This window comes from Polypterus senegalus, chromosome 2 (genome assembly GCF_016835505.1).
Source record: "Polypterus senegalus isolate Bchr_013 chromosome 2, ASM1683550v1, whole genome shotgun sequence".
Lineage (NCBI taxonomy): Eukaryota > Metazoa > Chordata > Cladistia > Polypteriformes > Polypteridae > Polypterus > Polypterus senegalus.
In genome coordinates, this window is record NC_053155.1 from 9,057,333 (window position 1) to 9,129,421 (window position 72,089).

The 72,089-nt window shown below is 42.2% G+C and overlaps 1 protein-coding gene across 1 annotated transcript; it reads right to left on the bottom strand.

The window, feature by feature from the left end:
* Positions 1–9,865: 9,865 nt before the first annotated feature.
* Positions 9,866–42,516, bottom strand: LOC120522285 (tripartite motif-containing protein 16-like). The gene is made up of 7 exons (XM_039743332.1): positions 41,888–42,516; positions 40,777–40,872; positions 30,914–31,147; positions 27,145–27,304; positions 21,001–21,066; positions 13,545–13,610; positions 9,866–11,267 (listed from the first exon to the last, which is right to left on the bottom strand). The coding sequence occupies exons 1-7, from the start codon at positions 42,473–42,475 to the stop codon at positions 10,732–10,734; spliced, it is 1,746 nt and encodes a 581-aa protein (XP_039599266.1). The 5' UTR covers positions 42,476–42,516; the 3' UTR covers positions 9,866–10,731.
* Between the last annotated feature and the right edge of the window lie 29,573 nt (positions 42,517–72,089).

Genomic DNA, 72,089 nt, shown 5'->3' on the forward strand with positions numbered 1-72,089 from the left:
GTAATAGACAATAAAAGATTGAAATATTACTCATGTATTCAGATAAAAGCAAAAACAATAGTGTTGTGATAAAATAAGAACACAGAAACACAGGTTAAGGGTTGGGGATCCTCTCCGTATTCTGGCTGTAGCATCCAGTACAAAATCCAGGTCAAACTTAAACCAACACATTCGACAACATAAAGTTCGTTCATGACTCTTTTATACAAAAACAGAAAAGGAAATGTAATTAGCACGGAGGAAATGTGGAGTATAATGGAGCTGACGTTGATCATAGAACTTTAGTCATCGGGGAAGTCCAAAACTGTGGTGACTCCACGGAGCCAGCCGCGAAATCTTTTGTATGGACGAGATGTGTTGACCGGTAGGACTGCTTTAGTCATTGGTTTTTCTGTGAAATGAAGGAGAGAAAAGCATTAGTGCCTCTTTCCAGTCCCCTGTCCTTTGTTCTTTCATGCGAGATCGAGCCTTTTCACTGTCCCCTAAGCGCGTGTGTGTGACAGTATCTAGTGAAAGAAAAAGAGAGAGGTGGAATAGCAACAAACAGGTTATACTGAAACTGGCACAAGTTACAAACACAATTACTACACCAAACCCTTACACACAGCTGGTGTTCTTCTTTTCATTCCATATATACAATGTGGCTCCTGTGTTTGGAATGCTCATTTCCTGTTTTAAAAGTTGTTGGAATCTTTTAAGTCTTGTTCCTCTTCCTCTGGAGATGCTTCGACTTAGAATTGACCATTTATCATTACTTTAAGTCTAATTGGGAGCAGAAGATCCTATTTGATTTCAGCTCGTTGTTGAATCTGTTTCATGCTGTAGAATGTACCCTGTTTTTACAGCCATGGAAGAAGAGAAATCTGGGAATATACGGATTCTGCTGTTTTTAAGAACTGATCTCCTCCATCACACTGAGATGGAATGTCAAGTTTTCTTAACCGATGCAATTTGTCAGAACTAACTATTCCACTTCTAGGGTTTGAAGGATTTGTATGTGATAATGCGTTAAGATGACAATGTTGGTCTTCAAGTTCTCTCCTAAAATTTGTGAGAAGAATATTGCTTGGCTAGATTGGGCCTTTCTAGTTTTTCAGGTAGCCCCTTAATCTACATCCAGCCCCGTAGGTAGGCCCTCCAACCTGCAGGGAAAAACCTGAGGGTTGGTGGCAGAATTGGCACTCCAGTCACCATTAAAAACCTCACACTGGTTCCATTCCATCACAACTAGTGTGGTGCTGAAGGTGTCACCCATTGCAAGGCTGCACTCAGGTCCTAACCTGTGGTCCTGAGTTTGTTTGTCGTGTGGTGGGTGCGGCAATGCACTGTATCAGCGCCTGATCGTAACCCCTCTCTCCATCTCGCTTTGTCTTTGATTCTGATACTTTTCCTGCTGTTGTCTATCTTCAGACACCATGAGTTTATTATGAAGCCCGTTACATTCACATTCAAGGCAGATACTCTTTTACCGGTACCAAATGTCATTTGCCCTGCATCCTATGAGAGCTTTTACTTTTACTATTTGAGCAATTACTTTAATTTTATTGTCAAATTTTCTGTTTTTTCTCTATGCTTTTTGGCTTGTAGTTTAACTTTAAGATTATTTCTTGAACATACCTTTAGAACCTTCATATTCTGGCTCATATCCTTCCTTCATATCCCAGCTTATTTCCTTTATTTTGCTGCCTATTCTACTTTCTGACTTCAGCCTGGTAACCCTGTCTGTACCATTTTCCCCTCTGTGCTCACTGTGTTTTGACGGTGTTATATAACCATAGCGGCTGTTGAGATACAGGGAGTGTCTGTAACAGCTGCTGGTGGAAATGAGGCCTCCTCTGGTTTTGGAGTGGCTCATTTTCATTGCCAGCCTCACTCCCAGAATCACTGGAGGCCTGACTGGATGCTTCAACAGGAAGATCCTTGCTGATCGGGGCCTTTGTTGTCTTCTCAGGCTTAATCTGCAGTGGGCTGTAACATGACCTTGACTGTGAACTTGCGGCTGGCTAACATTTTGATGGATCTTTCGGTATTTTTTCACTTGCTTTGAGGTTATGCTCTCCTTTTGATATCCTATTTGTGTTTTTCATGTTTGAAGTATCATTATGGGGCAGTTCCACCCTAACTTACTATAATACAGGATATGTCAAATATAATAAACAGAAAGAAAATAAACACTGCTGCCAGTGAAGCACTGCCGGGCATCCATCTCACACAAACAGACGAGACCACCACCATTCTGTTTCATTATTGTTTAGTATCCACATGTACCTTACTGTTCTCCTGTGTTGCATGTATTCTGTGTGGCCACCTCTCCATCTCCATTGAGCAACTGCCTACAGCCCTATGAAAGCTCATGGGAAATGCAGTCCCTTGTGGTTCATTTGTAGTGGCTGTTAACTTTAAGTATTGTGCTCATGTTTTTGATCTGTTGCTTTTTTTTTTTTATACTACTCTCTACTGGTTTTTAGATTTTTCTAACTGAATTTGTGTATTTGAGCCTTTATTGCTTTGGGTTTCCTTTTAGGCAAATTCTTTGTCTATTTTTCCTACTTTGAGCACTTTCTATATTCCTTTCATGTTTGGAAATAAAGAATATTCATTTGCCATTTCTCTACAAGCCAGTGGTTGATGGTGATCCCTTCAACAGTTGGGCTTTTGAGTGCCTTTTAGGACATTTTAGAGTATGTTTTTCAATTTTAACAGTGGTGCTCTAAAGTTGAAGGTTGACTGCCTTTTGGTGTGCCTCTTCTGGCCTGGTTGGTGGGAGTCAGGTCTGCTTCCCTGATTATTTTTGAAGGACACACACCATTGGCTATTTCATGTGAGTAATCACAACAGAATGAACCGCTAGGTATAATTAAATGATTTAAATGTAAGCGGAGAAAGTTCAAAAGAACTGTGATGGTGAGAGAGGAGAGAGTCAGGTGAATAAAGGGCAACATGAATGACTTTGAGAGATGGAGTGAGTCAGGCGAGTGTGCCATTTGTGTGTTTTGCCGTCATGACACAACTAAAGTAAATGGGAAACTGGGATTTTTTTCATCCTATCTGATTTTCTCCTTAATTGTCTTGGCGAGCAGTGTGAACAAGTGAGCTGGTGGACCTATTTAGGCCAGAATATCATTCATGATGAGCACACTGGACACATTCTCAGCCACTCATATTTGACTCCACATCATCTCCTGTGGTCATCAACACCCTGACCAACTGTCCTGTTTTTCTTGTACAGATCTTAATGACACCCCTTTCCCATTCTAAAGTCTCCTCATGGCCTTACCTGAAACACACCTATTGATGTCCAGTGCCGTGTGTATCTTGAGTGGTTACGTTCATCATTCCTAGGAGTCTTTATGATGCTAAGACTGCATTCACGTCCTCTGATGAGCACACACAGGATTGTTTTAGTGGCTCACAAGGTAAACGCTGTCAATCCAGCACTCTCCAATTCCGACTCTTTCTGTGACACGTCACATTTTGATGTTTCAGCTTGCTCTCCATCATGTTTCTCTCATTGTAAACATTGTCTCCTCCATCTTCTTTTGTGTCTCATTTTTCAACAGAGGTTCCAATATGATTTAATGGATGTTTGGACTCTGAAGTCCTTATTGACTAATATTTCTCTATAATAAAAAAAATCTTTCAGGGATACCAGGTAGACGAGACGTGATCTTCTCAGAAGATACTTAAAAGACCCGTGAAACAAAACAGATTGGCCACAGATCATCTCAAAGGGACCTTGAACATTAGACTTGGTGCCAAGAGATTGTCCCAGGACCATGTGGAACATGAGAGTCTTGCAAGTCACACACTACTTATAATCATTTTCAAAAAAGACCACGGTCATCAAAAATCTCAGTTGTGTAAAGGATTTTAGCAGACACAGATCCTCAGCTCATATAAAGTGGATAAGGACAATATGCTATAGATGAAATGTCAACGACTAAGCGAAAAAGAAAGAGCAACGCGGAAAAAAGAAACCAAAAAGTGTTGGAGAGAAAAAAGTGCAGATAAGAGATTATGTAAGCAGTGGAATCTGAAAAAACGATGGCACAATACACATGCAGAGAAAGCTAAAGATTATGAAAGTAGTAAAATTTCGAAAATATCAAAAAAAATACTCGCATTAGTGCATAAAAATGGAAATTCTTACTAGAAAATAATAATCACAGAACAGGTGTAACTGGAAATATAGTAGGACAAAGTGAGATCAGAAATAAAACACAAACTGTAGAAAACAAAGTAAAACGTCATAAAGAGGTTCAAAAATGAGGGGGCGAAACACAAGCAGAGCAGGTTAGAGATAATGAAAACACAGGAATCCAAAAGACACAAAAAAAATGTAGGCGCGATATACATGCAGAGCAAGTTACAGAATATACAGTAAAACCAGAAAAATTTTAAAGTATCAAAAAAAGATAGTAAAGATTGCATTAGCAATAACAAAGAAAAATTATTACTTGGTGAAATAACGGAAAGGCGAATCGAGATTGAATATATGGACATAGGCGATTAGACAGAAGTATGGAAATATTTTAAGGCTTTGAAGTTTAAGTCAGAGACTTATAGATTGTCTAATTCGTGTGGCCATCAGGGAAAAGTAATGTTTCTACACAACGCGGAGGTGTATACACAAGAATTAAAAGATCTGATGTTTGAGGAAAGTGAAATCCACAAACAGTCAGCCAGTCAGTCATTTCCAAACCCACTATATCCAAAAACAGGGTCAAGGGGGCCTACTGGAGCCAATCCCAGCCAGCGCAGGGTGCAAGTCAGGAACAAACCCCATGCAGGACGCCAGCTCACCGAAGAATCCACAAACACTTCTAGCAAAATATACAAGTCTACAATAATCTTTTCGCCTTCACATTATTCAATGCTCAAAACGTAGATTTACACAATAATGGACCATACACTATGAGACTCTGTGGTCCCGCAACAATTAAAGTACCGTTAAGTGTAATTTCGAAGAAAACACAATTCAGTCAGGTGTATATTTATGATCACAGAGAAGCGATGGAAATTTTAACATGCAACAAGAAAGGTAATGTAGTATATATTCCGCGAATAACATTAGACATCAAAGGAGACCTTGATATGCCATTCGTATTAAAATGTTTACAGTTTCTCGTGAGAATAGCTATTGCTATGGCAATTAACAAATCACAGGGACAAACTTTAGAAAAAGTCAGATTATTTATTAGAGAAAAAGAAACAATATTCAAAATGTATCTCCAAAAACAGAATTAAAATTCAATGCGATCTTGAAGAAAAAGTAATTCCAAATGTTGTTTTTACTGAAGCTTTAAAGTAAAAGTCCAAATAATGAAATTGAAACAATTCCAAAGAAAAAACAAAAAGCTTTTAAAATCGTATATCCGATTAAACAAACATGGGGGTTGGCAAGTGAAGCGAGCAGGATACGGAGCCCCCTTGTATTATAATAAAAATAAAATGGTGAATCATTATGATCTGCAGATAATGGTGGTGTAAATGCTAAGAAAATGTTGATTTTACTCCATGCATAATGGCTTACACACCAAAGAGTACTTCATTCACATCTAAATGACCTTCTTGCTTTCCTTGTTTGAATTTTATACTTTTACTAGCAAAATACCCACGCTTTGCAGCGGTGAAGTACTGCCTTAAAATTTTTATTAAGAAGAAAATTAAACCTTTTTAAACTGAGGGAAAATATACCAATAATTATTTGTTAAGGATCTCTTTGTATACCACATTGTGAGTTCGGCCCTCCGGTTGTAACATGACCAAGCTGTGCGCTGAGCTTACTCTTGAGCATGTAACGTACAGTTGGCTATGTGAACAGTAATCTTGTCTCAGATCTCACAGCTTGGATTGCTGCTGTCATAATCGGTTTGAGTTTCATGGTTTGTTTCAATTACGACAGCATTTGTAGGACTTGTGTTGAAGAGACATTCGGCACCTGTCAAGCGTTGTAAGTATACAACCAGTTTTATCGATAACTTCACATCCAGCTTTTGAGAGTTTAAACATTCATAAACATTAAAGTGTCCACTACTGAAATCGTCACCTGAGAATCTAAGATGTTTAAGAGGCATTGGCGGTTGTCAAAAGGTGTAAAATATTTGTCCATTTTGGTACACTTGAAAGCGACAACCGAACAATTCAGCGGCACCCATCAACTCACATGCAGAACCATAGGTGAAGGGCTTAAGCATTTCACTCTTCTAGTGCTCCTGTGTAGTATAATTATCTCCTGTACCGTCATCAGTCCACACCTTGAACCTGTCCCAGTCATTCAATACATAAGACACAATGTTTCTCCAGATATCAAGAGTGAGCCTGATATGGCCGTGCAATATGTAACAAAGAGAATGGAAAAGGCAGGCGGCATCTCCGGCCATGGAAACCACTCAGTAAGTGACAGTTCTTTGATCGATGGTGATCACCTCGATAGACATGTTAATGGGGGTATGGTTGGAACGATAAAGGAAATGGGAACCTGAACAATGTAAAGTGAGTCTAAAATACCTATACAATAACTATAATTGTAATAAATAAACAATAAAACAGCGGAGAAGCTGTGGATTTAATAAAAAGGCTGTAGTTATCAGCAGGGAGACATGAATCCCGTGGCGAAGCAAGGAAGGGAATGTAGAGACCGGAGCGACAGACGGCCTTATATAGTTAGGCAACCAACAACGTGGGAGGTGTTGGGATGGGGGACCCAATGCCACCTCACATGGTGACCGAGCTGCAAGCTATGGACGTATATATGTACGTAAGTAGGATTCAGTTAGTGTTGGGAACCCACATACCAAATTTCTTGAAGATGGGTCCATAAGTAACAAAGACTGTTGGAAAGTTCAACATGGCGGCAGACAGTGGTGTCATACGACTGAAATAAGTACGTACATTAGTTTCGGTTAACGCAGGGAAGCCGTCTACCAAATTTCGTGAAGATGGGGCCATAAATAAGAGCATTCAACATGGCGGATGTTGTTGACAGTTATGACCGTTATACGTAGAATTTCAAAATGAAACCTGCTTAACTTTTGTAAGTAATCTGTAAGGAATGCGCCTGCCAAATTTCAGCCTTCTACCTACAAGTTGGAAGTTGGAGAATTAGTGATGTTGGAAAGTTCAATATGGCGGCCGACAGTGGCATCATACCACCAAAATAAGTACGTACATCTTTTTCGGTTAGCGCAGGGAAGCCGCCTACCAAATTTCATGAAGATGGGGTCAGCCTTCTACCTACATGGGAAGTTGGAGAATTAGTGACGTTGGGAAGTTCAATATGGCAGACGACAGTGGTGTCATACCATTGAAATAAGTACGTACATCAGTTTCGGTTAGCGCAGGGAAGCCACCTACCAAATTTTGCAAAGATGGAGCCATAAATAAGAAAGTTCAACATGGGAATTATAAGGAATAAGCCTGCCAAATTTCAGCCTTCTACCTACACGGGAAGTAGGAGAATTAGTGATGAGTGAGTGAGTGAGTGAGTGACAGCTTTGCCTTTAATTGGTATAGATGATTACGAAGATCATTTTACTTACCTGTTATGACTTAAAGGATTAGGAGGAATGGGGTACTGATGTGCTGATTCTGTTCTGTTTGCACTTAAGCAGAATGGAAGACTTCATAAAAGAGAGACAATTTTCTGAAGCAGAGATTTATGCGCTTGACCAGCTGGACTTGTTGACCCATGTGCATGCAAGCAGACAGTGAAAGTGACTTTCGACCCTGCGCATGCAGTATGTCATTAACTTGGTGGGGGATCTGTTTGTCAACAGTAGTGGCTATAAGAAATGAATAAGACGAAAATACACAAAATATATAAATGGTATAACTGCTGACAAGGTAAAATTGAAACAGTAAACTAATTTGTAGTTGCAGATGCAGAGAATGTTTCTGTGTTTTAAGATATACAAGTTTGCAAATTTCGACAATGCTTTTTTTCAATTGGAGATTTTGAAATTTTCAAACTGTGTACGGTGCGATCTGTTTATGATATCTTAACGAAAATTGAACTGTCTTGACAAATTTCCTTGAAGAATACCTGTGCAACATTTAAACAAAATTGGTCCATTGGGTGTTGAGTCTGATAGATGGACAGACAGATATTGTTTTCACAATGGGTGTTTCTTGCATTAATGCAAATGCACCTAAAAAGAACTTACACATCCAGTGTCTAACTTTACAAATTGTGAAAAATATGTTTAAAGTTAAAACTTTGCATATTGCAGTTTTCAAACCCTGCTGATGTCACAGAATGTACTTTTCAAAGACAAATTGTTGCATGCCATTGTTTATTTTTCTGATTTGTACATATTCGCCATAGGTGCCATACTGGGGACTTGGTTGCATGGGATGGTGTATGCAATTCTGGAGCGAAGCTAGAAAAAACTGGTGATGGTAAAAATGACTCAACAAATCCATACCAGCTGTGCTACACTCTACAGCCTTCTGAAGCTACATTTACACTGCAGCTAAAAGTGTCTCAATTCCCTTTTGCAAAGTCTTTAGTCACGTCAATACACATTATCAGAACAGCTTGGTGATTATTTCACACGTGTGATGTAATTTTGTAACAGTCGCGAGGATGCTAAGATTCACATCTTCTAAAGACTTAACCCAGTACGCACACAGAGATACTGATTAGTGGCACAATGAACTGATAAATAATAATTAATATATTAGTTCTTCTTCTTCTTCTCCTTTCAGCTGCTCCCATTAGGGTTTGCCACAGCAGATCATCTTCTTCCATATCTTACTATCATCATCATTGTGCTCTGTCACACCCACCACCTGCATGTCTTCTCTCACCACATCCATAAACCTTCTCTTAGGCCTTCCTCTTTTCCTCTTGCCTGGCAGTTCCATCATTAACATTCTTCTCCCAGTATACCCAGCATATTCTCCTCTGCACATGTCCAAACTGACAATGAAAAAGAACAAACATAATTACAAATAAACATGCATGAAAAAACCCTCCCCAACTCCCTGATGGTGATAATTAGCTACAACACTACATAGCGAACAATAAACACAAACAGCTATATCCAAAGCAGTCCAGTATAGCATGAGCAGTCAATGATGGATGAGTGGATAAAAAGCACTGTGAACAGCTCCTGAAAGCAAAGTCAAGTTTTGTCCTACCAGGTTCCTGTTGCAGTGTGAGGATTTGACTTGAATGGGAGTACTCCCCAGACAAAGACATATCCAGTTAGTATGAACTCACACATACAATCAGGCACAGGACAACAGATACAGCACATCCAGACAGATGTATTCCATGATGGCCAAGTCATAATCCAATAGTATGTGTGATGAGTCTTTTAGGTTTCTTTTTGAAGAGGCCGACTGCTCAATGTTTTTCCCAGCAACCCCTGCCTCCTCTGAATCTGTCCAATAGTATTGCACCACCGGGTGCCACTGGGGGATGTATGACAGATTAAGTAGTGCAGCCACCATTTAATTGGTTTGGCTGCATTTCCCCACTTGATCAAGGGTGTTGTCGTTTCCTGCTTCTTCCGAAAATGTTGTTTTAAAAATATAACCCCAAGGATTTCAACTGCCTGAGGTTGTCTTCACATCTGATCAGGTGGATCCTCAGACTTCAACAATTAACCTTTAAGGTTCTGTATCATAACGGCTGTAGCAATGTGGTGCCAGACCTATTTGTCCCAGATGGCCCTGCCACCTACTGAGCTATTGTTGGCCTCATTGACACCACAGTGCAGTGGTTCTTAAATTCAATTAAATGATCATATGTCAGTCACTTGTCGGGATACAGAGTTCATCAATGAGGAAAAGAATCTGTAATCACAGGACGGACATCACCAAATGAAAGACAATAAAATCAGACAGGAAACAAAAATTCACTTTTTAGTTTATTTAAGTTGTATTACAGCAGAGAGACAACAACAAAAATGTATTTCTTGTATAGCCCAAAATAACACAAGGAATGCTTTGTTGGGTTTTTAACAAGCCCTGTTTTTTAACAGCTGCCCAACTTTAACTCCCTAAGAAGACAAGAAAAATCAGCAGAAGAAATCTTGGGAAATGCAATTTAAAGAGAGACTTCCTTCCAGGTAGGTTGGGCATGCAACGGGTGTCCAAAAAATGAGATAAAAACAACACAGAGAACACAAGCAATCCTCTTCACTGAGCTTGATGCCCAATCTATCATGGCTACCTCATGAATACAACACAACAGTACAAAAAACAAGGAAAAAAGCAAGAATACATCACACCACTCACATGAGATACATAAGCAGCCCTTCATCCTTCAGACCATCTTCTCTTTGAAGTGCCCCTCACTATAAAACACATAATTCTGATTGCTTATTCAAATGTTAAACTAAACACAGTAATATTTGTCACTATTGTCAGTTACTTTGTATGGAAGCATCTGCTTAGCAATTGCATGTAAAACAAATACTGAAAAATAATAATAGACAGCTGCAATCGTCCTGCCTTTTCATTCCTTAAATTCAGTCACAGAAGTGCTGCCTTCTCATCCATCCTGTAAAACTGATTATGACCCCATCATGCCTGAAGAAGGGGCCTGAATCGCCTGAAAAGCTTGCATATTATAATTTTCTTAGTTAGCCAATAAAAGATGTCATTTCACTTGACTTCTCACTACATTCATAATGAGTAACACGGTACAACACCCTAGTGCTACAGACCCCAAAACTACAAACACAAAGAGGACCTGCACTTGTGGAGATCAGTAGAGGGTCAGTGGTCACCTGGTGTCAGATGGCTGATTGTTACACTGGAGTCAGGACCAAGACAAAACCCTGGATAGAGGGGCTCAGTGAAGGAGGTGTCGAACCTATGCAGGAGGGTCATTGTGTGTGAGACGCTATAAAATGACAGCGTGCCAGCAGGCCAGTCCAGATACACACCTACTCTGGGGCTGTAGGGGGCACTGATTACAGACTGCTTGTCATCGTGACATACAAAACACTTTAAATAAGACCACCACAAACTCCAGGACTTATCATTGTGCCCAAGGCGGCACTCCTCCCCTTTCCTGCTTATTCCTTTATATGCAACTCCTATTGCCATAATGTCTCCACTCCACTCCACCTCCCAGTAACAGCGAGTCCCAGCAAGAGCCTCTCTGCAGAGGACTTGGGCCCAGCTTTGAAATCTGTCAGGATTATCAGGATGTTTGGTCTTTGTTTTCTTACATGTCACCTTCTTGTTCCCTTCAGACAGACGGAGGAATCTGTGTGCCGTGTTGCTGTCCAGTGTGAGTGGACAGAAGTCTGAAAGGAGAGAAAAGAAAATGAGTGAGGAAATCGGGACTGGGGGCGGAGCACAACACAGACAATTAACAAGAACCAATCAGGAGCTGTGCTGATGAGATTCAAATGTGCTGTCGATAGTAAAGTGCTCCACTGACTGGTCATAATCTGTGGGAGTTAAAAATAAGATTCTGGAATTATGATAAACACCATAAGATCACCATCGAGGTCAGAGGTCTAATGGACTGTCCATACTTAATTAAAGGACACTTTTAATTGTCACGGTCCACCTCTTTAATTTAAAACAATCCACTGTCACACTTCATTACCAAACTGATTTCTTCTTTGCTCACCATAAACCACTGAGTGCTGAGTGATGCGCAGTTCAGTCTGTAAAGGGGATGATTCATTCAGCAGAAATGAACTTTAAAATCAAAAGACGCTGGGTTGAAAATAATAATAAAAAAAAAAGATAAACTGAACTGGCAAAACCCTATATAGCATGATGGCCAAGGGGTTGGAGTTGCAGCCTCACAGACTCAGCTTCATGACTTTGAATTCTGCGCCAAGTTGTCGTCTTTGTCAGGTCTGCATGTTCTCCTCATGTCACTGTTGGTTTTCTTCACACATCCCACAGATGTACATGTTGGGTTAATCGGTGACTCTGAATTGGCCTTGTGTGGCTGTGCACCTGACCTAACACAATGCAGCCTGAGCTGGATTAACCCAGTCTGAGAATGTTGCGTTAAAATCACTTCAATGTAAGCCCACCATGGCCGTTATGGTCTGCTGACCTGAGTGAATCAGTCCGTGAAGACGATCAGCCACCGCTCACCGACCACCATGTCATTGATTGAATTTTATTCAATGACACAAATCAATAAACTTTTAAAGAGGCCCGAGGAGGAGTCAGTGAGGAACATATCTGACATTCTGAAAATGTGACACGGACTTGGTGTGTTCTGAAAATGAGCACTCGGCTTATGGCGGTATCTATTGATCTCAATAACAGTTGCAATTTACCATGTTCTTTGCTTCAATATTGATTATCAAATGTGTGTGGATATATAAACAAAACTGGATAGAGCATTTTTTTATGTAAAGCTCATTCCCCTGCATTCATTTGATGATCTGTGTTACATAAACACATTATTATTATAATTGTTATCTATACATATAAAGGAGAGCTGGGATCTGAGAGACTGTGTTTGTGTGTTGTGGAGGGATTGAGAGTTAAGGCGGGTGGAGGAGTCACGTGACCATCTCCCCTCCCATTCACCTCATTTCATTCACTTCATTTTGCTCCGAGCTGAGCTCTACAGCTGACGCGGTCTTGACGTTCTTTTTCCTTAATGTTTAGTCCTCTCTCTTTTACTGATTTATATAAAGGAGAGTTGGGATCAGAGAGACTGTGTTTGTGTGTTGTGGAGGGATTGAGAGTTAAGGCGGATGTGGGAGTCACGTGATCATCTCCCCTCCTATTCACCTCATTTCATTCACTTCATTTCGCTCAGAGCTGAGCTCCGCAGCTGATGCGGTCTTGCCGTTCTTTTTCTTTAGTGTTTAGTCTTCTCTCCTTTACTGATTTACTGTTTACTAGACGCAGTACTTACTGAATAGTATTTTTTCCTTTAGTGTTTCTACTTAGTGTTTCTTAGTGTTTAGTAGACGCGGTGTGCCGGTGTTTCCAGCGGTGTTGCGGTTTTTCCCGTTTCTATTTTTTATGTAGTGTGTTCACGACTTAGTCATAGAGAAAATTTATATATTTTGGCTCCAGGAGGACATACCAAAAATGTTGTATATAAAGAAGCTCTATAAGTTGCATGTAGATACATAATTATTCCAACTACAGTGACTGCAGCGAAGCGCATGTGGTCTGCTAGTTATTATTATAAGAGAATAAGCAAAAAAGAAGAGCACACAGAAAGGAAAACAGAAAGAAGCAGTAATTGCAGAGAAAAATATGCCAAATGAAAAAAGAAGGTAGGACCTGAGTGAGTGGTCAACTTGGCACAGTTGGCAGGATTGTATTTAATGTTTTTGTGTTTTTTACTGTCTTTGAATTTGCTGACTTGACACTTACAAGTCGAGTCCAAAAGACTTCTTCAGTGCTTCTCAGTCCTAAATCTCTCTATCCCATAATGCACCATTCACAGGACCAGCATTACTTGCTGGTCATCAGTCATTCAACACTCACACATCTTTTTATGCTGGTTACACCTCCATATCATATACTTGGCCTGATATATTTATATGACTTCTATTGTGATAATCCATTTAATCAAAGCACAGACTCACATTGTAAAAACTCATCTCTGCTTCGATGTTCAGGAGGCTGTAGGGAGAAAATTGGAGCTTCATGACCTGAAAATAAAAAGAAAAGAGAAGAATGCAAACTGTGAAGACGACATTGCGTGATGCTAGTTCAAATCTGAAATCTATACTAATAAAAGGCAAAGCCCTCACTCACTCACTCACTCACTCACTCATCACTAATTCTCCAACTTCTCGTGTAGGTAGAAGGCTGAAATTTGGCAGGCTCATTCCTTACAGCTTACTTACAAAAGTTGGACAGGTTTCATTTCGAAATTGTACGCCTAATGGTCATAACTGGAAGGTATTTTTCTCCATTAACTGTAATGGAGTAGAGCTGCAAAGACGTAGGGGGCGGAGTTTCATGTGACATCATCACGCCTCCCACGTAATCACGTGAACTGACTGTCACGCAGTGCGTAGAAAACCAGGAAGACCTACAAAAAGCGCTTAAGAAAACATGCATTATATAATTGAGAAGGCAGCGAAACAATAAGAAGCGAGCAAGTGGCATATACTACCATATTCATGAGTGCTGCTACTTCGGAAAGAAAGAAAGGTGTAAACCTAAACTTTAAATTAAGTTCATAGACAGGCTACCGCTGGCGTTTCACATGCCCACAGGTAATGCGGGATACAAGTTTAATGAGAGGACGCAGGACATAAACGAGAGTTTTGATCACTTTGTAACTAAGTTAAAATTGTAGGTGAAGGGGTGTGCTTATGCAAATTCCGAGAGACTGTGTTTGTGGGGGATTGACAGTTAAGGCGGGTGGGGGAGTCACGTCATCATCTCCCCTCCCATTTACCTCAAGTTAATACACACGCTGTCTCTAGAGTTTCAACACACTGAATCCTCCAGGCACTACTTACAAAAGGTCACATTGACAAGCGTGTTACGCTATTTTTAAAATCTTTCCTTTTCTTAGCACAAGCACAGCTGAGAAGCTTTGATGCATGTGCTCCATAACGCGTTAAAAAATAATGCATTTAATCACACTTTGCATTACAAGCAAAGGGAGCTTTGTCAATGCATGATTTCCTGGTACACCGATTACATTGATCAAGCGCATCGATTCATTTTACCCTCGCACCACCTTAGTTTGAGAAGAAGTATGAAAAATATGAGGTTAACACAGAAAAACAAATCACCAATTCAAGCTTTATGAATAATCGATTAAGCCATCAATAATTGTTTTGGTAAAGCCATCCTCCTTCCATTTTATAATTTTTCCACCACTAGCCATGATTAAATGAACGGTAAAAAAGTAAGAGCGAAGCGAGGGTGACTTATTTAGGCAGGCATATATATGACAGCAACACTCATGACAATGTCAATCATGTTACGTTATTATTAAAATGTTTCCTTTTCTTTTTCATTACTTCTTTAACACACTACTTCTCCGCGTAGGCGGGTATTTTGCTATATATATAATATATGAATTACCTCCAAAGAGCGCTGAGACTTTTGATATCATGAGCGTGTGTACAAAGGGGTCTCCTGCCCAGCAAAAGTCGAGCAGCCAGCGGCGTGCATAGCTGTGCCGGCCTTTGAGACGCTGACTGCGCTTCTGCCTTAAGTCAAAGTGAGCACTTTTAATTTTTTTCATCCGCCCCCTGAGTTATAGCCCAGACAAGTGCAAACACGGGACCCCTTTTCTACACCACGGCAAAATAATATTAAGGCGATTCACACTTTCTTTTGCACGTATACGATTATGAGGTCCTAAACTCGGATTATGAACACACGCATACGAGTGGAGGACTCACAGTGCCATCACAGCCGATTAATGGCGGGGGCGTCTCACCAGTCTACACAAGACCCACCGCGACTGTCCCCAAAAGGCGATCATAACGTCAGCGAACACATCTCTCTATACTATATAAAAGAAAAAGGCAACTTTCCTTTCTTTACACCTTTTTTCCTTTTATCCCAAACCAAAGCCTTTCTCTCTTAACACGGCAGAGGACACAAAAATAATTTTCTTTAATTGCCGGTAAGGCACATTACCAGAGGCACAAATTTGAACGTTCACATAGAAAATGTAATTTCTATACCACAGCCGTCGTGTAGCGCCTTTCAAAAGGGATCTACTACCAAGAGATGATCCATATACATTTTAGCTGCTGTTAGTTACTTAACTGTTTTGTTACACAGTCTTTAAAATGTAGTTTACCCGCAACCACTCCAGTAGTGCTCAATGTACCTGTACTTCTTAAAACGTTAATGTTTTACTGTTTAATAACTTATAGACTATATTTCATTATTTTTCCCTTGCACTCAGTGACCAAAGCTATACACACACATATAGACACATACAAACATACACACAAGTATATGTATGTGTATATATATGTACTCCCCATGGGCTCACCACCTATGGGAGGGGCCAAGGAGGTTGGGTGCAATGTGAGTTGGGTGGTGGCCGAAGGCGGGGACCTTGGCGGTCTGATCCTCGGCTACAGAAACTGGCTCTTGGGACGTGGAATGTCACCTCTCTGAAGGGGAAGGAGCCTGAGCTAGTGCGCGAGGTGAGAGGTTCCGGCTAGATATAGTCGGACTCACCTCGACGCACAGCTTGGACTCTGGAACCAATCTCCTTGAGAGGGGCTGGACTCTCTACCACTCTGGAGTTGCCCCCGGTGAGAGGCGCCGAGCAGGTGTGGGCATACTTATTGCCCCCCACTGGAGCCTGTGCATTGGGGTTTACCCCGGTGGACGAGAGGGTGGCCCCCTCCGCCGGGTGGGGAAGGGTCCTGACTGTTGTTTTGTGCGTATGCCAACAGCAGTTTGGAGTATCCACCCTTTTTGGAGTCTCTGAGGGGTTGCTAGAGGGCATACCTTCTGGGGATTCCCTCGTTTTGCTGGGAGACTTCAATGCTCACGTGGGCAATGACAGTGAGACCTGGAAGGCGTGATTGGGAGGAATGGCCCCCCGATCTGAACCCGAGCGGTGTTTTGTTATTGGACTTCTGTGCTCGTCACGGATTGTCCATAACGAACACCATGTTCAAGCATAAGGGTGTTCATATGTGCACTTGGCACCAGGACACCCTAGGCCTCAGGTCGATGATCGACTTTGTGGTCGTGTCGCCGGACTTGCGCCATATGTCTTGGACACTCGGGTGAAGAGAGGGGCGGAGCTGTCAACTGATCACCACCTGGTGGTGAGTTGGCTTGATGGTGGGGAAGATGCCGGTCAGACCTGGTAGGCCCAAACGTGTTGTGAGGGTCTGCTGGGAACGGCTGGCAGAGTCCCCTGTCAGAAGTAGCTTCAACTCCCACCTCCGGCAGAACTTCAACCACGTCCCGAGGGAGGTGGGGGACATTGAGTCCGAATGGGCCATGTTCCGTGCCTCTATTGTTGAGGCGGCTGACCGGAGCTGTGGCCGCAAGGTGGTCGGTGCCTGTCGTGGCGGCAATCCCCGAACCCGTTGGTGGACACCGCGTGAGGGATGCCGTCAAGCTGAAGAAGGAGTCCTATAGGACTTTTTTGTCCTGTGGGTCTCTGGAGGCAGCTGATAGGTACCGCAGGCCAAGCGGAACGCTGCTTCGTTGTTGCTGAGGCAAAACTCGGGCATGGGAGGAGTTTGAGAGGCCATGGAGAACGACTTCGGACGGCTTCGAGGAGATTCTGGTCCACCGTCCGGCGCCTCAGGAGGGGAAGCAGTGCAGTGTCAACACCGTATATAGTGGGGATGGTGCGCTGCTGACCTCACTGACGTTATGGGTCGGTGGGAGGAGTACTTCAAGACCTCCTCAATCCCACTAACATGCCTTCCAATGAGGAAGCAGAGCCTGGGGACTCTGAGGTGGGCTCTCCCATCTCTGGGACTGAAGTCACCGAGGTGGTCAAAAAACTCCTTGGTGGCCGGGCCCCGGAGTTCCTTAAGGCTCTGGATGTTGTAGGACTGTCTTGGTTGACACGTCTCTGCAACATCACATGGACATCGGGGACAGTGCCTCTGGATTGGCAGACCGGGGTGGTGGTCCCCCTCTTTAAAAAGGGGACCGGAGGGTGTGTTCCAACTATAGAGGGATCACACTCCTCAGCCTCCCTGGAAAAGTCTATTCGGGGGTTCTGGAGAGGAGGGTCCGTCGGATAGTCGAACCTCGGATTCAGGAGGAACAGTGTGGTTTTCGGCCCTGGTCGCGGAACAGTGGACCAGCTCTTCACCCTTAGCAGAGTCCTGAGGGTGCATGGGAGTTTGCCCGACCGGTCTACATGTGTTTTGTAGACTGGGAAAAAGGCAGTCGACCGTGACCCTCGGGGAATCCTGTGGGGGGTGCTCCGGGAGTATGGGGTACCGGACCCCCTGATAAGAGCTGTTCGGTCTCTGTACAACCGTGTCAGAGCTTGGTCCGCATTGCCGCAGTAAGTCGAGCCCGCTTCCAGTGAGAGTTGGACTCCGCCAGGGCTGCCCTTTGTCACCGATTCTGTTCATAACTTTTATGGACAGAATTTCTAGGCGCAGCCAGGGTGTTGAAGGGGTCCGGTTTGGTGGACTCAGGATTGGGTCACTGCTTTTTGCAGATGATGTTGTCCTGTTTGCTTCATCAGGCCGTGATCTTCAGCTCTCTGGATCGGTTCGCAGCTGAGTGTGAAGCGGCTGGGATGAGAATCAGCACCTCCAAATCCGAGAGCATGGTCCTCAGCCGGAAAAGGGTGGAGTGCCCTCTCAGGGTTGGGGGAGAGATCCTGCCCCAAGTGGAGGAGTTCAAGTATCTCGGGTCTTGTTCACGAGTGAGGGAAGAATGGAGCGTGAGATCGACAGGCGGATCGGTGCGGCATCCGCAGTGATGCGGGCTCTGCATCGGTCTGTCGTGGTGAAAAAGGAGCTGAGCCGTAAGGCAAAGCTCTCAATTTACCAGTCGATCTACCTTCCTACCCTCACCTATGGTCATGAGCTATGGGTAGTGACCGAAAGAACGAGATCGCGAATACAAGCGGCTGAAATGAGTTTCCTCCGCAGGGTGTCTGGGCTTTCCCTTAAAGATAGGGTGAGAAGCTCAGTCATCCGGGAGGGGCTCAGAGTAGAGCCGCTGCTCCTCCGCATCGAGAGGAGTCAGATGAGGTGGCTCGGGCATCTGATCAGGATGCCTCCTGGACGCCTCCCTGGTGAGGTGTTCGGGCGCGTCCAACCGGGAGGAGGCCCCGGGGAAGACCCAGGACACGCTGGAGGGACTATGTCTCCCGGCTGGCCTGGGAACGCCTTTGGGATTCTCCCGGAAGAGCTGGAAGAAGTGGCCGGGAGAGGGAAGTCTGGGCCTCTGCTTAAGCTGCTGCCCCCGCGACCCGACCTCGGATAAGCAGGAAGAGAATGGATGGATGGATGGATATATATATGTATGTATGTGTATATATATATATATATATACACACACATCCCTATCTAGATTATATATATATATATATATATATATACACACACACACACACACACACATACATACATACATACATACATACATACATACATACATACATACATACACACACACATATATATAATTTGTGTGTGTAGATATGTATATAGATATGTAGATATGAAGATATGTATGTGTATATATATATGTATATTATATGTATGTATGTGTGTGTGTGTGTGTGTATATATATGACAGCAGCAATCCAAGCTGTGAGAAAACAGTAAAAAGGAGGCGTGTCAGGCGTCGTGGTACATTTTCTGATGCAGCTACGAAAACAACTTTGTGGCGCTGCCACCAAATACACAAAACAATTACTTTGACAATCATGTTACATTATTTTAAAATGTTTCCTTTTCTTTTTCATAACTTCTTTAACACATGACATGCATGCAAGAGCTTGGTATTTTGCTATATATATATATATATATATATATCACAGCGACACTCATAACAGTGACAAAACAATTACATTGACAATCATGTTACGTTATTTTCAAAATGTTTCCTTTTCTTTCTCTTTCCTTCTTTAACACACTACTTCTCCGCTGCCAAGCGCGGGTATTTTGCTATATATATATAGATAGATAGATAGATAGATAGATAGATAGATAGATAGATAGATAGATAGATAGAGATATATATAGATAGATAGATAGATAGAGGTATATATATAGATAGATATATAGAGATATATATAGAGATAGATAGATATATATATAGATAGATATGAGAACAAGACTCATATCAATGACAAAACAATTACATTAACAATCATGTTACGTTATTTTTAAAATTTTTCCTTTTCTTTTAGTACCTTCTTTAAAACACTACTTCTCCACTGCGAAGGTATTCTGCTAGTATATATATATATATGCCAGCAACACTCATGACAATGACAAAACAATTACATTGTCAATCATGTTACGTTATTATTAAAATGTTTCCTTTTCTTTTTACTTCTCCGCTGCCAATGAGGTATTTTGCTATATATATATATATATATATATATATATATATATATATATATATATATATATATATACAGTATATATATATATATATATATATATACAGATATATATAAATATATATATAAATAGATAGATATGACAACAACACCCATATCAATGACAAAACAATTACATTAACAATTATCTTACGTTATTTTTAAAATGTTTGCTTTTCTTTTTCATTACTTCTTTAACACACTACTTCTCCGCTGCGAAGCGCGGGTATTCTGCTAGTACTTATATAAATTGAGTGCAGTTAAACCACAATATGGATAATAACCTGCTCTCATTCTGATATTCAAAACTACATTTTTTAATCCATTTTTTACCTCATTAAAACTCTAAATGTATTTATTTATTTTTATTATTTATAAATAGAATTGACAATCAGCAGTCTACAATAGAAAGACTATATAACATTTTAAATTACCGTATATACTTGCGTTTAAGTTCTCCCGCGAATTAGTCAGGGCTTGATTTTACTAAATAATTTCCGGTATTTTATAATATCATACACCTTTATTGCAAGAGCATCCCTGATCTACGATGGAGCGCTTGATCAGAAGAAAATATGAAGTTGGTTTTAAATTAAATGTCGTTATTGTTATTATAAAAGAATAAGCAAAAAAGAAGACCACACAGAAAGGAAAACAGAAAAAGAAAACAGCAGTAATTGCAGTGAAAAATATGCCAAATGAAAAGAAAAAAAACAATAACGTAGGTAGGACCTGAGTGAGAAGTCGACTTGGCACAGTCAGCAGGATTTCATTTGATGTTTTTGTGTTTTTTACTGTCTTTGAATTTGTTCACTTGACACTTACGAGTCAAGTCCAAAAGACTGCTTTGGTGCTTCTCTGTCCTGAATCACTCTATCCCATAATGCACGTGTCACAGGACCAGCATCTCTTTATGCTGGTTAGACCTCCATATTATATACCTGGCCTGATATAATTATATGACTTCTATTGTGATAAACCATTTAATCAAAGCACAGACTCACATTGTAAAAACTCCTCTCTGCTTCGATGTTCAGGAGGCTGTAGGGAAAAAATTGGAGCTTCATGACCTGAAAATAAAAAGAAAAGAGAAGAATGGAAACTTTGAAGATGACATTGTGTGATGCTAGTTCAAATCTGAAATTTTATTAGAAATGCAGTGCAGTTAAACCACAATATGGATAATAACCTGCTCTCGTTCTGATATTCAAAACTACATTTTTTACTCCTTCATTTTTTACCTCATTAAAACTCCAAATCTATTTATTTATTTTTAGCATTTATAAATACAATTGATAATCAGCAATCTACAATGGAAAGACTATATAACATGTTAAATTACTATATATACTTGCATTTAAGTTCTCCCACGGATTAGTTGGGGCTTGATGTTACCGTATAATTTCCGTTTTTTTATAATGTCGGTGGTATAAGTTGAACGTGGGAAACTCAGGCTGTTGGTTCAAGAGATTATGATATGCTAACACCCACCTGAGACATTAGCCACAGAACACACGGCCATTTTTCTCTATGTATTATGCCTAAATGACCACATGGTAATACCCGAACTATTCCAAAGCGATGTTTGCACTGATTTGTGTTTTTTGTATCTCACATCCTTCTCACACCTTTATCATAAGAGCATCCCTTATCTACAATGGAGCGTTCGATCAGAAGAAAATATGAAGCTGGTTTTAAATTAAAAGTCTTTGAAGTGGTGAAAGAAATTGGTAACTGTGCTGCTGCAAAATAATTCGATGTGTCTGAGAAACTGATGCGAGATTAAAGGAGTTTCAAGACCAGACTTATACGCGGGAATATACGGTAGGGTGCCAGTGAAAATGAAAGTTTTTATTTTCTCACGTCTTAGCCACCAGTTTTGTTCCTCTAGTTACCATGATAAATTACACAAAGTTTTATGACAATCAAACAATATTTACTGGTGGCACAAGAAATTTTTCTATATTCACTATACAGAAACGTGCGTGCTTATATGACTGTTCTGTCCAGCTCTTCAGAGTTTTTGTTGGTGCTGCAACTGTTTGCGATAGTCTTCTACAACTTGTAGGAGGTACTGTTTCTTTTCTTCTTGGTTTGTGATGGTCGAATTGAATGACTGAATCAGTGCCACCCCTCTCTCCACTACTTTTTCAGATTCTGCTCTGGTGCTTTCCTCTATATCTGGCTCACCCTTGGAGATTCCAGGTAGACTTTCAGCTTGTGATGATACTCGCTCTTTCTTTCTTCTCTTATCTGTTTATGTTTTCTTTTGTAGTGCCACTCTTCTGCTTTCACAAGTTTCTTGTCTACTGGCCCAAGGCTTCCATGTCTTCCTTTTTCTCTTTGAGCAAACAGAAATTTGAGATACGCGTCTATTTTTATCAAGTCTAAAGCATCAGCATGTGCAACGTCAAACAGGTCATCAAGAGCTGTACAGAAAAATCATTTTCCTTTCGCTGTTGTGCTTCTGATCTTCTGGTTTCGCTTTCTGCCGACCTTTCCATTTCATGTGCTGCTGTTTGACTTTTTTTATTATATTGTACTTTTTTCGTAGGGATTCGTGCCTTCTGCCAGAACTGGATGACCTCTTTTGTTGTTGCAGCAGCACTATCCTGGACTGTTTTCTTCTCAACAGTATGCAAATGAAAAAATCAACTTAGCACTTGTCTGTTCGAAGGTAGCTTACAGCCATTAATGGTCTCAGAGAGTCCTCCTATAAGCCATATATCATGTCATAATTGCATTGATTTTCTATCTACAACTGATGTCATCTTGGTTAAATCCTTCACCTATGCCTGTTATGCAAATATAACAGTGTTGAGTAATTAGGACTCAGTAAGTTTATAATTTTGGTACAGCTTTGTAGCAATTTAAAGATGCAGATAGAAATAAGAAATAATCCCATCCGAGTTGTAGGACCTACGGTGGGCTGGCACCCTGCCGGGGGTTTGTTTCCTGTCATTGCGCCCTGTGTTGGCTGGGATTGGCTCCAGCAGACCCCCGTGACCCTGTAGTTAGGATATAGCAGGTTGGATAATGGATGGATGGATGGATTGATTATAACGTAACAACGCTGTAACATTTTCTTCTTGTTGTCTCACAGTTCCTCTATTATCACTCGCAAGGAGTATGTATGCCTGCTACTGATAAAATATTGGAATCACACAAGTTATTAACCTTTAACTTTGGGAACTGTGAATGAAATCTTGTCTGTATGAGCATAAAAAAATACCCGGTTTTTCATTTATTGCATTGTTTTACGTTTTTTACACAAGTGTCACAGCAACAAAAGTAAGCACTAGACACAGAAAAACAAAACTAGTGTGGCAAGCGGCTGGGAGTGATACCCAGCTGGGACACCCAGGAGGACTAGAGGAGGGCTTACACCTCCTCCAGACCATGAGGGGGCGACCGCCCTGGTGGCTTTGGGGACCACGGGAACAGAGCTTAGAAGCTCAGGAAAGGCCAGCGGAAGCTAATCGGGAGGCACCTGGAGCACATCCGGGTGAGCTTAAAAGGGGCCGCCTCCCTCCATTCGGTGGCTGGAGTCGGGGGGAAGAAGGACAGAGCTCAGGAGGAGAGTGGGGGCGGACCAGAGGAGAAAAGCATTGAGGAAGAAGGCCTGGACTTTGGGGTGTTTTGAGTTGTGTGCTGTGTTTCACTGTGAAATATTGAAAAAACGTATGTTGTGTGTTTAACCATCGGTGTCCGACTGTCTGTGTCCAGGCTGTTCCGCACACTAGTCATAGATAAAAACAATACAAATTTATTTTAAAAGCTCAGCAATACTGAATATTCCAAGTACAACACCTGTCAATAACAAGCATAATAGTTACATGAAGAGGGGATTTTACAATAAATACTGATGACTCCAGAAGCATTGTGCCACCAGTGAATGTTGATATGTTCATCTCAATTTTTTTATATGTATCATTTTTATGAAAAGGAACATATTTACAGGGTAAGACTTCACAAAATAGATACGTCACTTTTTCACATATTGTTAGTTGGCACCCTAATATACGGTACATCTCCAGATTGGTCCAGCATTGTACCATAAGGAACGACAGGCTCTACTTCATGAAATATCACAAATAATTTGATAAATGAGATTGAAACCATATAAAAGATTATGTCCAACAAGCCAACTCATTCTCAAGTGCTCTACTTAATACTAAAACATAATAATGATTGCATTTGCTGCATATGAGGAAATCAGAAAACAATGTAAAAATAGAATTACTGCAGCTTCTGAACTGGGGCCAAGCAGAAAGGCTTGACATCATTTTCTGCAATTGTCCAAGCTGTTTAAAGGCCCAGTTAACAAAGTGTATGCAAACTTGTGATGCACTGGAATTGCGATATGGTCAATAAAAAGTTAAATAACCTTTCTGGGAACATTGTTGTAAAAAATTACTTTTACCCTGAACAAAGTACATGTCTTAAATCATATGTCAAATGTATACTTTGTAAGTTTAAAAGCTATAGGGGGTTATAAAGTGAGTTTTAAAGAATGTATCCTAAGTATGTGGAAAGTTCTGACTACAATTATTAATTATATAATATTTACTTGTAATGTGATGTTCTTTGTATTTTGTGGATGTAACCTCTTGATCCTTGGCCAGCCTGCATCACTGCTAAGGGACGTCTTCAGCCAATAGATGAAACACTGGGATGCAAGTACCTTTGCAGTTCACCATATGTGTTTGATTTTCCCGTTTACATTGTTTGTTTTTTTTTTTTCTTGCTTTTCCTGATTTTTGAATTTATTTTTGTCTTTTGATTGTCTATTTGGATTGTGATTTGAAAGTTTTATTGCCTTGTCATTGTCTTTCATGCAGCTCTTTTTCACTCCTTTCAGCAATGTTTGCTATTCTTTTGTTTTGATAATAAATATATTCATTCTAATGATACCTTGTTCTTGATTGTCTACATAAGCTGGAGGTTTTTAATGGTTTCTCCCTCTTGTGAGGCATTTTGATATTTTTTTAAACATTAAGTAATATTTATTTATTTAAAAAAAAAAATCTCTTTTCTTGGCCTTAGTTTGGTGTAAGCCTGCTAGTTGCATTCAGGACCATCCTGGGGCCTCATGTATAAATGTTGCATACACCCGTTTCCACACTCACATCACAATGTATAAAAACTAAACTAAACAAATAGCATCGCTGGTTTAGTGTTGTTACTCTCAGTGCACCACTCAGAGTATTTTAACTCATTGTATGTGTGTGTGGAATTGGAAAGCTCTACGGCAGGTTGTATTGCGAGCGGGTAGAAATCTACGCGTGGTGTTACATGAGGCCTCTGATCCGGGGTGAGTCTTTACTGAGGTGGCTGGTGGTCATCCTGGCCCACTTTTAGAGCAATCCCTTCTCGTCATGTCAGAGACATTTATAAACTTGCTGCTACATATTTTTTCTCAATTTGCCATACAGTTGTTCTGATTTCTTATTTTTGGATTAAAGAAGAATTCCAAAGATATTTATAGTATATTTTAATCTGTTGTTTTGCAGCAGTAATCAAACTGTTTCTTATACACAGATTTCTTGTACCATTCAATTATGGTAATTCACAACTCTGTAATTTAAGTCAGTTTGTATTACTATTAAACTTTAACTGATCTCTTTTCACAATAAACCTTTTTCATGTGTCACTTATAGTTGTTTGATTGCTGATCTCTTTGATTTTGGTCTCCATTTTCAAGTTTTAGTCACTAACCATTTCAGCAAACCCTTAAATATGGAGGTTTTCACAGTAGCTCTGTTTAAAGGAAAGAGTAGATTAAAAATAATACAAAAGAGAGAATTACTGCGAATTTCATGTTGAATGTTAAAAACATGAAAGACATCAGAATCTAAAGTTTTCCAAACGAAGTATCCTGCTTTGAAGTGCAAATCTTTAACTCTCATACAGTCCATTGACCTCTGATTTAGCCAAATGTTAAGAGATTGTGATAAAATAAAAGCACAGAGACACAGGTTAAGTGTTGGGGAACCTCCCTGTATACCAGCTGTAGGGTCCAGTTCAGAGATCGAGTCAAACAAATCAAAACAGAGTATGTGCTTGGAGCTTTTATGGAGGCACTAAAGGAAGTACAATTGGGAGGGAGGAAGTGAGGACAATAGCGGAGCCGACGTTGATAGTAGTGGCCAGAGACGACATCACAAGCGGAGGTATGGAACTGAATTCATGAGGGGTAAGTGTGGTAACTCCACGAAGCTGGAAGGGGAGTTTTTGTGTGGACAGAATGTTATGACCGGTACGAGCGCTTTATTTGTTTGTTTGTTTTTCTGTAGAATGAAGGAGAGAAAAGCACCAGTGCCTCATTCCAGTCCCCCATCCTTTGTTCTTTTGACTGTCCCATAAGCGCACCTGTGTGACACGATGTAAACTAAAAATATTGAACTGAAGTAAATTTATTTTTGTAGAAGTTTGTTTGGATCTAACAATATCACAAAGCACTGAAGTCAATCTCAATTGAATTTTATTCAGGATTTTTGGCTCAAATAAACCTCATTTTAAAACAATCCTTACGCAAAGCAAATGAAATGAATCACAAAGTTCAATTAAAAAATTGTTCTTGGCCAAGTATACAGAAAAGTTGTTAAAAGTTATACTTTCCCTTAAAATTTCATGAGCACGGATTAAAAAGCAGTTTATTATTACGAGGGTTTGTTATCACTGAGGAAGTCACTGTAAAAGGCACTATATAAAATCCAAAATCCCTGATTGCTACTGTAAATGTTAAAGAGCCAAGGAATCGAAAGTGAGATGAAGTTACATGAGGCGTACCGGGAGATCAGACACACTCCAAAAACAAAGCAAGGTCAAAACCGGGAGTCAACAGGTTGTTTAATGCTAACCAAAAATCTAAAAGGCTTAATATGAACAGAATTCTAATACCAGGCATTGTTAAGAGTGTTGCACACTATCGCTACTTTATTATCCCAAACATGAATGATTCAAGGATGCATGTGGTGACCTTTAAAACCCTCAGGAAAATGGATACTTGATTTTTCTTTCTCATAGAAAATCCTAGAATAATCCATAATAAAAATCTCAACATTCGCCACTCACTTTCCTCTTATAGTCACTCCGGTCCTGATGGTGGACTTCAACAACAGACACAACATGTCCAAACGCTGTACCTGAGGGAGTCCATGTCATGATGTCCTGCTGGCTGATCTTCTCAAGACTCTTCTTCAGACATGACAGCTCTTTTCTCAGGTCCTCAAAAGAGAAATCAGCAGTGGCAGTGAAGCTGAGTGAGTCTCCATCATCAGGAAGGACTCGGCGAGATGAAAAATTCTGCACCAGGAGAGAAGAAATAAAAAGAAAAGTTTGTTAGAAGAAGCTCTTCTGATTTAAAGGATCTGTGTGGTGGACACTCAACTTTAAATGAGGAGATCACCTTTCATTAATTTAGTGTTCATTTCACAGTTTCTGTTTTAGTAGAGTTGAACATAAAATACCGTCAGCCTTAACTTTCAATAAATCTTTAATGCCTGAAAGGTGAGTCATCAGAATGTAGTGTCACACAAGTGCGATTGTGAGGCAGCTAGAGGGCCTGAATAATGGTAGTACCACACCAGACCAGGGGGTGGCAAGCTGCATTAACTTTCTCTCTCAATCAGCAAGCCCTAAAATATGGAGGTTTTCTCAATTTTACAGTTTATTGGCAGTGCATAAAATGAACAGTATTGCAGTAATTGTGATTCTCTTTGCATGAAAAAAATATGTGTTCCGTTAAAATGTAACTTATTCTTGGTGAATTGTGACATTTCCGGGGTTCAATTAACTCCCCAAGTATGTGGCAGTTTAAGGGTTAACTAGGAAAAGTTTTAGTTTTGCTACATTGGTTACAAATGTAATTTAGAATTGACTTTAAAATTCTTCTAATAGCTTACAAAGCCTTAAATAATTTGACCCTGTCCTATATTTGGGAATTTCTGTCTCCCTACACACCAAGTGTTAACCTAAGATTTTCAAATGGTGGTCTGCTTATAATTCCAAGAGCCAAACTTAAAAGAAGTGGTGGGTTGGTCTTTTGCTGTTATGCATCCAAAATCTAGAAGACTTTATCAATAGAAATTCACCAGGCTAATAATTTAGAACATTTTTAAAAAATGCTAAAAACTCATAATTGTAATTTGGCTTTTTCGTAGCTATTTGTCAGTTGTGTGTTCTTAATAGACTATATGGGCATAGAATTATCATATTCCTCAGGGATCTGCATCTGTACTAATCTCTGTTATTCTCTGCTTTCTTGTCTGTTTCTTCTGTGGTGACAATCTGCACCACCACCGCCTGATCAAGGCACCTGTGACACTGGAATGAATGCGGTTGTCTCTTCTTTCCAAGAGACCATCTTCATTGAATCCTATCAAGTGAAGTCTGAAAACAAAGAGGACCGATTTAAGAACATTTATGTTAGATAGAATGGCCAGTTGAGGCTGGGTGGTCTTTTTGGCCTTGGATCCCCTGCAGATTTTTGTTTTTTTTCTCCTGCTTAAGTAGAGTTTTTATTTGTTTGTTTGTTTTTTCTGTCCTCCTGATCATCTGACCTTACCTTTTTAAATGTTACTTTTCTTTAATATTATTGTTTAATCTTATTTGTTTTTTTGTTTCATATCACTTTCTTTTTGTTGTCTTGTAGAGCACTTTGAGCTACATTGTTTGTATGAAAATGCGCTATATAAACAAATGTTATCATTATTGTTGAGCACTCAGGGCTCTCCATGTGCAGCTTGTGTGGCCTGAGGCTGAAATGTAACCAACTGACAAGTTGGAAAGAAGGCTTCCAGTGACAGCGGCATGCTGAAAGTCTCTTCAGGACACCCCATTCTACAGCCAGTGTTAGTCTACAGAGATTCCAGGGATGTGTGGACCTGCTAGCATTGAAGGCCCTTCACCTACTTTTGACCATGTGGTGTATCAAGAATGACTTGTCAATACAAATCCAGAATTCTGTGTGCTGGCTGAAATTCAATATTATAAAAATAATACAGTAGACCCCCGCGAAGTGGTTGTTCAGGGTTCCCAGCCTCAGTCATTTGTGGATTTATCCTTAGAACCTATCTAATAATTGTTAGTGGAAACCACAAATATCCTCCGCAATTTTTTATGGCTTTTATTGTAGCGATACTACACTGTAGAGAGAAGAGGAAGCAGCTGTAGAGGAAAACGCACCTTGAGATGGGGAAAGTAGCCAATAAAATTTGAAACTGCAACTCCCAGCAGTCCCTGTAGTGGCTCTGATTGGTCTTCTGCTGAGGATGCAGGGGCTGTTGGGGTGAAAGGATGTCAGTATGGCTTTCAAAAAGGGGGCCGGTGACCAAAATAATAAAAAGTTTTTTGTAATTTGTGTTCCAAGTTCTGGTCTGTCTGCCTTCTGTTGGGTTACCTGTACTTATTTGTTTTGTCCTCGATCGTTTCATGGTTGGCGTCTGCCACCTGCCTGTGTACATGAGGACTGTAAGTGGATTCATGGCCATCCTGCTAGGAAAGGAGCGCTCCTGAACCCGTCCACCCGTCTTCACCATTTCAGGAACTACCAGTAGGACTATCTTTACCTTCCCATTCAACGTGCGGATCTCTGGACTATCTATCTTCATTATTGCATTTCATCCATTGCCGTTTTTTCCTGGACTTTACTGTGTGTGTTTTATTTGTGCTTTGTTATATTTAAAGTGTAATCACCGTAAGGGGAACATGGGTGGTATCGTTGTTTTCATTTGTTTTCATTACATTCTTTATTTGCTGTTTGGTTACCGGTTTGCTTTGTTTTTGTCTCTGTTTGTGAGTGCTTGCGGGTTGGGCCAAGGCTGGGTGCGTCCCTGGAATCTCCACCATAAAAATAAATAAATGAACGTCTTCTCGAAAGTGTGAATCTTAGCGGCACCGGACCGTTACAGCATTATTCATTTCTCCTTGCTGCAGATTGACTGTAATGCATCTCCAGCTGAGTGTTCTTGTGTTTTCTGTTTTGTTCTTCCTAAAGCCCCAAGATTCCGCCAAAAGGCCCTGCACCTTCTAAGGTTTCTGGCAATGAAAACGAGCTTGCATGAATTACAGTACATAGAGCGGTAACATCAATATTTTACATTCTAGCACTTTGGGAGACATAGCAGTACAGTACAGGGTGGTCCAGATCTAATTATGCAGGTCCATATCGTCTGATATTTGATTAATGCGGGGACGATTCCAGTTCGGCGCAAAGACGATTCTTCATGTTGTCAGTTTGCACACTTCTCAATGGTCTGGAATTTTTGGGTGATTTTCTATTTAATAAACTTAATAAGTTATAGTGTAATGAAAATTGCATAATTAGATGTGGACCACCCTATACTATACAGTATACGGGTTTACCTTTACATTCATTTTTTTAGGTTATGTATTAAGCTGAGTTTTAAATGAAATTAAAGTGTTTTGGGGGCATATTTAGGGTTTAAACTATAAAAATATGCATTTTTTTTAACCACATCCAAAATTTGTGGTTTTTCACAATTTGCGGGTGCTCTAGGAACGTATCCCCCGCAAATTTCTGTGGTGTACTGTATAACAATACGAGAAAAAAATTAGAGAAGATGGACAAGACTCTGGGGTTTGATCTATGAGGAAATATTGAAGGATTTGAATCTCATTAGTTTAAGAATGGAAACATGAGGGGTGACATGACAGAAAAGGTTAAAGATATGAAGAGAGTATATTTCATCTTTTATTAGATGTCATCTTTTAAACCAAACTTATTTGAGAGTCAATTCCATTGAAATTTCCTTCTCCACACAATGAAATGTACATACAAGCCACAAGTTACTTTGTAAAACTAGATATTCTGTTCTTTTTATGTTGTGAATCCTCCTCAGATCTTTTGACTCCAGTTTGATTAGATTCTTACCTGTGAAGTGTCGCTCTCACCTTTAAGAAGTGGATGTTGTCCTTAATCTCAGCAAACTCCTTCAATTCAGTGCCTCTCCTCTTCAGCTCCTCTATCTCCTTCTCTAGTCGCTTCATGACTCCTTCAGCTTTCTCCACTTCTCTCTTCTGTTGTTCTCTGATCCTCTCAATCAGTTTCCTGCGGGTTTCTTTGATGCAGCGAATTAAATCGGCAAAGCTCTTTTCATTTTTTTCTACTTCTCTTTTCGCAGAAATCTGATAGGATGGAGAAAAATATTAAATTGTTAATATTATATTTATATATATATAAATGTTATTAACTCTGAACAGTGTCATCTCCAAGAAGAGGAGTAGCTTCAGTGACAGACTGCTGTCACCGTCCTGCTCCACTGACAGACTGAGGAGACCCCACACTATGCGACTCTTCAGTTCCACCCGGGGGGTAAGTGCTAACATTATTCAAAGTTATTGTCTATTTTTACATGCATTTTTATTTCTCTTTAATTTAATATTTTGTATTGTATTATGTGAATTTCCCCTTGGGATTAATAAAGTTATCTATCTATCTATCTATCTATCTATCTATCTATCTATCTATCTATCTATCTATCTATCTATCTATCTATCTATCTATCTCTCTCTTTGAGGGCTGCATATTATTTCCAAATAACACAGTTTTCTGAAAAGCACACAAAGCAAAGGTTTCACACAGATATCAACATTAAACATCTGTAGCTGCCTGTTGAGACCAACAGTTTGCCAAGAATCCGCGGTAGGCTGGCTGCCAGACTGTCTTTGTGTGATGGGGTACAGGGGCGGCAGAAGCGGTCACAGTCGCAGTGCACTGTAATCTAGTTTGTACCTCAAGGAAAGGTAAGTGACGGTCCTCTCAGGCGAGTGTTGCCATAAGCGTGTCAGCTACACAATCCTGTTCAGTACCACAATCAGTTGGGGACCAGTCAGTTGATCCTGGTATCTCACATTCATTTTCGGTCACTTGCATCAAAGTCACAAGTCACAATCCAATTCAGCGATAATATGCAAAATGTCGTCCATGGAGTATTTTTGCTTTATGCATTCATTTCAATCTCTCGCTAGATGACTATGTCATTTTTCCTGTTCTTTGATCCTCACTACTCACGTGAGCACAGGGAATCACAAGCAAACCAATGAAGCTATCTTTCCTTTCCATTTCCATTTGATTGCCACCATCAACAACTCCTTTTGACAAAAGTTGACATCCGCCCTGAAAGAGTAGATTGCATTGGAATGGCATGCCAGGCTGGAATGGTTGGTTATACCTTCTCTGGATAGGAGGCCAGAGAAATGGATGAGCAGTGGGAGACAATACACCATTACAAACTTGAAATACAAAAAGTCAAGCCAATCCACGATGTGGTGACTTCAATAGGCTTATTGGATCTTTAAGACCAAGACGGTTCAGTCAACAGATTTAAATGAACTAAATGATCTTTTGTGTTCCTCATACAGACTCTCATATTTACTTTCACTTGGGGTGAGCCTGAGCTGCCATATTTTTATATATATATATATATATGTATGTGTATATACAGTATATATATATATATATTACAGATATATATATTGTAAAAGGACCGAGGAGACAGCAATAAGGGTTGGGGTTTCCGGCCCGTATATTGTACAGTATTTTCGTACAAAAAGAAAGAGGTCAAAAGCATAAACTAAACAGTTCATAACGCGACGCCGTCTCCTGGCGTCGCGGCCATTTTATAGGGGTGGAGCCGGAAGTGGAGGACAGCTGGGAAGGACCGCAAGGGAGGATGGGAAGGATGACGTCAGGGCAAGATGGCGGAGGAAGGGCGGAAGTACCGCACTGCGGTCAAACCAGGCCTATGGTGCTGGAAGGTCTCTTTTCTATAAGGAAGCAGAGGGAGAAAGTTAGTACCCCGCCATTCCCTGGCGGCGAATGTTTTCCCAGGTGTTCTCGAATCAGTCCGCGCCTCCTAATCGCGTGCGTGACACGATCCCCCTTAGCCCAGGACCGTCAGGTCGGGCGGACCTAACCGAGAGGTCGTGAATACGAGAGAGAGCATCGGCGTTGGCTTGAAGGGTGCCCCGCCGATAAGTGACAGTGAACTTATACGGCTGCAAGTCCAGAAACCACCTAGTGACTCGCGGATTCGACTCTTTGTGCAGGGACATCCACTGAAGTGCAGCGTGGTCAGTCACCAGAGCGAATTCGCGACCCAGCAGGTAGTAACGGAGGTGGGTCACTGCCCACTTAATGGCCAAGGCCTCCCTCTCCACCGCCGCATACCGGGTCTCCCGTCCATCAGTTTCCGCTAAGGTACATCACAGGGTGCTCGACACCATCGACGCTTTGGCTCAGCACGGCGCCCAGGCCTGTGTCCGAAGCGTCGGTCTGGAGTATAAACGGGAGCCCAAAATCGGGCGTCCGTAACACAGGTGCCGACGTTAGGGCCTTCTTTAGGTCACTGAACGCTGTTCTGCCTTGTCGGTCCACACCACGCGAGGGAGCCTTTTGTCAGGTTAGTCAAGGGTGCTGCTCTTGCGGAGAAGCGGGGAACAAACCGGCGGTAGTAACCCGCAAGCCCCAAGAAAGCCTGCACCTGTTTCTTGGTATTCGGACGGGCCATTCTAAGATGTCTTTAACTTTGGAGCCCTGTGGCGCACCTGTCCTTGTCCCACGAGGTAGCCTAAATATTTGGCCTCCTTTAATCCAAAAAAACACTTTCGGGGTTTATGCGGAGGCCGGCTTTAGCCAGTGTTCGGAGGACAGCGGCGACCTGCAATAGATGTTCCTCCCAGGTGCCGGAATAGATGACGTCATCCAGGTAGGCGGCACTATAGGACTGATGGGGCTTTAGCACTCTGTCTACCAGACGTTGGAAGGTCGCCGGGGCCCCGTGCAGCCCAAATGGGAGGACCTTGTACTGCCAGTGCCCGCTAGGGGTGCTAAAGGCCGTTTTTTCCTTTGCGGATGCCGTTAAGGGAATTTGCCAATACCCTTTCGTCATGTCAAGGGTAGTCAAATATCGAGCCGTACCCAGCCGCCAAGGAGGTCGCCAATGCGGGGCATGGGGTAGGCATCGAACTTGGAGATCTGATTCAGACGTCTAAAGTCGTTACAGAACCTCCAGGAGCCGCCTGGCTTGGAGACGAGGACAATAGGGCTGGACCAGGGACTATGGCTCTCTTCAATTATGTCCATGTCCAACATACGTTTCACCTCCAATTCGACCTCTGCACGTTTTGCCTCCGGGAGTCTGTAGGGCCTCTCCCGGACGATTACACCGGGTCCGTGACTATATCGTGGGCAATCAGCGAGGTCCGCCGGGTGACTCGCCACCACCTCGGGATGGCACGGAGGTCTGGGCTAACTCCTGCCGCTGCTTGGGGGTCAGCTCTTCTCCGAGGTTAAGGGCAGTTGTGCTCGTGAAGAGGGAGAGCGACCTATGGGAGCTGGGAAGCTCCTCTCTATCTCTCCAGGGCTTTAGCAGGTTGACGTGATAGATCCTCTCGCTCGGTCGACGATTGGGCTGTTTCACCAAATAGTCGACGAGCCCCTTCCTCTCCTTAACCTCGTAAGGCCCTTGCCAGTGAGCGAGCAGCTTCGAGTGGGAGGTCGGGACGAGCACCATAACTCGGTCCCCCGGGCGGAACTCCCTGAGGACGGAGTTGCGGTTGTAACACCGGGCCTGCGCTGCTTGCGCACGAGTCACGTGCTCTTTTAGGAGGGGCCTGATCTTTGTGAGTCGGTCGCGCAGTTGCGCTATGTACTCCAAAATGTTAGAGGAAGGAAGGGCCTCGCCTCCCAGCCTTCTTTTAGGATGTCGAGGATTCCCGGGTTGTCGCCATATAACAATTCAAATGGGGAGAAGCCAGTAGAGGCCTGGGGTACCTCCCGGTAAGCAAAAAGCACGAGCGGGAGGAGCTGGTCCCAGTTCCTGCCGTCCGCTGACTACCTTGCGAAGCATCTGCTTAAGCGCCTGGTTAAAGCGTTCCACCAGCCCGTCAGTTTGCGGGTGATAGACAGACGCTTTCAGGTGCTTTATCTGCAGTAATTTGGCTACCTCCCTGAACGTATCCGATGTAAAGGGCACCCTGGTCCGTGAGGACCTCCTTGGGTATGCCCACGCGTGAAAACAAATTAACCAGTTCCCGTGCGATGCTTTTAGTATTAGCGGAGCGCAGGGGAACCGCCTCTGGGTACCGGGTGGCATAGTCCACCATGACTAGAATATATCTGTGGCCACGGGTTGAGGGCTCCAGGGTCCTACCAAATCGACCCTATTCTTTCAAAGGGTACATCGACTAGGGGTATAGGGACTAGAGGAGCACGGTCCCTCCTAGGAATCTGGCGGGTCTGGCACTCCGGACAGGATTGACAGAAACGCCGGACCTCCTCATTAATCCCAGGCCAGTAAAACCGGAGTTTAATTCTCTCCAGCGTTTTTCGGCCCCGAGGTGGCGCCTAGGAGGTGAGCGTGGCCAACTCGCATATCTCCGCCCGGAAGGTACGCGGAATTAGCAACAACTTCCGCACCTCGCCCTCATGGGTAGCCACTCGGTACAACAGATCATTTTCGAGGACAAAGAAGGGTTCGCGCGGTGTGGAACCGTCCGCTGGTGAGCTGTTAGGCAGAACAACCGCATTCCGGGCAAAGCGCAGGGAATCATCATTCCACTGTTCCCTCTTAAAGGAGGCGGCGTGGACCGAAACTGATGGTCCAGGCCGAGAGGGTCTTGTGGCCTGGGCCTGGGAAGAGTTCCTGGCTAGTCCCTTCCCGGCGGAGTCTTCCGGTCAAGGTCCGTGGCCAGGAAAGTCCCCGAAACACCAGCGCCGCTAGGGCCTGCCCTTGTGCATGGCGTGGAGACCGCGGGAGGTTGCCTTTTCCCCTCATCACTAGATCCAACAAGGCCCCGGGAGCGGCGAATGGCTTACCGCTGATTCTTTTAGACCAGTCTTGTCCCAAAATCACTGGGAAGGGGGTTCCGGTAACACAGCGACCGTCATTTGGGTTGGTTCCCCCTTCCAGGTGACATAACAGTGAGCGGAACGATAGGACCTAGTCCCCCCATGCACACAAGTGACCAACAAACGCTGGTTTAACCACTGTTGCGGTAAGACAAAGTGGCGGCGACAATGGTAATGTTGCTGCGGAATCAAACAAAGCTACCACGGCGTGCCCATTTAGCAACACCACTCCGTGTTCGACTCGCCAAGGGATGCGGCGGGATACAATACCTCTCCGACGATGTCCAGGTACAGTCCATAGGCTCCGGAGCGATGTTGTGGGGGCAGGTTGGTAGTAGGTGGCCGGTCTCGCCACACTTGAAACAGCGGCGTCCCGCTTCTCTCTGGCTCTTGCTGGCGCTTCTGCAGCGCGTCGAGAGGGCTCGGGGGTGGCCGCCCGTCCCTGCCGGTTCCCGCGAGCAGGCTTTTCTGACCCCCCAAGTCGGAGGACCGCCAGCTGACGCTCCAGGACGTCTAGGAGGCCCGACATGTTTTGGTAGGCGTGTCCCCGGACCTGCTGGGCGAGGGAACTGGGCATGGCATTGACCAGGCCTTCACAGGCCACCTGCTCGACCACTTTCCGCCCCTGGGGTCCCTCTGGCGTAGCCAGCGCCCATCTTGCCCCAGAACTCGAACGCCTGGGCGCGAGCAGGCTTTTCAGGGTCAAAGACCCAGTTCCGCCATTCGGCCGCCTGCTGGCCCGGGCTAATGCCGTAGCGGGCCAGTATTTCGGGCTTGAGGAGGTCGTAATTAGCGCCTCCTCCTCAGGGAGGTCATAATAGCCGCAGCGCGGTCCTTCAGATATGGCGCCAGGATGGACGCCCACTGACCACTGCCACTCGTTCCGGGTGGCCGTCCTCTCAAACATGCCCAGGTAAGCGTCGACGTCCTCCGAAGGGCCCATCGGGACTAAAGGAGGAGGCGGCTGCCTGGGCGGGTCTGGTCTCGCCGTTGGGCTTCTACTAACCTGGCCTCGTGGCCTCCAGCTCCCGGGTGGTGGCGGCTTGCGCCAGCTGCAGCGCCTGGAGCTGGTCATTCATTGCTTGTAGCACAGTGTTGAGGTCCTGTCCCTCCGTCATCTCGGGATCTCTGTATCCTGCCGGCTACGCCAATTGTAAAAGGACCGAGGAGACAGCAATAAGGGTTGGGGTTTCCGGCCCCGTATATTGTACAGTATTTTCGTACACAAAATAAAGAGGTCAAAAGCATAAACTAAACAGTTCATAACGCGACGCCGTCTCCTGGCGTCGCGGCCATTTTATAGGGGTGGAGCCGGAAGTGGAGGACAGCTGGGAAGGACCGCAAGGGAGGATGGGAAGGATGACGTCAGGGCAAGATGGCGGAGGAAGGGCGGAAGTACCGCACTGCGGTCAAACCAGGCCTATGGTGCTGGAAGGTCTCTTTTCTATAAGGAAGCAGAGGGAGAAAAAGTTAGTCACCCGCCATTCCCTGGCGGCGAATGTTTTCCCAGGTGTTCTCGAATCAGTCCGCGGCCTCCTAATCGCTCGTGCGTGACAATATATATATATATATATATATATATATATATATATATATATATACATATATAAACAGCTTTAAAAGCCACATCAGATCTCAATGGGATAAAAAATCATGCTGGCTATCTACTGCAACAAGGAACAAAAGGATGCCATATCGTTTGATGGAAATGAAAATGATCAACCTACAGAGGGCTGAATTCACAGACAGCCTGAAAATCAAAGGGAAAAAATGATGCGGCAGGCAGGTGAGTCCATTTTGCAGAAATTTCATTGCAGCAACTCCAAATCATACTCAGTAGTTTCCATACCCCCTCCATGTGCTTGTATGCATGCTTGACAACGTCCTAATGAAACAATGGATGGTGCCCTGGGGGATCTCCTCCCAGATCTGAACCAGAGCATCTCTGAGCTCCGGGACAGGCTGAAATGTTGGATGGACCGAAACATAATGTCCCACCCAGAAGTGTTCTGTTGGATTCAGGTGGTGAGTGAGCCTGGGGGCCAGTCACATGAGGCCAACCGGGCATTGCACCAGGAGAAACCAGCATAGGGTCAGACAATGGGTCCAAGAATTTCATCCCGATACCTAATGGCAGTCAAGGTGCGGTTGTCTAGCCTGTAGAGGCCTGTGCGTCCCTCCATGGATATGCCTCCCCAGATATACCATCACTGACCCACCACCAAACCGGTCATGCTGAATGACGTTACAGGCAGCATAACATTCTCCACGGCTTCTCCAGACCTTTTCATGTCTGTCACATGTGCTCAGGGTGAACCTGCTCTCATCTGTGAAAAGCACAGGGCGTCCACCAGTGGTGGACCTGCCAATTCTGGTATTCTATGGAAAATGCCAATCAAGCTCCATGGTGCCCACTAGAGGACTTTTCCCCTCAGGCCACCCCTATGAAGTCTGTTTCTGATTGTTTGGTCAGAGACATTCACACCAGTGACTGCCTGCTGGAGGTCATTTTGTAGGCTCTGCCAGTGCTTTTCCTGTTCCTCTTTGCAAAAAGGAGCAGATACCGGTGGGTTCTGCTGATGGGTTAATGACCTTCTAAGAGAGGCCCTGTCCAGCTTTACTAGAAGAACTGCCTGTCTCCATGCCTTTGTGCTGGGAGACACAGCAAACCTTCTGGCAGTGGCATGTAGGTATGTGCCATCCTGGAGACGTTGGACTACCTGTGCCAACTCTGTAGGGTTCAGATATGGCCTCATGCTACCAGTAGTGACACTGACCATAGCCAAAGGCAAAACGAGTGACAAAACAGATGAGGAGGGAGAAATGTCAGTGGCCTCCACCTGTTAAACCATTCATTTCTGTTTTAGGGGTCGTCTCAGTGTTGCCCCCTCTAGTGTACCAAAGCAGCAGAAAGAGATGAAAAACCCCCTCTGCTACTTAACTGACCAGATCAATAGCACAGAAGGTTCATTGACTTGATGCTATGCTCAGATTAAAAAGGGTTTCTTTAATTTTATATATATATATATATATATATATATATATATATATATATATATATATATATATATATATATATATATATATATATGGCAGGGTGGCACGGTAGTGCAGTGGATAGCGCTGCTGCCTCGCAGTTAGGAAACCCGAGTTTGCTTCCCGGTTCCTCCCTGTGTCTGCGTGTGTTTCCTCCGGGTGGTCCGGTTTCCTCCTACAGTCCAAAGACATGCAGGTTAGGTGCATTGGCGATTCTATATTATCCTGGGTGGGTGTGTGTGTGTGTCCTGTGGTGGGCTGGCACCCTGCCCAGGGTTTGTTTCCTGCCTTGTGCCCTGTGTTGGCTGGAATTGGCTCCCGTGACCCTGTAGTTAGGATATAGCGGGTTATATAATGGATGGATATATATGGCTGGTTATTTTGGGTTTCACTCATTTTATTAAACATCAGTTTAGGTTTCCCTATTTTACTTTATTGATGACGCTTGTTTCTATGTCATTTCAATTCCCTTCATCTCCTGCTCTTTCTTTTTTATATGAGGATGGCCGCAGCAGAAGCTCTTTGTGGAGACTGAGTTTTACTGTTGTACTGAAGTGTCTTACAATCAGACATCGCCAGTGGAATTGCTTGTTCTTCATAGCATGAAGACACTGGAAATAAACACCTACACGGCTTGGCATGATAGGTCTTATATTATATATTGTGATAAGCAGCCCCTCCGTACACAGCAGACATGACACCAGCTGTCCAAACAAACACTGTTTATTTACAAAATTGTCCTTTAACACCACCCGACACAGTGCTTTACTCAGCCCACACTCAGTCCCTTATTTCCTTCACTTTCTGTATTCCTGCTGCCTTGACACCACTCCTCCTAAGCTTCGTCTTCCTCCACCCAATTCTGGCTCCCGAGTGGAGAAAGGAGGCCTCTTTTATAAGCACCCGGATGTGCTCCAGGTGCTCCTTGACGATCTTTTGACGGCACTTCCGCCACACCAGGAAGCACTCTGGGTGTCCCTGGAATTCCTCCGGGTCCTGGGCTCCACAATCCTGCGGGGGCTCCCCTGTGGTGACCATGAGCCCCGATAGGGTTGAGCTTCTATGCTCCGTTCCCGTGGCCCCCATACAAACCAGGGCGGCTGCCCTCCCGTGGCCCAGGAGAGGTGTAGTCCCTCTCCGGGTACCTCCAGGCGTCCCAGCTGAGCATGGCCCCTAGCTGTCCGCCACAATATATTATGTACTATATATATTATACTCTGGCAGTTATCTGCTCTTCCACCTCTCTTGGTATCATCTGCAAACTTAACCAGCTTGTTGTTTACTGTATATCTAAATCATTTATAAATATTAAACATAGCAGCAGCCCCAGCACCGACTCCCCCTGACAATGATTCAGTTTCAAAACAAAACAGTGATGAACTCCAACTAAGTTTAAACAAAATTTTATTATGGAAATCGTTTTTAGAATGCTTCAAAGCATCAGAAAGGTGCCAAAAGAAAAAGAAAAAAAATCCATTAAGACACACAAGCCAAAAAATGTGTAAGACTTAGGAAGAAATGTATGACAGATAGCTAAAGCTATAACATTAAATAAAGTTGTAACTCAAAATTGGATGGGAAAAGGCCATTAAAGAACATTGTGACCACGAGCAAATTTAGAATATCACTACCATCCTACAGTAGGGTGAAAAAAAAATCTAAAGGACATGAGGGTCATACTTTCTGAATCACTAAAGAACAAAACAGGAAATACCATCAAGAGTGAAATGCTGTGAAGGACAAAATAAAACATCATCTGCTCTCCATTTCCCTTTTCCTGTCCCTACTAGTGAAGCTGCCAGCTCTTCTAGTTTTATTCTAACTAGAACATTAAAACATTAGAAAGTGTGGTCTCCGCTCCACTCACCTTCATCTGCTCCATCGCCCTCCTCGTCTCCTGCATTATCTTCTCTTTCTCCACAAGTTTCATTCTGATTTCACTCAGCGTTGCCCCCAGCTGTTTCTGTTTTTAAACACAGAATTCTCTTTTTAATTTCCTGTTCTCTTTCAGTCCTGACATTTTTCCAGCACATTGATTTTATATTTAATGACACAGCTTATTTTTTCTGTCACTTATCATTTTATTGTCACAGTATGTGACACACAGAGATTTCATTTAATAATTTCCTTTAAAAAAAGAGGCAGATTTACCTCACCTTCTGAGGACCCTGTGCTATCCAGTGGTGATTAGGATTTAAAGAATAGGTCCGATGTTCATCGGGGCTGGTAAGAGAGTTCACTCCGAGATAATCTGATGGCAGAGCCTTTCATTTGAAGTCAGCCTCAGGTAAATCGGTGACCAGGGCACCGGGCTTCAAACTACACAGCCTCAGCCTAACCGTGTAACCCTAAGAAGCTTAAACTGCCCGTACTTCAACTTTACAAAATGCCCATAAACTGCTGTAACATGAACACAAAGTCATCGTGGGTGAAGGAGTCTGTCACATCCATAATAATAATTTATCCCTTTGTGTAAAGTATGATCTAATTCTGCTTAAAATTGCTCATCGCACCCCTTTCTGTCACCTCTGATATAACCCAGCATCAAGGCTAAGATTGTGAATTTTGTTATCGGCTGTAGCCCTGGAGGTGTGTATAGAACACTTATTTTTGAGTTTTGTTATGTTATATTACATGTGGATATTAAATATGGGTCTATATAATTAATTTGGGGGGGGGGGCATTCTAATTTTCCATATGTTTACTTTTTGGGTAACAGTTTTATGTGCATTACTCCATTCTATAATTTCTACTTTGATCTTTAAAATATAAGTATAATTCTATACTATAACAAAGTTTTTTCTTTTTATACATTTAAAATACATATATATACTCTTTTCAGGTCCTGCTTACTTTATTTTTGGTCATTATTCCAGTAATTTTACGGTAGCGGTTGTTTAGGTCTGGATTAGGCCTGAGGGCTGTAGTTTGCCCACCACTGCTTCACATACACTAAGTAGACACTAAAACCAACTCACCTGTTTTTCTTCTCTTTCCATCTCCAGCTCAACCATTTTATGGCCATTGTGTCCGGTCACCACACACATCATGCAGATACAAGTCTCATCAGTTTTACAAAATATTTCGAAACTTTTATGATGTTTTGCACAAAGCTTCTCCTTTAGATTTGCATCTGGGTCAACCAGCTTGTGTCCTTTCCAAGCGTCTCCTTCAATGTGAGGCTGCAGGTGAGTCTGACAGAAAGAGGCCATACAGGTCAGACAGGACTTCATTGCTCCAAACTTCTTCCCAGTGCAGGCATCACACTCCACGTCTCCAGGGCCGGCATAATTCTGAGCCGGAGGAGGAGGTGGAGGACAGAGTTCCACCTTCTTCAATTTCTTGACAGCTTCACTCAGCCCAGTCTTTACATGCAGTTCAGGCCTGGTGGTGAAGGTCCTCTTGCACTGTGGACAGCAGTACACTTGGCTCCGATCCCAGCAGTCTGTGAGGCACTTCAGACAGAAACTGTGACCACAATGCAGTGACACAAGGTCAGTCAGGGTGTCTAGACACAGTGAGCAGATCAACTCATCCTCAAATGCTAAGAGCCTAGCTTCGGCCATTGTGTGTAGCAGGAAAAGCAGTCAGAGAGAAACAGCAAGGAAAACAAAGTGGAGACTTGTGAAGAAATGAAAGTGAAAGTTTGTCTTTACTTAGTAGGAAAATGGAGGAGGAGATTAAAAAGTGAAATGTGATAGCCAATCTGAGGGGACAAACATTGGGATGAACAGTTAATGTGAGATGCTGTAACGCTTCGACCTTTCCTGGCCGATATCGCTATACGTCACCACCTTTAGGATTGCAGGTCAACCTTAAATTGACCTCGGACCCCTTCCTGCGATACTGATATGATAAATAATATAACTTACACAATATCAACAAAATAACCGTGAGAAATAGACAAGGTGAAAATAACTGTATTAAATCAAACTTATAAAAATTAGGGGGCTCTGCCCCCTGCTCGCTTCGCTTCGCCCATCCCCGGGTTTGGTTTACCGGATATACAATTTAAAGAGATTGTTATTTTCATATGCATTATTGTCACTTTTACTTTAAACGTTTTGTAAAAACAATATTTATCCTTTATTTCCAGCGTGGCGTGGTTAAATCTCTTTCTCACAGGACGTGTAACGCTGCTTGCATTGTGAAAGAGGGGCGGCTGAGCAGCTGCTGTCTTTCTGCTGTTGCTGCTGGTGAGCTGCGTGTTCTGTTTGTTGCGCTGCGCGTCGATCATTTAAAAGCCTGTACAGCAGCTGTCCTTTTGGCACTTCGTGTCTCTGCTGCTCGCGTTGTGAAGGGGGGTGTGGGAGGGTTTGAACGCACGCTAAGGAGAAGCTTTCGGATCATCTGCTGGCTTGCTGCTGCTGCTCCTGGCAAGCTGCGTGTTCTGCTTGGGCTTGTCATTGATTTTAAGAGCTGGGTGCTCATGAAGCGTGTCTGACAAATGCATTTCAACAACTGCTAGGTTAGATGTCTATGAACTTGTTTTAAATGTTGTCTCACTGCCTTGTCTCATGTGACATTAAAGTGTCTCTTGTGGGACGTCTAATTGTCTCCCTAGTCTCTGTCCCAAGATTTTTTTTATAATAGAGAGATATACAAACATAAATGGCAGCAACCAAATTGGAGAACGCACTTCCCACCCCCACATCTCCACAAATACATTATGTGATAACCCTTCGCCCCAGACAAACCCCAAAGTCCAGGCAGTTTCCAGACACTTATGATAACACAAGTCCATTTTCCTTGTTCTTTTTTCCCCAGAGACTCTAAACACGCTACCCCACATAAGATCGCTCTTAGCTCACCCACGTTAATTTCTCCTGACTGTCCCCTTTGTTTCTAATTCAGAGTGGGTCGTATGGCAAAGTCTTTGAGGTGGCCTCCTCCGTAAGCAAGCGAGGCGATCCTTTCTCTGGCCATAGACAGTCAATATTTATCAGTTGCTGTTGAAAACAATTTTCTTTTCTTTTTCTCTCCTTTTTAAAACTGTATCCTGATGCCCCTTCTCCATTACAACCCTTGGAAACTACAGCAAGAGTCCACCCAGCTCCCAAAGGTCTTCTTTATGACCGTCTGCCCAATGCGCCTGTTTGTTTCCCTCCCCACCACCATATTAAGGGTGCTTAAGCAGCAACAGGGTTAATTAACACTGAGGTCGGCTAAGAGACAAAATCTAATCAGAGAGCATGTATGTGGTGCTGCCACAGCGTGAGCCCAGCAAATGATAATCACAATGTGGTAATACAATGTTTAGTGAAAGAAGAGATGAACTGCCTCAGGGTGTCTGCTAAAGTTCAATTTATTTCCGTATATCCTGTCTTTTTATTACAAATTGAAGTTCACATTAGACAGACTCAAAGCTTTTAAGCAGATTACTCTACAGTCTTCTACAGTCGTGGCCAAACATTTTGAGAAGGACCCAAGTGTTGGTTTTCACAAAGTTTACTGCTTCAGTGCTTTTAGATCAGATGTTTCTCTGGTATACAAGCATTTCATAAGTTTCAAAGTTTTATTGACAATTACATTACATTTATGCAAAGAGTCAATATTTGTGGTGTTGGCCCTTCTTTCTTTTTCAAGACTTCTGAAATTATCCCCGGCAGGCTGTCAATCAACCTCTGAGCCAAATCCTGACTGATGTCAGCCCATTCTTGCATAACCAGAATTTGTGGGTTTTTGTTTGCCCACCCTCCTCATGAGGATTGACCACAAATTCTTAATGGGATTAAGATCTGGGGAGTTTCCTGGCCATGGACACCAAATTTCAATGTATTGTTCCCCAAGCCACTTAGTTCTCACTTTTGCCTTATGGCCCGGTGCTCCATCATGGTCAGCAAACAATTCTTTGGCGGTTGGCAGAAGTTTCTCTCAAAGGATATTTTGGTCCCATTCTTTATTCAGGGCTGAGTTCTTAGGCAAAATTGTGAGTGAGCCAACTGCCTTTGCTAAGAAGCAACCCCATGTGACATGAATGGTCTCAGGATTCTTTACTGTTGGCAAGGCAAAGAACTGGTGGTAGCGCCACTCACCTTTTCTTTTATCCGGATGCCTCAGATTCAGAAAGGTGAATCATCAGAGAAAATGACTTTCACCCAGCAGTCTTTAGCAGTCCAATCTCTGTACGTTTTGCAGAATATCAGTCTGTTTCTGATGTTTTTCTTGGCTTCTTTGCTGCCCTTCTTGACACCCACCAGGCCATCCTCCAAAAGTCTTCACCTCACTTACAGTATGGTGTCCCAATCCTGAGCTATGAATAAAGAATGGGACCAAAATACCCACTGAGAGCAACTTCTACCAAACATCCAAGAATAGTTTGGTGACCAACAATGCCTTTTCCAGCATGATGGAATGTCATTGAGAAGTTGTGGTCAATCCTTAAGAGGCAGGTGGACAAACAGCCACAAATTCTGACAAACTCCAAGCATTGATCATCCAAGAATGGGCAACCATCAGTCAGCATTTGGCCCAGAAGTTGATTGACAGCCTGCCAGGGTGAATTGCAGAGGTCTTGAAAAAGAAAGACGGGCCAACACTGCAGATATTGACTCTGCACACAAACTTCATGTAATTGTCAATAAAACCCTTTGAAACTTATGAATTGCTTGTAATTCCACTTCAGTATACCTTAGAAACATCTGAAAAAAAGATCTGAAGCGGCAAACATTTTGAAAACCAACACTTCATTCTTATTCTCAGAACTTTTGGCCACATCTGTATTAGCTGTGATGTTGTTTTTTATTAGTTAAATTGTGCACCCCATGGTAAGTTTTCTTTTGTAGCTTACCAGACTTGCGTGGATGGAGTTCATGAGAAGAACTGATTGATTGCTATTAATAAATCAGTTAAATTGTCAGTTTTGATTTTGACATTGTGGTGGAGTGGTGGCTCTATGGCAAGGGATCTGTGCTGGCAACCCGGTTGGAATCCCATAAATACCAAAAAGTGATTCAAATTCATTTGGCCCTTAACATCCAATTGCTCAGTTCTGGATATGATGGTAACCTGCATCCAGCCCAACAAGAAGGTCCTCCAACTTACAGAGGAAACTTGAGGGTTGGTAACAAGATTAACACTTCAGCCACCGTAAAAAAAACTTCTGACAGTTCCAACATGGTGCTGAGGTGTCACCCATTGCATGGCTGCACTTGGGTCTCAAATCAGGTGGTTTGTCATGTGGTTGGTGCAGCAATGCACTGTATCAGCACATGCTTCCAACCTCTTCTGCTAACGTGTGATTAGGAGTCAAAGAGCCTAAAGGTGAGTGAAATATCGCGAGGTAGAGGGTCATCATGTTGTACTTACCTAAATCTGTTTTCATCAACAGAAAATCAGAGGAAAGGTAATTACCTCCACTTCCGGGTTCAAAATGGCCAAGATGACGTCACTTCCGGCTCCATAAAATCACCTCTTTTCGGTCGACTCCTGATGACGTTGGTTCCGGTTCCTGTTTCAATGTCACATCCTGCGAACTATTTCCTGTCCCATAATCCTTTGTCTATAAAACTGCCATCTTTACAACAGTAAAATGTTCATTGTACCCCAAAGACAAAGACATTGAATCAGTTTCTTTCTTTATTGTCTGGACGACAATATATGGGGACGGTCCCCAAACCTTTATCTGTTTTTGTGCAGTATTTTTTCTTCTTTGTTGGACTTTCCACACATGATAATTCGGTTAAACTCCCATTTTATATTCTTCACCTTTCTACATAGTTCAGGATTCATAAATGTTAGACTTCTTTCTGGATAACTGAAGCCCACGCGGTTTAAGAAACTTCTTCTTCTTTTGGCTCTTTTAACATACTGGGTCATCACAAAGAAGGCAGACTCCTTCACTTTTTCACATTTTTATGTTGCAGCCTTGTGGTAAAATTGCTTATGTTTTTTCCCTCATCAAGTAACACTCAATGCCCCTGAATGACAAATAGGATTTTAGAGATTTCCAAAATGTATTAAAAATATAAAAAGTGAAGTACACAATAAAATAAATGAAATTAGTATGAACACAATAGAACCCTCACCCAATGTTCTGTAACACACTGTTTTCAGATGAGAACTGCCATCAAGCCCTTCTTGTAGCTCTGGATGAGATTTCTGCTCCTGTCTCTGGGGTCAGCTTTACTCTTGTGGTCACGTCCAGGAAAGCTGCATACAGTCCCATGGACCTTAAACATCTCGATCATATTAGCTACTGTGGTTACTGAAACATGACCTTCTTTGGAGATGTTCTTGTAGCCTTTATCTTGACCATGCCCGGCTGTGTTCTCCTTCCTTTCCTCCTCTTCTCTTTCCCACATTCAGTGTGAGGCCCATAATGACACAACACATCTGAGTGAGGACTTTACTGAGTGACTGAAGACCCCAATGACACTCTTTAGAGCAATCAGTCTGCTTGAGATGTCACAGCAGTCCAGTGGGGTCTTTTAACTTGTGACAACTCCCAATAATTTTCTCCCTGCCAGTTTCATTTGTTTTAATGTTCAAAATACGGGAAGTCGAGAACTCAGAGAAAAGTGTCTGCTCTGTGTAATGCAGAACGGTGGTCATGTAGACCTTATTTCACATACAATTGTGATTCATTTCTTCATATTGATATTCAAAACAACACTTCTTCTTATTGCGACAACAAGTTGGAGCCCAAATAGAGTTAAACAAGTAGAATTGACAATTAGAAAGCTTCTCTTTTGAGACAACGTGAATCACACAAATCTTCATCTTCCATCACCATATAATGGAAAAGAAAACCCAAATAACAAAGTCATCCCCATCTGAACCGCTCAACTCAGAAGGTCAAATTTGTCCATTCTGAACATGTAGGTTTTCTCTTTTGCCAGCACATTCTTTATGTTTTATTTCATTGAACTTGTCAAAGGTGTGAGTAAACAGTGCAGTGAAAAAGTATTTGTCCCCTTCCTTATTTTCTCTATTTTTGCTTCTTCGTAACACTCCATCATTTCTGATCTCCAAACAAATATAGTAGAATATAAAGACAACACTCCATTTTAAATATTCCTTTGATTTATTGAAGGAAAAAAGTTCAACAACACCTCGATCGCCCATTTGAAAAAGTAATTGACTCCTAAATTTAATACCTGGTTGTGCCACCTTCAGTAGAAACAACTGCAATCAAACAGGTCCAGCAGCAGGAGATCAGACATTGGCATCCCTGTGGAGAAATTGTGGTCCCCGTGTTCTATAGAATTGTTATAATTCAGCCACACTGGAGGTTTTCAAGTGTGAAATGTCCATTCAAGGTCAAACTACAACATCTCAATCATGTCCACAACCTTAATTTTGTGTTTTTGTCAGCCATTCAGAGGTGGACTTGCACTTGTTCTGCTACCTCACCCAGCTTCAGATCACAGACTGATGACTGGACTGGACATTCTTCTTCAGTATCTTCTGGCAGAGAGCTGAATTTAAGCTTCCCTCAATTATGGTAAGTCAACCAGGCCTTAAAACAGCAAAGCGTCCCCACACCATCACACTACCCACCACCATGATTGACTGTGTGTGTGATGTTCTTATTGTACAAAGCTGTGTTAGGTTTACCCCAGATGGAACGGGACCTGTGTCTTCCATAAGGTTACACTTCTGACTCATCAGTCCACAGAACATTAGACTAAAGGCTTTGGGGGTACTCAAGGTGATCTGGGCAAATGTTAGACGAGCCTTCAGTGGCTTTTGTCCTGCAGCTCTGTGAATTAAAGCGAGGGTGAGCTGACTGTCACATCACATTACAAATCCAAAACAGCAAAACTGAAATCTTCTTATCCCTTCTTATGCCAGGCATGTCTGCCCTCTAGTGTTCTGGAGGATGGTGTGTTTTGGCAATTCCAAAATTCTCCATTAATGAAGTTGCTGCTGCACTTCCAAGATGCCAAATGAGTGCACTAACACATGTCGGCTCTTTACCTGCACTGGCTCTTTTAGCAGCTTTTCCATCACCATCGCTGTCAATCTTGACATGCTAACTGTGCTAATTGGCATGCTAATTGATAGCATTCTTGACATAGTAAACTCATCATTAGATACAGGGGTCTTCCCAGACTGTCTCTGGGGTCAGCTTTACTCTTGTGGTCACGTCCAGGAAAGCTGCATACAGTCCCATGGACCTTAAACATCTCGATCATATTAGCTACTGTGGTTACTGTGGTTCTGCTGTAGTTAAACCCCTGCTCAAGAAAAATAATCTTGACTTCTCTGCTTTTGACAACTTTAGACCCATCTCTAACCTGCCTTTCTTAAGTGAAATCCTAGAGAAGGCAGTCATTATGCAGCTAAATGACCACCTCAGTAAACCTGCTATTCTTGATAAGTTTCAGTCGGGTTTCAGAACAAATCACAGCACAGAAACTGCACTCGTTAAAGTAGTAAATGACTTGCGGGTAAATGCAGACAGAGGCCATTTATCTGTTCTCATCCTCTTAGATCTGAGTGCCGCATTTGATGCCATTGATCACAACATTCTTAGAAATCGCCTTAGTCAATGGGTGGGCCTCTCTGGCAGGGTCTTAAATTGGTTTGAATCCTACCTGGCAGGGAGAAAATTCTTTGTTAGTTGTGGTAATTATACTTTGAAGACCGCTGATATTCTATATGGTGTTTAACAAGGGTCTCTCCTGGTCCGCTGCTCGCTCTCCATGCCTCCATGAAGTCAGATTATCTCGGGGCATAACGTGAGCTACCACAGCTATACTGACGACATACAACTGTGTTTATCAATAGCGCCTGATGACCCTGACTCTCTTGATTCACTGACACAATGTCTCACTTGTGTTTCCGAATGGATGAGTAGTAATTTTCTCAAACTAAATAAAGAGAAAACAGAAATTTTAGTGATTGGTAAAAATGGATATTATTAGGATATTAAAAATAAACTTGATCCATTAGGCTTAAAAGTCAAGATGGGGGTAAAGAATTTACGGGTCATTATTGACTCTGAACTGAATTTTAAATCACATATTCATTAGATTACTAGGACAGCATTTTTTCACTTAAGAAATATAACAAAATTTAGACCTCTTATAACATTGCAAGATTCTGAGAAATAAATGTACGATTTTGTTTTCAGTCAGCTAGAATACTGGAAAGCACTCCTCTCAAGAGAACCCAAAAAAGACATCAATTGATTACAACAAGTGAAGAATGGAGCTGCTAGAATATTACATCAGAAAAGAAAATCCAGTTCTGATGTCACTATGCTGGTTACCTGTGCCATTTAGAATTGACTTTAAAATAGTGCTTATGGTTTAGTCAGTCATTGTCCAACCCACTACAGTATATTCTAACACAGGGTCACAAGATAGAGAAGCTTTTATCTGAGGCACCTCCGCACGATAACCACCATTTTCCACACTCGCAAATATACATTACAAAGTTTTAAATGTCTGGAATACAGTTAGTCAGTCATTGTCTAACCTGCTATATCCTAACACAGGGTCATGGGGATCTTCTAGAGCCAATCCCAGACAACACAGGGTGCAAGGCAGGAACAAATCCCCGGGCAGGGCGCCAGCCCACTGCAGGACACACACACCCACACACTAGGGACAATTTAATAATAGTAATAATAAATACATTTTATTTATATAGCGCCTTTCCAATTTAGGATCACCAATATACCTAACCTGCATGTCTTTGGACTGTGGGAGAAAACCAGACCACCCGGAGGAAGCCCACGCAGACACTGGGAGAACATGCAAGCTCCATGCAGGGAGGACCCGGGTAGTGAACCCAGGTCTCCTTACTGCGAGGCAGCAACCCTACCACTGAGTCACCGTACCGCCCTGCTTATGGTTTACAAAGCCTTCAATAATCTGCTCCATCTTATATTTCAGAATGTCTGTCACCTTACATTCCAAATCGTAACCTTAGATCTTCAAATGAGGGTCTGCTTAGAATTTCAAGAGCTAAACTTAAAAGAAGTGGTGAGGCGGCCTTCTGGTGTCAGGCACCTAAAATCTGGAATAGCTGACAAATAGAAATTCACCAGGCTAATACAGTGGAGCACTTTAAAAAACTGCAAAAAATTCATTACTTTAACATGGCTCTCTCATAGCTTCATTTTAGTTTAACCCTGAAATTCTGTATATGCATTTGATTATCATTAATATTCCTGGTGGCTCTGTAATCCGTACTAACCCCTACTTTCTCTTCTCTTGTTTTTCTGTTTTTCTGTGACGATTTGTGCCCCCACCACCTGATCAGGGCACCGTGATGTCCCTCCATTGATGGATTAAACGCCAGAAGTCCACATGACCGTCATCATCAAGTTCTTCCATGAGAACACTGAATACAATGAGGACTGACTGAGGTCATTGATGTTCGGTAGAATGCCTAGAGGGGGCTGAGCGTGCTTGTGGCCTCTGACCCCCTGCAGGTTTTATTTTTTTTCTCCAGCCATCTGGAGTTTTGTTTTTTTTTCTGTCCCCCAGGCCATCAGACCTTACTTTATCCTTTATTACTTAGCATTGTCTAATCTTATTTTTATATTTTTCATTTCTCTTTCTTCATCCTGTAAAACACTTTGAGTTCCATCATTTGTATGAAAATGTGCTATTTGAATAAATGTTCTTGTTGTTGTATCACCAATGACTCCTGCTGAAAAGAACACAAAGTCTTCTTCATCAAAGGGGGGACAGCATCGCGGTAGCAGCGGCCGGAGCACAGGGACTTTGGAGGAAGAGAGACAGGAGAATGAGACCTCTGGATGACCACGGCTCGTCCCCGTAAATGTTCAAAGCCCAGCTGGCAAGCCAGCTGCTGATCCTTCAAAGAGGAGCTATAAGAGTGTGTTTGTTTCCCATTGAAAACCTGTTTAAGAGGGGGTTTCTGAAGGGCTGCCGTGTCCCCCCTTCAGCAGCGTTCACAAAACATGTAAAGTGTCCAAAAAAGGTACCTCACCAATCAGCTGATGGTTTATTATAAGGCAACTCCTGTGAAAAGACCCCCAATGACAGCCACAGAAACCCTGCAGTTCTTCTCTTCATGTAGGACTGAAGCCTCTGGAAAGCCAAACTCTGTGAAAGGTTGTGCTTGGACACAAAGTCACAGAGAGACAGAAATACACAGTCCTCCAGACCCATGACAACTAAAACCTTTAAAGACACTCAGCAGACAGTGGGGTGCTCATTCTGGTTGGGCTCTTCAGCTGAGAACACTTCATGTCTGACTTCTCTGTCTAAGAGTACCTGAAGACTAAATGTGGTGAAGAAGAACAGCCAGGAAATAAAAGTGAAAGCTGGTGAGCCTACCAAAAATGTCTTTAAATGCCAGTGAGCCCAATGTGCCCAAGAAACCTACCAGTTGGTATGGTGGGCACTGAGTGGTGATTTAGTGGGGTCCAGCAGGTCATTTTTAGTTTTAGCTGCTCATTATTTTGTGTCACATTTGAACTGCTCTGTTCTAATAATTACTGCACAGTGAATGGAACTGATGTCACCAAATGCCATCTTCTCAGTCCCCATTTTTCTCTTTTCATGTTCGGATCCTGAAGCTCCAGTTTTCCTCCTTCAGTCGTCTGAAACTCAGAGCAGTGAGGAGTTTTTACAGGTGACTTTGTGTTCTTACTGATTTGATGATCCTGGCTTTGACACTAAATGTTCACTCCTGATGTGACCGTGTGTGTGTCACTGTGTCACCCAAGTTCTGGCCCACTTTCATTGACCTCACTTGTTATTTTCTCATTTCTCTGCCCTCTTGATTTTTCCATTCTTTTCTTTCTCTGTCTCTCTCACTCTCTTATTTCTATTTCACGTTCCTCTGTTCTTAAAGGCACCAGATTTTGTTGTTAATCAGGGAATGAAAGATGAGATTGTGAGTTCTAGAGTGACCAGTGGTGCTATGAGACATGGTGAAGAAAAATAAGGGAAGAAAATTACACAAAGAAAGAGAAACACTGAAACACTGAAGTATACAATGAACAACATTTATGAACAAATTGTAAATATCCTGCACATCCAAACCAGTCCTGAGTAACATCAAAAGATGGCCCTGAAAGGGAAACTGTTGGGCATTGAACATCCCAAATGTTATAGATTTAGACCAAGACCAGACCAGAAATAACCCCAAAAATCTCACTGCAGGGACTTAAAATGAATAAAAGAAATATGTGACCATAGCACTGTCATCATATGTGAGAAGGAAAGGTGCAGAGAGAATCAGACAGACAGACAGAGAGGTGGCACTTAGGGAAAGGAAAGACTGCAACTGAAAGTCCAGATTTTGATTGGCTGTCAGGGACACACGGGTTAGAGTTGCTTTACTAAAGTCACTGAGGTGATGTCCACCAAGGTCACTGTGAGGTAGATCTCTGGGAAGATTTAGAGAAGCAAGTGAGGTGAACTGGAGGGGAGCCAATCAGAAAGAGGCACTCAAGTCTAGGGGTCTGTTGTGCTCAGTAAGTGGGACACAAAATGATCAGGCATGTCTTGGGTAATGGAGGAGTGAGCTTTTGGTGGATTGCCTTCTGTTACTTGTTTTCCTGTTTACTGTTCAGTGATGCAATCAGATAGAACATCCTAATGAAGGACAAACGAGACAAGGAAAGTGAAAAACACCACAAGACATCATTGAGGATGAGATTAATGTAGGTAATGTAATGATCAGCAGAGGGAATCAGGTCGATTCTGACATGAAGTTCGTCACAGTGACGAGCTGATTCTGCTGTGGTGATGGCCGCTCTGAGTCGTTGGCTGCTGCCTCCTCTCACCTGACTGAGCTGGGCAGTCTTTACAAACAGATTTGGGCTGAGGGCTACAGCGACATATGTAAAAATGAGCATGTGGTGTAAAGATATCTGCCCTGATGTGGCCCGAGTGGATTTGACTATCATGGGAGCATCTTGAGATGTCCCAGTGCCCAGCTGACATGGCAGCACACCAACATTCAGCTCCCTCTATTCCTGTGTGAGGAAAGACATCGTCACTTATCATGACATTAAACCGTAATGGGCTAAGACCCCTGCCTAGCTGAAGTCCACTTAATTCTTTATACACTTTTCAATAAATCAACCCCACTCTGAATAGCAAAGACCAGGGGTCTCCAACCTTTTTTCCCCTGAGAGCTACTTTTACAAAATGAAAATGGCCGGGAGCTTACTCATGTTTTCTAAAGTTTATTCTCATAGCTTATTTCAACCCAAACAAGCTGAATACGCTTGTTATGCCTGACCATTTACAAAATGTCGCTGTCCACAACTGACATTTTGCATTAAAACATCACTAAAAAGGGTGGCGCAGTAGTAGCACTGCTGCCTCGCAGTAAGGAAACCTGGGGTTGCTTCCCGGGTCCTGGAATTTGCATGTTCTCCACATGTCTGCATGGGTTTCCTCCCACAGTCCAAAGACATGCAGATTAGGTGCATTGGCAATCCTAAATTGTCCCTGGTGTGTGTGCCCTGTGGTGGGCTGGCGCCCTGCCTGGGATTTGTTCCTGCCTTGTGCCCTGTGTTGGCTCCAGCAGGCCCCCGTGACCCTGTAGTTAGTATATAGCAGTTTGGGAAATGACTGACTGACTGTCATCCCAAAAAATGTTGAGTTCACCTGCAAGTGCATTTTGTATGTCGGTGTGCATTTTCTAGTGCATCTCACTCACACTATTGAGTTAAAACATGAATGCTGTCAAAACAAAACAATGTAATTCCAAATGCACAAATAGGACTTATTCACTTGTCATTTTGTCACATGTCACTCTCACTTTATTCACAGGTCCAGTTGCATGTGTGATGTGTTTTTTAGTTAGATGACTGGCACTGCATGGAGACAACAAGAGAGGCAGAAATGACGCCTTTTATAAATACTATATCATTATTTGGAACACTTGCATTTCATATGTGTTCCGTGTCTACAACGATCTATGTTATCACATCGTTAAAACAGAAACGTTTTTCATGTTTTAGCAATAATTGACAAAATGTAGACATGAAGTGTAGAATGTGTGAAGCCTGAATTCCAAATATCAAAGAAACACTTTCACAAAAGGTACAAATATAACAGAACAAGTGCGCTTCTTTTCAAGAATACAACTGCAGAAAAAGAACCCGTGTTCATATCCTTTCCATATCTTCCACCGTTTGTTGATATCCAGGGACCCCAACAGAATTGCACTTCCAGGCTCCAACTCACAATCACCCTTGCAGGTGTCCTCACTGGGCTACCATTTGAGGACCACTGGTCCCAATCATATGGTGATGGAACCTTATGGTTCTTGGTTTCTATTTGTCCATTTGCCATATCATACCTGCCGGGAACAAATTTATTTCTCTGTCCCACCAGCCAATTCTCTTCACGTTGTACACTAGCATCCCTTCCAGCTAATAAATCCTCCTCCGTCCCAGCTGGGAATTGCATTTTCCTCCTCCATAGCCCCCTTCAGCTGAGCCCTGTAGAACTTGGTGTCTGACCCCACGAGGATGGAAGAGCTATACATAGTCCAATGCCATAACCCTACAAAAAGAATAACAACAGACACTGGGAGCTTTCAGAGGCCTCTTTGAAAAAAGAGCTTTTCTGACTCAGCATTATGTCGTGTTGTCCCCTCTGACTATTAAAGCATGTATATTCTCTACTTGTTCTTGCATGGTTTTCTTTCATGCCACATCCTGCTTAGGCACGACGTCTACTGATGTAAATGTTGTAGGCAGTTTCAAACAATCATGTCACTCATGTTGTCATGCCTTAATGGCTGCTTCCCCTTTGTTGGATGAGTCTTCCATTTTTGACTGACTGCCTATTTTCTTCTGTGGCCTTTTTTTTTTTTTTTTATTTATTTATTAATTTTATTACAATCAATACATAGCAATCAAGTTTTAACAAAAAAAAGAATTATGCTAAGAACAGATCGATCCCCACCCTTGAGAGAGAGAGCAAGCCAAACGGTGTAAAATTTAAGGCTTTTAAAAATACCTAAATCAACAAATTCTCTGTGCTTTATAAATCATTTCAAAATATTACTGATTAGATCCTGCCATGTTTTGAAAAAGTCTGCACAGATCCTCTAACTGAGTATTTGATTTTTTCCAATTTTAAATAATATAACACATCAGTTTCCCACTGACTTAAAAGAGGAGAGTTTGGGTTCTTCCAGTTTATCAGAATAAGTCTGCGTGCCAACAGTGTAGTGAATGCAATCACAGTTTGTTTGTCTTTCTCCACTTTAAGACCCTCTGGAAGAACCCCAAACACAGCTGTTAATGGGTTAGGAGGGATTGTGAGTCCAAGACTGTCTGAGAGGTAATTAAAATTTTTGTCCAGAATAATGTTAATTTGGAGCAGGCCCAGAACATGTGACCTAGTGAGGCTGGGGCTTGGTTGCAACGCTGAGGTTGGATCATGCCCTGGAAACATTTTGAGAGTTTTAGTCGAGACAGATGTGCTCGATATATAATTTTGAGTTGTATAATTGTATGCTTTTGCATATGGAGCTTGAGTGAATTCTCTGCATTGCTACTTTCCACTCCTTTTCTGATATATTAATTGAGAGGTCATTTTCCCAGTGTCCTCTTGGATCTTTGAAAGGAAGGGATTGTAAAAGGATTTTATATATTGTAGAGATGGAGTCTAACTCCTTGAAATTGAGCAATAATTTTTCCAGCGTGGATGAGGGTGCAAGATGAGGAAAATCTGGAAGGTTCTGTTTAACAAAGTTCCTGATTTGAAGATAGTGAAAGAAATTTGTAGCTGGAATGTTAAATTTGGAATGTAATTGTTCATAGGATGCAAAGACGTTGTCTATATAAAGATCTCTAAGCAAGTTAATTCCAAATTTTTCCAGATATTAAAACTGCATATGTTTGTGAGGGTTGAAAGAGGTGGTTCTTTTGCAGGTGCCACAGAAAGAAGCTTCTCCGTCTTAAAATGCTTTCTACATTGGTTCCAGATTCTAAGTGAGTGGAGCACAATTGGGTTATTAGTGTATTGCCGATAACGTGTGTTTATTGGAGCACAAAGCAAGGAATACAAAGAAGTACTGCAGGATTTTACTTCTATTGCGGTCCATGCCTGTGTATGTTCTTCTATTTGTGTCCAGGTTCTTATCGACTGTATATTTGCCCAGTAATAAAACTGGAAGTTAGGTAGAGCCATGCCGCCTTCTGCCTTTTGTCTTTGTAGGGTCGCTCTTTTGATGCGTGGATGTTTAGAATTCCAAATAAATGAGGTTATTGTTGAATCTAATTGCTTAAAGAACGATTTATTAATGTATATTGGTATGTTTTGAAATAAAAAGGATTAAAATGAAGTTATAAAAGGCCATGTTAAAGTAATGTGTTTTCAGCAGTGTTTTAAAGTGCTCTACTGTATCAGCCTGGCGAATTCCTATTGGCAGGCTATTCCAGATTTTAGGTGCATAACAGCAGAAGGCCGCCTCACCACTTCTTTTAAGTTTTGTTCTTGGAATTCTAAGGAGACACTCATTTGAGGATCTGAGGTTACGATTTGGAATATAAGGTGTCAGACATTCCGATATATAAGATGGGGCGAGATTATTTAAGGCTTTATAAACCATAAGCAGAATTTTAAAGTCAATTCTGAATGACACAGGTAACCAGTGTAGTGACGCTAAGACTGGTGTGATGTGTTCTGATTTTCTTTTCCTAGTTAGGATTCTAGCAGCTGCATTCTGCACTCGTTGCAAACGATTTATATCTTTTTTGGGTAGTCCTGAGAGGAGTGCATTACAGTAATCTAGTCGACTGAAAACAAACGCGTGAACTAATTTCTCAGCATCTTTCAGTGATAAAGAGGTCTAACTTTACTTATGTTTCTTAAGTGAAAAAATGCTGTCCTAATGATCTGATTAATATGTGATTTAAAATTCAGATTACAGTCAACAATCACCCCTAAGCTTTTTACCTCCGTCGTGACTTTTAATCCTAATGTATCCAGTTTATTTCTAATAGCTTCATTGTATCCATTATTGCTGATCACTAAAATTAAAATTGTTAGTTGTTTTCCTGTTTACTGTTCAGTGATGCAATCAGATAGAACATCCTAATGAAGGACAAACGAGACAAGGAAAGTGAAAAACACACCACAAGACGTCATTGAGGATGAGATTAATGTAGTTAATGTAATGATCAGCAGAGGGAATCAGGTCGATTCTGACATGAAGTTCGTCACAGTGACGAGCTGATTCTGCTGTGGTGATGGCCGCTCTGAGTCGTTGGCTGCTGCCTCCTCTCACCTGACTGAGCTGTGCAGTCTTTACAAACAGATTTGGGCTGAGGGCTACAGCGACATGTGTAAAAATGAGCATGTGGTGTAAAGATATCTGCCCTGATGTGGCCCGAGTGGATTTGACTATCATGGGAGCATCTTGAGATGTCCCAGTGCCCAGCTGACATGGCAGCACACCAACATTCAGCTCCCTCTATTCCTGTGTGAGGAAAGACATCGTCACTTATCATGACATTAAACCGTAATGGGCTAAGACCCCTGCCTAGCTGAAGTCCACTTAATTCTTTATACACTTTTCAATAAATCAACCCCACTCTGAATAGCAAAGACCAGGGGTCTCCAACCTTTTTTCCCCTGAGAGCTACTTTTACAAAATGAAAATGGCCGGGAGCTTACTCATGTTTTCTAAAGTTTATTCTCATAGCTTATTTCAACCCAAACAAGCTGAATACGCTTGTTATGCCTGACCATTTACAAAATGTCGCTGTCCACAACTGACATTTTGCATTAAAACATCACTAAAAAGGGTGGCGCAGTAGTAGCACTGCTGCCTCGCAGTAAGGAAACCTGGGGTTGCTTCCCGGGTCCTGGAATTTGCATGTTCTCCACATGTCTGCATGGGTTTCCTCCCACAGTCCAAAGACATGCAGATTAGGTGCATTGGCAATCCTAAATTGTCCCTGGTGTGTGTGCCCTGTGGTGGGCTGGCGCCCTGCCTGGGATTTGTTCCTGCCTTGTGCCCTGTGTTGGCTCCAGCAGGCCCCCGTGACCCTGTAGTTAGTATATAGCAGTTTGGGAAATGACTGACTGACTGTCATCCCAAAAAATGTTGAGTTCACCTGCAAGTGCATTTTGTATGTCGGTGTGCATTTTCTAGTGCATCTCACTCACACTATTGAGTTAAAACATGAATGCTGTCAAAACAAAACAATGTAATTCCAAATGCACAAATAGGACTTATTCACTTGTCATTTTGTCACATGTCACTCTCACTTTATTCACAGGTCCAGTTGCATGTGTGATGTGTTTTTTAGTTAGATGACTGGCACTGCATGGAGACAACAAGAGAGGCAGGTGTCTGGTGGAGTGGAGCCACTGAGGTTCACTCTCATGGAGTCAATTTAATGTTCGTCTGTCAGTCTTGTTCTGAACTTTGATTTCATGACATTCACGTCAGACTCACAGAGGTATGGAGACCCAAACAAAGCAGACATCTTAAGTGCTCTTTGGTGAAGATTCTTCTAGTTATCTGGCTCTACTAAGCTCCAGAAATGCTGAGAATGCTGTTGAGACTTTAACTGCACATTATTTGGAAGGTTCACTAATATATAATATAGAAAATCCAATGTCTCTCTGTCTGTATGTCTGTTAGCTTTTCATGAGAGAACTACTTAACAGATTTAGATTGGGTGATTTTCTATAATTTGTTTTACCAATCTGGTTGATTTTGCAACTTCTCTCATTTTGTCTATCTATGTATCAGAGTTTGCTTGTGGTACAGAGAAAAAGGCAGCAGGCCGAGGGGACGGGTCTTCCTCACTCACTCAACAGCTTCGGGGCATGTACCTTAACTCCACTTAGCTAGCGAATGAGATAACAATTGAATTGAACTTTGTTTGATATTTAACATAAGGTGTTACTGAGGTCTAGATGAGTTTGAGTCCGGATATTCTCTTAAGTGTCTGCCACATTGAAAAGACAGATTGCAATTCAGATTGTGGATTGTGATATGATTTTTTGGAAAGATCGCCCACCTCTAATTTGACTAATCAAGTTTTCAAATTTATGTAGGATTTATTAACCCTTTGGCAAGCTACTTGGAAACGGGCTGCGAGCTACCAGAAGCTCACGAGCGACGTGTTGGAGACCCCTGGCGTAGATCCTCGGTTTAGAAGCTCAATATAAAACGATCCAATATTATGTAAGTTTAATGATTAAATTCCTTTTCTTTTTTTATCATAGACTTTTCAATGTAAAACATCACCAGACTTAAAGGTTCTTTGTTTCCCGGTGCTATCATAATGTCCTGTTAGTTCAGAGACCCTAGTCCTTCTACATTTCTGAAACTACTTTGATAATTAGATCCAACTGATGGTCTGCAGCTTGAAGGACCTGAAGGGTGTCATTAATTCCTCGTAACTCATTAAACTTAGCCTCATTTAAACCCATTTTCTGCTGTTTTGATTTAATTGCCTATAACCTCATCATACTTCACTCGTTATTCATGTTCTACCCCACAGAAGAAAGGGGAGACATTTTACTTTCACTTTTTTTACACCAGGAGAATGAGTCATGTTGTGCACATCTGTTACAGCAAACTTAGTTGCAAACTTCAGGAGCATTTTTTATCAAAAAGTGCATCTGAAATGTTATTCCTATTTCCATGGGCTTTGGAATAAGCTAACAAACATTCTAAAAGTGTCAGTGAAAGTGCCAAGAACACCCAGAATAAAAAAAAAACAACTGAAAATGAGAACAATCTGGACAGGAACAGGCCATTAAGCCTAACAAAGCTTGCCAGTCCATCCATCAGCCAACCTGCTATATCCTAACTACAGGGTTACTGGGGTCTGCTGGAGCCAATCTCAGCCACCACAGGGCACAAGGCAGGAAACAAACCCCGGGCAGGGGGCCAGCCCACCACAGGGCATGCATACACACACCAAGCACACACTAGGGACAATTTAGAATCGCCAATGCACCTAACCTGCATGTCTTTGTACTGTGGGAGAAAACCGGAGTACCCAGAGGAAACCCACGCAGACATGGGGAGAACATACAAACTCCATGCAGGGAGGACCCGGGAAGTGAACCCAGGTCTACTAACTGCAAGGCAGCAGTGCTACCCACTGCATCACTGTGCCTCCAGCTCGGCAGTCCTATCTACTTACCAGAGCCTACGAAAAAACTTGTAGATCCGTCCTACCTTAAATCGCTTCACACCTCTCCGTCAGCGTCTTTTGTCCTGTAAATGTGTGGATAAGCAGCAAACAGCAAGCAGCCTGCTATCACCTCCCCCCACCCTGTACAGTTGTCTCAGCTCAAGTCTGTCAGTTGCTTAGAGTTGTATAGAGTTAGAAGTCAAGCAAAATGACGCCTTTTATAAATACTATATCATTATTTGGAACACTTGCATTTCATATGTGTTCCGTGTCTACAACGATCTATGTTATCACATCGTTAAAACAGAAACGTTTTTCATGTTTTAGCAATAATTGACAAAATGTAGACATGAAGTGTAGAATGTGTGAAGCCTGAATTCCAAATATCAAAGAAACACTTTCACAAAAGGTACAAATATAACAGAACAAGTGCGCTTCTTTTCAAGAATACAACTGCAGAAAAAGAACCCGTGTTCATATCCTTTCCATATCTTCCACCGTTTGTTGATATCCAGGGACCCCAACAGAATTGCACTTCCAGGCTCCAACTCACAATCACCCTTGCAGGTGTCCTCACTGGGCTACCATTTGAGGACCACTGGTCCCAATCATATGGTGATGGAACTACTCCAGATTCTTGGTTTCTATTTGTCCATTTGCCATATCATACCTGCCGGGAACAAATTTATTTCTCTGTCCCACCAGCCAATTCTCTTCACGTTGTACACTAGCATCCCTTCCAGCTAATAAATCCTCCTCCGTCCCAGCTGGGAATTGCATTTTCCTCCTCCATAGCCCCCTTCAGCTGAGCCCTGTAGAACTTGGTGTCTGACCCCACGAGGATGGAAGAGCTATACATAGTCCAATGCCATAACCCTACAAAAAGAATAACAACAGACACTGGGAGCTTTCAGAGGCCTCTTTTGAAAAAAGAGCTTTTCTGACTCAGCATTATGTCGTGTTGTCCCCTCTGACTATTAAAGCATGTATATTCTCTACTTGTTCTTGCATGGTTTTCTTTCATGCCACATCCTGCTTAGGCACGACGTCTACTGATGTAAATGTTGTAGGCAGTTTCAAACAATCATGTCACTCATGTTGTCATGCCTTAATGGCTGCTTCCCCTTTGTTGGATGAGTCTTCCATTTTTGACTGACTGCCTATTTTCTTCTGTGGCCTTTAGATGGTTTGAGACCCTGTAGTGAATAAAGAGGGTCCCTTCACCATCTATGCGGCCCTTACAGGATTGACTTGCCTGTATGGCCAAATCGATACCAAATGGCAGTCCTATTCCTGCTCTCCATTGCTTCAAGTGCAGCCCTGGCTGTCTCCTTAATCTCCTTTAGGGTGTTTCCTAAATGATTTAATACAGATTGTTGTGTCCTTACCAGATGCTGGAGATCAAAGTGACATTCGCCTTCACTTGATAAACTCTGGGTAACTTTAGCCTTTCTTGGCTGACCTTCATGAAACTATCAGCATGTGTCAATCTCCCACATGATCAGTCGGGTTTTTTGTGTCATCATGGGAGGTTGAGTTTGGAAGATATCCAGCCTTCAGGTTCACGCTCATACAGGCAATGTTGGCATCGGAGCTGCAATATATAGAAGACAGCCTGACACAGGTTCTCCACCTTCATGGTGCAAGTGAGGGTCACTTCAGATCTTTGCAGGGACTTGTGCCCTTCAACAGTACTTACCTCCTTGTCTTTCCCATCGAAGAAGCTCTCTAGTGGCCCTTTAGCAGGGTCATCTGCCTGTCCATATGGATCCCATACTTGAAGCCAGTATGCTGCCCATTTGTCTTTTGTAATGTAAGCGCTCCAAATGGCTACCAGGAATCTGCTGCCAATCCATCAGCTTACTGTCAGTTGGATTTCTTGCCCAATTTTCTGCCCATCACTGGTGTGAGATGTGGTGCCGGTTGTATAGGACTACAGATCTGGGATTAGGCCAAAAATAAATTTATATTGCAGGTCTTCTGCCAAACACACACTTAGAAAATCCTACTGACTACACCATTTGTAACCACCAGGGGGTGCCACTGAGCCCCAAACCTAGAACCCAGTAATACAGTTCACATTTTTGTAATAAAATAAGGGATTTTTATTTTCCCAAAACACGTCTTCAGAATCGCCTCTTTAAAATCAGCCACACTAAATCCATCAATTATACAGAAAACCAAGGAATTCTTCCTCCTCCTCCTCGACCTCCACTGAGTGCTGCCCAAAGCTTCAGGTGTCATGCTGTGTTTTCAAGGAAGCACTTCCAGGGCATTGAGAAAGTACAGAGGTTACTTCTGGACTCCCAACTCATAAGCACCCCTGCTGGTGTCCTGACTGGGCTGCCATACGAGGATCTCTGCCACCTAGCATTTTGGGGGCTAGAACAACTCCTGATCCTCGGCTTCTCTTAGTACATCTGCTATATCATATTGGCCAAAGCAAATTTTTTTCTCCTTCTCACCTGCCAATTTGCTTGACTTTCCACACTGGCCTCATGTCCAGGCAATAAATTATCGTCTATCCCGGCCAGGATGCTGATTCTCCTGCTACAGTGAAGGGCATGTATATATAGTTGGTAAAGAAATTACACTCTGTATTACAGAGGGTCCAAAACAATGGAACTGACTTTAAAAAGTTAAAGAGCAACCAACAATTAAAATCCCAGGGCTTCACAGACTTTCTTTTACACTTCTTCTTCTTCTTCTTCTTCTTCTTCTTCTTCTTCTTCTTCTTCTTCTTCTTCTTCTTCTTCTTCTTCTTCTTCTTCTTCAGCCTTCTCCACAAAGCTCAGTCCTGTACCTCCTCCCTAGTCAGACATTTTCCTTCAATTCTTCTATTACTTTATCCATCCACCTCCAATTTGGCCTCCCTTGCTTTCTCATCCCCTGTTACTTTTCCCATTTCCCATCATTCTTTTGCCCCCATATTCATTGTCTCTCCTCATCACATCTCCAAACAACTTCAGCCTACTTCCCTGTACTTTCTCTCCCACTTTTGTTGACACTCTGATCCTCTCATTTCTTATTCTTTCCTTTTTTGTAACTCCACACATCCATTTCAACATTCTCAGAAATTGTGGTGTAATTCTGTTGCTCTGTAATTCTGTTCTGTTCTGTTAATTCTGTGAATGCAGTACTAATTAATAACCAAAGAGAATCGGGAAATGGAATGTAAGAAATAATTATGAGCAACAATAAACGAGAAATCTGAGAAGAGATAACAGTAAGGAGATAAGGCCAAAAAGTAACTAAATTATAAATATTAAAATGAAAGGAAAAATATACAGAAAGTCAAAAGAATGTCTGAATAAGAACAATATTAACATAAACAACAAATAGGGACACTTTGTAAACACTAATCCACCAATAAGAGTTCAAAGAGCTAAAGACATAACAGACACCCAGACCTCTTAGGTAGACACTACCAGACAAGGTGTGGACAAAACTGAAAGTATCTAAAAGAAGTTCACATTTATGACATTTTTCTGTCATCTTGTACCTGAGCTTCACCTTAACACTTACACTGCTGACAAATGAATAAACCAAACCACACAGAGAGCAGAGGCCTCAAGCATAACGCCATGCGTAGAACTCGCACTATAACATGACGTAAACACAAAGCGGAAAAGTGCTGAGGCACAAAAAAATCCAGATGCATAAATCTGTGCATTCGTCAACTTCCACGTTCTTCAACTCCATAAATCCATGACACACATGCACACGCCTGCTGTCCCGCCCCAACTCCTCCCAGAATTACACATCTTTGAATATGCAAATCAATATAAACAACCCTTAAGCTCAGCCTTCTGTGAAAAGACAATGGGAAAAACACGAGGGAAAGTAGAATTTCAGCGGATACCAAGTGGAGGCAAAGGAAAAATGTACTATTTGCTGGTTTAAACAGTGGTATAAACAACAAAAGGAAGTTTATCGAGTGACATTGCGTGTCGGAGAAACTCAAAAGCTCAAGTTCACAAAGTCACACAGTGCTAAAATAAAAAAAGAAGTTGTCACATATCAAAGTGGCCGTGAAAAGCGAGTCGTAGCCCACTGTCTGAGTTTCATATGAAGGGTACATAGAAAAAAAAAGGCACACAGTGGGAAAAAAGCACGAAATGTTAACTTTAATCTCGAAATTTCCACTTTAATAGTTTAATAATTGTATTTTATTTTGTCATTAAAGTAAAACATCATAAACTTCATCTTAAAATTGTTTAATTTACTAGTTTCTCAAATCCCATCGTAACTAAAGTAGCACATTAAATGCTTTGTTTTGTATTTGATCTTCTATGTGCGTGAATCACTACGTGTTTCAGTTCTTTCTCTTTCTCCGACAGGACACAGAATCCATTACATTCGTGATATTACATCTCTCTGAATAATTAAAATACTAAGATGTATACGTGATATCATTTTCACGATGATTGGAGATAAAGCATTTTATTAAACACGGGAAAACGGTGGCTCAGTGATTGTTTATGCCTTATGCAAGATGTTTGCTGCACCGTGTGCGACCTTCGATGAAATTATTTATTGCAGCAGTACTGTCTTTTTCAAACGTACTAACCTCCAATTCCTGTCCTTACTTTTGTTTCTCCAAATACAAATTACCATACAATCAGCTCTGTAATAGACATTAAGCTATCTGTATGCTTAGAATGGCGATTCTCCAAAACTTTTAAGGAACATTGAAATATCTTCTTAGTAAATGTTTAGAAGAATACAGCGCTTGGTAGGAACAATCCATGAACGGAGTGCCAGCTCCTCGCTAGCACTGCAGAACCGTGTCCTCACATTTTTAATTATTAACAATATAGATTATTTAAATGAAGTTAAAGTTTTATCTGTATAAACATATTTTGCCTCATTTCATCTTAAAAATGATATTGTCATCATATGTAAATAGGTGCTTTATAACGTGTCTCAGGTTATATTATAACCTGATTATATTATATTATATATGCAATATTATAACTGAAGTGCAAGTTTCTGAACCACAAGGTCCGTACAGGAAAGTTTTGAAGCATTTGTCATATGAGAGCAGTTCAATTGACTGTGTGCATGGCTGAAGTAGCGTGTGCTTGATGCTGTATACAGATAATTCTCTTTACAATCAGCTGCTGTACAGCTGTGATTCACACCCAGATACAGTGATATAAATAAGTGGTGTAATGAGAGTAATATGGAAAAAGATGATCTGCTGTGGCAACTCCTAACGGGAGGAGCTGAAAGAAGAAGAAGAAGAAGGTGCAATGAGAGTAACAACGCTAAAGCAGTTATGATATTTAGAATAGTTTGACTATTCTGTGGACCATTATATTGTTAGTGGTTAATTACAACCAGATGCATTAAACTAATAAACAATATGCAGTTAATTTCAGTGTATTTATAAAGCCGCGTCAGGGATGTGGATCTAAAAAAGAAAGAGTAACCACACAGGAATAGTAGCACTGCTTTCACGCTGAGTGCTGCCAGCCTGCAAAATCGAAGTGCAGAACTTGTGTACGACAAGGTATGAGCTACCGTGGAAATGTGTGTGACTTTACACCAAGTTTAGGTTTAACACATCGCGATTTGAATGTGGAAACGCTCTTATACAACATTTTTTGCATACGCACCATTTACACATGAGGCTCCAGGTGAAATGACTTGGCTGTGGTCATGCAGTGCAAATAGTGAGATCTGATCCCACAAGAACTGGAAGTCCAAAGCCTTATTCACTACATTACACTAAGCCCTCAGAGGGCATATTGCAGTCAGTATGGATAAGAGAAGTACCTGAGGACTGGAAAGTTGCAAATGTGACTTCAATCTTCAAGAAGGAAGAGAAAACAGATCTGGTAATTACAGAGTAGTAAGTCTTACTTCTGTGCCATGCAAAATTGTAGAAACTATAAGAAGAAATAAATTAGAAAAGTACCAAAATGAAAATGACATACTAAATAACAGCCGGCATGAAATTATGAAAGGATGATCTTACCCAGTCAATATTTTATATGTTTAAATACAGGCAACTGTAAGAGTTGACAAAAGCGAAGCATATGGCATAAATGACTTGACTTTCACAAAGCCTATGACTCAGTCGGACACTGAAAATTAATTCTGAAATTAGAAGCTGTGGGCATCAGAGGTAACCTCCAAAACTGGAGCTCAAATTGGTCAACCGGTGGGAGACAAAAATTTCAGAAAAGAAGAGAATCAGTGGATTCCCTCAGGAGTTGGTATTTGTTCCATTAGTTTTTCTAATTTATATTAACGAAATTGATTTTGGTACAGTTAGTAAATTTGTGAAATATTCAGATGACACTAAAATTGAGGGATGTCAGACACTGAGGAGGCAGTAAAAACAATTCAAAAAGCTATGGCCAATCTTCAGAACTGGGTGGACATTTGGACAATGCTGTTTAATGTCTAAAGTACAAATTACAACACTTGGGCAAAAGGAACATCTATTATAAATACAAGATGGGACACTGAGCTACAGGAAAGCAACCTCTGAAAAGGATTTAGGGGTTTATGTTGACACAACATTTTCATCATCTAAGCAATGTGCAGAAGCCATTAAAAGAGCAAATCAAACTTTAGGCTTTATCATAAAAACTGTTGAATATAAATCAAGGAACATTAGATTTAGACTGTATATTGCACTAATAAGACCTGGAGTGTTGTGTGCAGTTCTGGTCACCACTCTACAAGAAAGATAGAAACCTTAGGATCCTTTAAGAAGGGTCTGGATGAGATATGGAGACATCTTAGCTAAAAGCAAAACAGACGAGTGACAAATGAACTGAATGGTCTCTCCTCTCATTTGTCAGATCCTACCCCCCAACACTAGTATTCCTGAAGGCAATGAAAGCACGTGTAATCCCAGCCGACCTTAAATTCCTTCACTCCTATCCATCAGCGTCTTTTGTTTTGTAAATGTGTTGATCAGCACAAGCAGCCTACTATCCCATCACCTCCAATAGTGGAGCTTCACAAAATTCTCAGAGCTCAGGTCTCTTTATCTGTGTGTGAGATGCCTGGAGTTGTAGAAGGTAAATAATCCAGTATATCGTTATTTGGAATGCATGCATTTCATGTGTGTTCCAAGTCTACAAAGATCTGGGTAAGTGCAGGATGACAGAAAATGCGAGAAATAGCGGAAACTTTTTCCATGTTATACTAATATTGATGTGAAGAGAATAATGTGTGCAGACTTTAGTCCAAATGTCAAATAAACACATGCGCTTTTGTTCAAAAATATTACCAAAGAAAAAAAAAGCATTCGATTTGCATGTTTCTGTCAATGAGTTAAAAACCCAAGCTCAAATGTCAATCCACAAAAAGGTGATACGTATTCTTGGATGGTGCAGAGGTAAGAACTACTGCCTTGTAACCCGAAGGTCCCAAGTTTGAGGCCGGGAGCTCTGTGTGAGCTGCTATTATTATTATTATTATTATTATTATTATTATTATTACTGTAATATAGGGGTGGCGCTGCAGTCTCGCAGTTAGGAAACCCAGGATCGCTTCCCGGGTCCCCCCTGTGTGGAGTTTGCATGTTCTCCCCGTGTCTGCGTGGGTTTCCTCCCACAGTCCAAAGACATGCAGGTTAGGTGGATTGGCGATTCTAAATTGGCCCTGGTGTGTGTTTGTATGTGTCCTGTGGTGGGTTGGCACCCTGCCTGGGATTAGTTCCTGCCTTGGCTACCTGTAAAAGTTAGCGCTTGTGTTTTTTATTATTTAGATTTATTCTGTCAGTGACGTTCATGTGGTACAATGAACTTGCCTCTCCCTCTCTGAGGTGATGCCATTTATGTCCATTCTTTTAACAAGAGCAGCACTGTGGCTGATGCCTGCTCAGAACTGTTTTTTGTACTGGCAAACAAAGATGCGATGTCCCGTGACCGCTATCAGACTGGACAAAGGCAGGACTGTAACAACAGACAGCTTCTTCACAGCGCTTTCACTGGCTATTAGACTTCTTCACTCCGCTTGGCACCATAAAGTAAAATGGGACTTCCACCTGCAGCTAAAGTCACTTCAGTATGCGAGCAATTTGCCACGCTAGTGTTTAGATCTGGCAGTGCCATGATGAGTTGTCATTTGAACATGTTTTTTTCAATCTTGCCTGTACTCCACGTTATATAGTGCATGGTAATGAGAATGCAGACAGACTTCTTTTTGGGCACATACACCATCATCATGGTACTGATAGGTCTAAATACTAGTGTGGTGAATTACCTGCGTACTGAAGTGACTTTAGCTGCAAGTGGAAGTCCCATTTTACTTTATGGTGCCAAGCAGAGTTGTGTTGTGGTGCAGCTCTCAGGTTTCTCTATAAATCTTCTCCTCCTTGTCACTGAGCACAGACAAACCTTCACTTTCATTTCTTCACAAGTTTCTTCCTTGTTTGCCTAACTCAATTCTCTCTTCCTGCCTCTCCTTAGGCTAATAATGGCTGAAGCCCAGCTGTTTGTATCACAGGACGACATCACCTGCTTGCTGTGTTTGAACATTCTGACTGTCCCTGTCACCATCCCCTGTGGTCACAGTTTCTGTCTGGAGTGCCTCACAGAATGCTGGGATCAGAGCCAGGAGAGCAGCTGTCCTCAGTGTAAAGAGATCTTCACCACGAGACCTGTGCTGCGAAAAAATACTGTGCTGAATGAAATCATCACAAAATCATCTCCTCCATCTCAGAATGATGATGGCCCTGGAGATATGGAGTGTGACTTCTGTAATGGGAAGAAGGTTAGAGTGGTGAAGTCATGTCTGACCTGCATGGCCTCCTTCTGTGAGGCTCAAATGCAGCCTCATCATGAAGGAGCTGCCTGGAAAGGCCATAAGCTGTTTGATCTTGATGAGAATCTACAGGAGAAACTTTGTGCGAAACATCAGAAAATTTTGGAGATATTTTGCAAAACTGATGATTTGTGTATCTGCATGATGTGTGTGGTGACTGGACATAAAAGTCATGAAATGGTGGAGCTGGAGACAGAAAGAGAAGAAAAACAGGTGAGTGGGGTTTTGTGTTTAATGGAAACAAGCTTAATAACAGGAGATAAGGGCTTTGTAAATGCAGTGTAACCCAACTTTTCAAGGAGAGTACTGAGCTGGAGCCTGTCCTGGTGAAACCTTATGCAAGGCATGAAACAGTCCAGGATGGTAACAGGTGTTATGCATGGACAGTCGATCTGAGCTGAGTTTCTTTGTGCTATCAGCTTTTCTTTTGAGTATCTAAGGCAATGGTCAGCAAACTACAACCTACAGCCCAGAGGTGTGAGAGGCATGTGGGCTACACGTAGGAACACCTAACATTACAGCCCTTACAAGATGGTGCTGCATTTTGCTGGTGTAAGAATAGTTAGTCACCATGCAGTGTCATTAACAACATTCTTACCCCTAGTTTAGGTGGAGTGGTGGCTCTGAGGCTAGGGATCTGCACTGACAATCAGAGGGTTGCCGGTTCAAATCCCATAAATGCCAATAGGGACTCTGCTCTGTTGGACCCTTGAGCAAAACCCTTAACCTGCAATTGCTGAGTGCTTTGAGTAGTGAGGAAAGTGCCATGTAAATGCACAGAATTCTTATTATTATAGTTTTGTGAATATAAATGGAGACAGTGTGTAATGCTGTGACCTGCTGGGTGAGTGAGTTTAGATGACGTTTGCCTTTGTGTGCTTTGTATTTAATTTGAGTTTGCATGAGGCTGATCTCGGGCCTTTTAAAGAGACCAGTTATAGTGACATGTTAACCAAACTATACTGCACTACAGAACCAAGACTTACAACATCCTGACTGATTATTCTCCCTAATGTATGATTATGAGATGAACTCGGACCTTCAACAATATAATAAAACCCCACCAAGTCCAGCAAGTTTGTACATAACTTGTGAAGGTGTCGTTTTCACTGTCTTAAAATTAAAATTAATAGAAGGAATTATTAAGGATAAGATTGAGCAACACATGACAAGGACAGGAGTTATTCTGAACAGTCAGCATGGGTTCAGAAGAGGGAGATCGTGTTTTACTAACATGCTGGAATTCTATGAGGTTGCAACAAAAGAATACGATCAAAGTGGAGCAGATGAGATTATTTATCTGGACTTTCAGGAAGCATTTGATAAGGTGCCACATGAGAGGTTGGGCATCAAATTAAAAGAAGTGGGAGTTCAGGGTGATGCTTTTAGATGGATGCAGAATTGGCTCAGAAACAGGAAGCAGAGGGTGATGGTGCGAGGAACCTCATCAGAACTGGCCGATGTTAAGAGTGGTGTTCCACAGGGGTCAGTGCTAGGGCCGCTGCTATTTCTAATATATATAAATGATTTAGATAGAAATATACTGTAAGTAACAAGCTGATTAAGTTTGCAGATGATACCAGGATAGGTGGATTAGCAGATAATTTGGAATCCGTTATATCATTACAGGGCAGCATGGTGAAGCAGTGGGTAGCGCTGCTGCCTCCCAGTCAGGAGACCTGGGTTTGCTTCCATGTCCTCCCTGCATGGAGTTTGTTCTCCCTATGTCTAAGTGGGTTTCCTCAGGGTACTCCGATTTCCTCCCACAGACCAAAGACATGCAGGTTAGGTGCATTGCTGATTCTAAATTGTCTCTAGTGTGTGCTTGGTGTGTGTGTGTGTGTGTGCGCACGCCCTACGGTGAGCTGGCACCATGCCCGGGGTTTGCTTCCTGCCTTGTGCCCTGTGTTGGCTGGGATTGGCTCCAGCAGACCCCCGTGACCCTGTAGTTAGGATATAGCGTTTTGGATAATGGATGGATGAATATATCATTACAAAAGGACTTGTACAGCATACAGGCTTGGGCAGATTTGTGTCAGATGAAATTTAATGTCAGTAAATGTAAAGAATTACACATAGGAAGTAAAAATGTGAGGTTTGAATACACAATGGACGGTCAGAAAATCAAGAGTACATCTTATGAGAAGGATTTAGGAGTCATAATGCACTCTAAGCTATCAACTTCCCAACAGTGTTCAGAAAAAAAAGGCTAAAAGAATATCAGGTTATATAGCGCCTTGATGAGTGGAGTACAAGTCCAAGGAGGTTCTCCTCAACCTTTACAACACACTGGTGAAGCCTCATCTGGAGTCCTGGGTGCAGTT

Coding starts and splice junctions, on each gene's coding strand:
- LOC120522285 (XM_039743332.1), bottom strand. CDS start 42,475: ATGGCCGAAGCTAGGCTCTTAGCATTTGAGGATGAGTTGATCTGCTCA. Junction 21,067..27,144: donor CATGACATGGACTCCCTCAG/GTACAGCGTTTG, acceptor TTTTATTTTCAG/GTCATGAAGCTCCAATTTTT. Junction 13,611..21,000: donor CAGAGAGGAGTTTTTACAAT/GTGAGTCTGTGC, acceptor TTTTATTTTCAG/GTCATGAAGCTCCAATTTTC.